This window comes from Lissotriton helveticus, chromosome 10, assembly GCF_964261635.1.
Source record: "Lissotriton helveticus chromosome 10, aLisHel1.1, whole genome shotgun sequence".
Classification (NCBI taxonomy): Eukaryota; Metazoa; Chordata; class Amphibia; order Caudata; family Salamandridae; genus Lissotriton; species Lissotriton helveticus.
The window spans coordinates 1,192,853,455-1,192,923,810 of NC_136071.1; positions in this window are offsets into that span (position 1 = coordinate 1,192,853,455).

The window sequence follows — 70,356 nt, forward strand, 5'->3', positions numbered from 1 at the left end:
AGAGCAAAGAATAGAAGCAGCTGCACCAGTACTTATCCATTGTTTCCTGTATGTTTCATGTGGTTATACTAATGGAAAGAGGTAGGTATGAGGGCTTCTCAAAATTCTAGATGATTGTCAATTCTACTTATATGAGTGGGGCATGAGTTCTAATACATAACCATCAGAGCAGAAAAGGAGGTTCTCCCTGTTAGAAATGTACCTCACTCATTGAGAAGAGCATTGAAGGTAGAGTTGTGCAGGTTCTGTTTGAATAACATTATCTAATCTATCAAAGCATTGGAATGGTTAGCTCCAGTGGTCTTGGCGTGAAAGTTCTATGGCAAGGTGAATGTGTATAGATTTGCAGAATAGACAGGCTTCCCCTTCTGAATTTAAATGAGCTTCTGGACGATGCAGGGTATTCAGTCCTCTTTATTTGTTGAAGTTATACCTTCTAATCACTCTTCATCCAGATTGCCGGCAGTGCCATAACCAGTTTGTCATGGGCCCGCAGAGAAGGAAATGTGCCCACAGGCCCCTATATGAACTGTGAAATACAGCAATAATCAGAGTTGAGTGATCCCGTCAGGCAGCTGGCCACTAGTGCCACTGCATCGGCTGCACTAATCTAATCTACGCCCCTGACTGCTATTATCTGACTTGCTTTATATACCAGAGGGAGGACCGTAGTTTCCCAGGAAACTGTCCGAGTTGTCATTCGCTTCCATATTTTTTTTATTTTTAAGCTAACCATCCGCAATCTTTTAACACGCTTCTCCATGGCAATGACATTAAGGAAGGAACAACTTTTGGGAAATTTAACAAAAGCCAGGAAGACAGCGGCAAGGGATAAATGCAGAACTACTTTTGAGAAAGTGAAATACAGAGGACGTTCAATGTCTAAGAACGACAATGAACCTAAGACAGCGCCGGGACACTCCCTGGAGTAGACGCGCGCTCTACAAATACCTCATAACATAACAAGATGAAGTTAGTGGAGGCAATTGAAAAGACACTTAGGGGCAGATTTACTGACATTTTCCCAAAGGTTTGTGCCACAAAAGGGCTGGAAACTGCTGCAAAGCATTTATTTGGATCTAACTTTCTAGCGCAAAATGTGTTTTGCGATGGAAAATTTATTGAAAGTAACACAAAGCAGTGTCAGGGTGGTGTTCCATGGTTGGTATCTGGGCATTCCCTTGAAACCATCATGGTTTATGGTGCAATACCATCTACTAAGAATAGTAGACAGGGGGATGTATGACATTACAACGCATGCTTTTACATCGCATGCTTTTACAACTCGGTTTTTACAACGCATGCCATTACAACGCATAGTGCTTTGGGGCGCTGGATAGTGAATAGTTTAATTTACTATTCCAACTACAGTCCCAGTGGATAGTAGGGAAGGTGTTGGACAGTAAATTAAACCTGTTCCCTATTCTAGAGCACCCCCCAGCGCAATGCGTTGTAATGGTTTGCGTTGTAAAAGTTGCTATGTAAAAGCACTGCGTGGTAAAAGTTGCGTTGTAAAGGATGTTTCCCAGACAGGGTTTTGCACAAAAAATAAAGCCTTTTTGAGAGTGGTGTTAATTTTAAGAAATGCTACTATTTCTCTAAACCTTTCCATCTTTGCATGTGTGTTCACTGCATAGCACACTACCAAAGTGGCAAAAGTTTAAAAGTTTGTCTAGGTATAGTATTTTGTGTTGGAGGGGTACAGTTTCAGTGCAAAACCTATGCTAGACATCACACACACACTCTTCAACTATGGTGCTTTCCTGCTCTCATACAACGCTGGGCAGAAACGTTGGTTACTGCACAACGTTGCGAGACATTTTTGTAATTCTGTCCCATAGTTCCTAGAATAAATGCAATTAAGATAATACATCAATTCATTGTGTTATGCACTCACAGGGTTGCCACCCATCCTTATATCCGCTGATGAAATCTGCAACTGGTGTTGATGAATACAGCATGTTTAATGTGGCGCAATGCTTCATCAGTGCCGGTGGCTGCACGTGAGGGCATCAACACTCGTTTTTGGGGACCCGGACTTAGAGCCATATTATCAAAAAAGGCCATACATTATCGCCGCTTTAATCGGCAGGAAACTGCCGCTAAAGCGGCGATAATGGGATTGATAATATGCCCTTGCGAATTCCCATAGAAGCCCAGGTTCTGGTGTGAACCTGTGCTTCTATGGGAATTCACAAGGGCTATTATCAAACCCATTATCGCCGCTTTAGCCGCAGTTTCCTGCCGATAAAAGCAGCTGTAATGTATGGCCTTTCTTGATAATATGGCCCTTAGTTTTCATCATTAGACCCCCAGCAAGAAAGAGAAAGGCAGGAAATGGAGAAACTGAGAAGAGAGAGATATGAAAAGAGCGGCAAGGGAAGAAAGCAAGGATGAGAAAGAATGTGTAAGACTCAGTGATCGAAGAGACAGGACGTACAGGGTGCAAGAAGGAGAAGGAATGGCGCGGAGTCAAAACTAGACAGCCCCTGCACTTTTTTTAAACAAATGAAGCACAGAGTAAGCAGAAAGTTTGACTTGTTTCAGCGGAACAGCCTCGGAATACATGAAGTTCAGAAATATGCAGAAACAAATATGAGTCACATTCTAATGGAATGGAATCAATCAATTAATCAATCAATCAATCAATCAATCAGACAATTTGTAAAGTGCACTACTTACCCGTGAGGGTCTATGTTGCAATAAAACTCTCACAAACTGAGACACAACAATCCCCGTCCTGACAATTCGATATAAAACACTCAGTGAAGCGTTCCTTGTGCGATGACTCAAGTGCTGAGGAGGGCTCATCATGCCACCGTTGTCAAAGATGGTTATGAAATGCAGTGGTGGCTCCTCTGGTAAGGCGGAGGAGCATTGCCCCACTGCACATAAAGGAAAATTAAAATGACAATACTGAATAGTTATTGCATTTTATTTTGCCTATTGCATGCAGCCTGTGTGCAGTGTGGGGCGGGTCTGGCCAGAGTAGGGGAGGAGTGGTGTGCACTCCCTAAGTGCGTATGAACTGTTTGACCAGCCCTCTTGGGCCGCCCAAACAGTTCAAGTGCACTTTGCATGTTCCCACCAGGATGCATTACACAGCCTGGTGAGGAACATGCACAGACTCCCTGTTCGAGTCAGAGCGCCAATCCACGGCGCTCTTGCAGCGTCGTGATTGGCTCAGGGGAGCCTGTGTGCCGGGTGCTTCCTGCTTGCCAGCCAGACTGCAGAGGAAGAAGGAAGAGGACAAAGTAGAGGCGGAAGCCGGCCTGCCGTTCTAAGGTAAGTGTTTTATTTATTTATTAATTAGCCCCCCAACTTCTCCCACGTGCCCCACTACCCCCGTCTGGTAGCAGCAATGTTGTTTAAGTATACGCGCTGAGTTTGTAACTCTATCAGTTACCTCGGCCCTCGGTATGACCATCCCAATATTGATAACCACACAATTAGCTACTGGTCGATATATGCGCAAACCATACAACTACTTAACTTAAACTATGAGCATCCATTGCAGACACCACTAAATATACATGTGTACTTCTAACTACGTCACAGTGCGGTCCAGTTATCAAATAGTGTACATGCAGCTGGGAATGTCTGTATGCCAATGCTAACTATACAGTCAGTGTTAATTGACACTATATATGCTAAAAGCTCTCCTCAGGGATTTTTCACAATTTCAATGAAGAGATAACATTGTAGGTAAAGTTTGGGTTTATTTATTTATGCAATTTATTAAGCGCGCAAATATCCTTGGGTGTCTCGGTGCTGTGGACGGGCAAAGAAGGGACAGAGTCGGTGCTGGTCAGTTGGTGGTTGAATAGCCAGGTTTTGAGTTGTTTACAGAAAGCAAGGAGGGAAGGGGCATTTTTGATGTGAAGGGAAAGTGTGTTACATAGTCTGGCAGTGGCGACTGTGAATCTTCTGTCACTGTTTCGGTGCCGTGGCCCTACCTGAATCCGAATTGGGTGTTGTCTAGGAGATTGTTTTCATGAATAAACTGAGACAGCTGAGTATTGAGTATTTTTTCGAAGATTTTTGCAGGGAAGGGAAGACAGGCAATGGGTCTATAGTTTTTGGTTTCTGTGGGGTCGAGGTTATGTTTCTTTAGTAGTGGTTTTATAACTGTTTTTTTCAAAATGGATGGATAGGCTCCTGTGGTGAACATGGAGTTACAGATATTGGCTAGTACTGGTGCAATGATATCAGGTATCATATTTAGTATGGTGGGGAGGCATGGATCATTGGGGGATCCTGATTTGATGCAGGTGATGTGGCCTAGGATTTGTTCTGGTGTGACTTGGGTGAATTCCAGAAGGGAAGGAAGGGTGCTGTTCTTGGTGAGGCCAGAATGAGAGGAGGTGGATGTGTTGGTGTCATCGGTAGGGTCAATATTCTGTTTGTTGGAGGAGGAGTGGGGGGCAAAGTTAGTATAGATATGACTAACTTTCTCTTGAAAGAATGTGGCTAGAGAGTCACAGAGTGTTTGAGTGGGATTTATCGGAGGGACGGGTTTGTGGTTGGATAGTCTGTTTGGTGGAGTCTTGTGCTGCTTCCATTTGATTAAGGTAGTACTTACTTTTTTCAGTGATTATGTGGTTTATGTCGTCCATATAGTTTATCAGCACCACTGCTTAGCTTACCATCTGACTGTTTTACAAACTGGATAAAATAACCACGTGTACAACGTTAATAGTTTATAGTTTACAATATTCAGGAAAATATCTGTGTCTCAATCAAAAAAGTCTTGTTTAGAAACGCTCCACACCTGCCTCTGGAGCCCCAGTATGACTCAGAATCAGAAAGTCACCTGCAGAATAAGAATCTGAATATTTTATTGTTTAGTTAATGAAAACCATAAGAATATGCCAATAGCCTCCGTACAAAACACCATTGAAATATAGCATAAAAAGATTACAGTTAAAAATACTTGCAGATGTGCCCTTAAAAGTTCAGTTAGGGGATATATAAAAAATCAAGATGAATTAACAGTTTAACAGTGCATCTGTGGGTCATAAATACACGGAGTATCCAGGATAAATAGACTATACAGTACATTGATAATAAAAAAGAGACAAACCTTAGTCTCTAAAGTGCTGTCATGCTTGTCAGTAAAGCTGTGTGCCATTTGGATCGAGACATATTAGTATTGGAGTTCTACAAGAACGAATGCCTCTTATGTTAAATAGATTCTTCAACAATTTACGACGGTGTAGACTTAGGGCTGGGCAAATGCATATTAGATTAATAAAATCCTGTATTGGTGATCAAGGGTACATGACTTTGGGCCCTGATATTTCCAGCAGGGCTGGTCCGCTTAGGACAGCAACATTCCTAGTCGTACTGCTGTTAACTTAAGTGCATATTCTCAAGAATGTGTGCTGGGGAGGAGCCAAGATGGCGACCTGAACGGACGTGTGGTCGCTCGGCTCCACCGGCCCTGAAGACCCGCGCCTACATCCTGCCTGTAATCCTGGGGTTTCTTTCGCCCGACATGCGCGGGACACGGAGCTGATCCTGACGGTGTCCCTCTGACCTCTCAGCCCGCCCGGAGTCTCGAGCTCTGGGAGGATCGTCTTTGCCCCGGACCTCCGCCCGCTCCCTGGAGCCTGCCGGACCTCGCAAGTCTCGAAGAGATACTCTGTTGCGGTGGCTGCCTGTACTGAAGGAGTGTTTTCGCCCGTCTACAGCCTGGCCCGTGCCCTGCGCTCACTGTCCTGCAGAGATCGCACGGAGCAGCTCCGGCACGCATATGTGAGGGCTCGCACGGATTCCTTTGTTTGTGGCCGCCATGTTGCCGGTCTGCTTTCTTCTCAGCTGCGCTGATTGCCGGTGAGCTCGAACTGCCCTGGCTGCCCGCCGCACCATCGGATGCCCCTTGCTTATGCAGCGCACAGGAGGGGGTGTAGAGTGTTGTAGGGCAAACATCCACTTCCCTGTCGGGGACTGTGACCCCCGTCTCTCCCCCCTCCCAACACCCCGTGGACTGCTGCTAAGATGGCGATGCCTGATCACCAACGGGGTGGAGATGGCGCTGGGACCTCTTCCTGGGGTGGCACGTGTGCATTGGTACGGGGGACCGTGTTTGAGCCCTCCACTGAGGCTGGAGAACCTCGAGTATCGCAGCCGGACTGCACCTACAGGGAGGTGTTGAATATCCTGAATGAGGTACGGTCGGAGATGCGGCGTACCTATGCTGTGCTGTTTGAGAAACTTGAGACATGTATCCCTGCTGAGAGCCGACCGCAAGGGGTTCACTCCCGACAGGACCCAGGTCTGACTTTGTTGCAGCTTGCCAGCCCCTCGCTACCTCCTGTTACTATTGTGTCAACCGATGGAACGAATGCTGGAGCCTTTGAAGATTTGTTGCCGCTCGTCGACACTGCTGTTGCAACAGTGTTTCCCCTTTGTTCTTCGACTGGCTGTCTGCCTCGTGTACCAGCCTGGCTGCGCAGTGCATCGCTAGCCTGTTCTCCTGCCCTGTCCCCTGCTCCTTCCTTGACTAGTTCCGTCTCGTCGTTCAGTGACTTTTGTCATCTATACGCTCTGGAAGTACATTTTGTTGTTGGACTACTATCTACGGGGGACAGGCGAAGCTCCCTCAACGATGGTGCGCCTCCCCCATCCTCGAAGCGGCCATGTTTTCACGTCGAGGCGGACTGCAGTGAACTGCCAAGTTGGTTGGGTTCCAAAGTGCCTCCTAGATCGGGCCAGGGCTAGACGATCCCCTGATCGCATTCATGTACTGGCGGGTGGAGGCTAAGACAGACTTGATATGTGTGTGGGACACTGGGTATTCTTTGCTGTCTCTCCCCAATGATTATATCTCGGATGAAGTTCTCTGGTAATTGATATTGGGGTGTAGGATGTTTAATGGGTCGGCGGTATCCGAGCGTGTACAATCGGTACGGGGTTGGGCGGGTTCCTGGTTGTGTCACTGTCTTGCCGGGTGGGGATTGGGGTTAGAATGTGGTACGTACTGGCTGCTTGGCTTATATTTACGATGTAGATTGTTTTCCCCCGTCTGTCTCTATTATAGTTAGTGGTTGTTTTGCTTTCCAATCAAGGCATCCTTCGGGTGTTGCGACCTTTGTCAATGGCACAGTCGGCGTCATACACTGGCTACCCTGATTTATTGCTGGATATCGGCTCCGCCACGTTTCTCTGGTTCCTGTTGGCTGGTCCTGGAAGCTTATTGTGACATGGGGGTTATTTGTATAGGGTAGCGTCCATCTTGCTCTCCTTTGTCTGCACTCTCATTACGGCGGCCATCTTGTCCCTTTGTCCTGACTGGGGAGGGCTTTTGCTGGGCGTCATAGTGTAGTGGTCGCTCGCGACCGGTTTAAAGATGGAGGTCTCCGGGGCTTCACTCTTGTTGGACTACTGTTATGTTTCGTACTGTGCCTCCTCTCTGGCGAATGTATTGGTCGTAGCTCCCCACATCTGTTCTTCTACTGTTGCTCATTCTGGTGATTTCGCACGTGGGGTGTAACTGGGTGTATCCTGCTATGGCCCATATGGACGGGGTGACCATTCAAGTACTGGCTCGGGGTCCGGGGTGCATCTGTTTCAATTCTTCATTTGGTGGTGTATTTTTTGATATTATTGCTTCACTCGATGCTGGGGGCTATACATGGCTGGGGGACCGAGAGTTTGTTAATGTTGGGGCTCCTCCTCCCCCGTTTCCTTTCTTTTCGGGAGTGATAGACTAGCTTGTTCTTTTCTTCCTCCCGATGCTTCAAGTGTGATAGCTTTCTTTTCTTATCTTTTCTTCTTCTTTTCTATTCTTTCTCTGTATTTCGGGTTTCTTTACTGGGCGACAGGCACTTTGCCGGGGGGGGGGGGTAGGCCGTAGCCTCCGGATTGTTGCAGGGTGGGGGGGTAGATTTAATTTTCCTTTTTAGTTTCTATGGGCCTTATTTTTCTAATTTCTGCGCTTTCTTGTTCTGGTTTCTGTTCTGGGTCTGCATTAGAGGTTAGTAGGGAGTGGGTGGCGCTGAGGGTAGTACGTAACTGTGGACTGCAGCTCTTATTGTTTTGTATGGTACTGCCATATTGACGGGGTGTTCTTCCTAATGTTGTTCAAATTGATGCTGCCTGCTCATGTTTGTGTAACTAATGTCTGGACTCAGATCTTCTTGATTTTATTCTTCACTGATTTATATTTCTTCACAACTTTAAAAATTTAACCTTCAATACTCCTTTTCCTTGGCGACATGACTCTATTCAATGCAACTGCTACTGATTGCTGCTATCTTGCCTGATACCGCTGTGGGACCGCGTTGCTCGCACCTGTGCTTAAAGTTTCGTGGCCGGCCTGATGGTTGTAGGCCCGTATTTGTTCTCTCTTTTGTGCACAATAAAGGTTTTAAAAAAAAAAAAAAAAAAAAAAGAATGTGTGCTAACCATTGCAAAAGTTACTTAACGCAACTTCCAACATCGCAGTCTATCGCGGGAAAATTATGCAGTGTTAACCAAACATTTTCAACACGGCGGTACTATGCGATAGGCTCCAGATAACGTGTTAACTGACCGCGTTAAAATAAACACCACACCGCAAAAATGCAAAACGCGAATGCAAAAAAGCAGCGATGAGGTCAATCGCGATACTAAAATCAGCAAAAACCAGCAACAGGCCTGCAATTCACACGCGTAATGCGGGAAAAATCGCCATAAAAGTAGAAAAAAAATGGACGAACAAATGCCAAACAACAGCGAAGCACAATGGATGTTGCCGGAGCAAGTACGGTGGAGAACCAGAACCCCACAAACCCCCCGGAGGACCTGGCTGGGACCTCCGGGTTGATAAGCGTGGCACAAATCCACCTGAGCGACTTACCTCACTCATCTATCATTCTCATATAATAGGCCAGCCGAACAGTGGAGAAGAATTAGAAATATAATTATTAGGCCATAATATTCATCTGCAGATGGGCCCCGTCAGGTCTACACCCCAGGGAGTGCACCGAGAGGACTGACCCATCTCATCAGGACAATACATTGTAAAATAGCATGGCAGGGTAAGGACACGCCCAGACTGGAAAAGTACTGGGCTCAGCAGAGGGCGAACAATAGCCTCACACAAGAAGCATCTGCACCTGCAAAAGAAACATTTTCTCTCAAGGCCACGGAGCCGAGACTCGGCTTCTCCAGAGCATGGAAACATTTCTGCACGAAAAATACCCAAGGCGAGAGATGCTGAAACCAGGGATTTTCTGCTCATAAGGTAGGGGGTAAAACTGTACCATGAGACATTGGAGCTGCAGAGCAAATGTCAGCATCAGAAGTCTCTCTGCCATAGACAATCCTCTCTCTCTTATGAGAGAAGTTGAAGCTTGCATATTACAAAAATAGCTCAGTGGGTTGCAGCACATGAATAATAAGCTGTAACTGCATATTGGTTAGACACATTAGGCTAACATATTCATAACATCATTAGAACATTCTGCAACAGGAAAATTACTATCTGTCAGACCCTCCTTTTAGCCTATTGTGGCTAACAAAAGAGCAACCTTTATTGCTTAAAGGTAAGGACTATACAATTCTAAAGGCATCACTCATCAATCAAAGGGAAACAAAAATAAAACAAGAATAACCAATAGTATATCATCATAAAAGATATCTGGTATCGGGAAGTGAAATACTAGGATGAGCATGATCACAGAAGTAGTGCAGCATACTATAGGGCAGGAAATGCAGAGGCAACAAGTAAAAGATCAACTCCTGCAATACCTACTAAGACAATAATTATTCTCTGGGTGTGAGGCACCCTCCTTTTTGACTAATCTAAGCATATGTTCTCGGGTACCATTTCTCTATAACACTATGTCATGATCGGACTACTTAAAAAATACATCACAGTTTAAGTCATGAGCAGGAATTAATGCAAATAAGATCAAACGGTCATTATCAGGGAAAACACCCTATTGAATTCTATACTGAGGGCTCACTTGCATTATCAGCGAGGACCTATATCTAACATCCATGAAGTAGATCTTTATCGGGCTGAGAAATGTGTTTTACTAAACTACTCAAAGTATACTAACCCTCACATCTACTTCCATAGGGCAAGAATACAAGCAACAGTTTTCCACCCCTGTGTGTGTATGAAGGCAATGGCCCACACACCCAATAATTTGCAGTACTATAAATACCATGTGTCTGGTGCAACATTTGAATACTACATCATCCTAATGAACTTCCCAGTGCTCCTCTTCGTGAGGAGCTAGGGTACCAATGACATTCTCAGGTGGCGTTGGAATAACACCCATGAGGGTATGCGCCAAGCAACAAGAAACTAATCCTCTTAAGAGAAATATGAAAGCAATAGTTAGGATTTAAACAAACACAATATTACATTTGTAGACCATGAAACCAAATGAGATCAGGTACATCTGGACAAGGAGCCGCAGAGGCTGCTCCTCCTGGGGAATAGGAACATTGAAAGGGACTCATTTTCCTAGCTAAAAGTCCAAAACTAAACTAAAAAAGTAATCAAAAAGTCACCAGCCGGCCAGGGGGTTCTTCACCCTCAGAAGGGATCTTCTCCCTGTGTCCGTTAAAGCCTCACAGGCAGGCTTCTATTGTTCGTTCCCTGATCCCACGACAGAGTCGCATAGCTTTTGCAACTCAGGAGCACTTAATCCGGGCCCAGGCGCAATCCTAGTGTCCCATCTGACAATGTCTCGACAGTGCACCAGGGCTCTTACCAGCAGTCCGTCCCTAACACTTAACTATTCTTCAGCACAGTTCTCTTCTAAGTCCCTAACTCAGCCCTTCTTCCAGTGCTCTGTTCTCCTTCCTTCCTTTCCTGGGCCGCAGATTATAACGAGTGCTCCCTCTCACCTCTGGATCTGTGAACAGAATGGGGGGCTCAATGGCAGGGGACTTATCCGCTGACGTTTGCTCACTGTGATTAGGAGAGGCCTCACCACTTGCAATCAGAGCCGGCCTCTATCCTCTTCGATCCGGCTCCTCACCCCTCAACAAAGCATCCGAGAAGGGTATGTACCGAGGAACTGCTTCACATTCGTCGTCAGCGACGCCGTTTCTCACCCATTCGTCATATGGCAGTGGCAGTGGGACGCGCTTGCGGCCCTGGATCCGGAGTGCAGTGCGGGTGGTGAGGAGCACTTGCCTCGGCTCCAACCACCTTGGATCCAAGCAGGACTTCCGCTGGTACTTCTTGACGACAACCCAGTCCCCGGGTTGTATAGTCTGTACTTTCCCCTCCGGCAGCGGCTTCAGGGTGTCTGCTACCTGCTGATGAACAGAACGGAGATCTTTAGTCAAAGCATATGAATAAAATTCAATTTCAAAGAAACCAAATGAGGTCTATTCTGTGCTTTCATATTGCTCTACCAATGTCAATTTGTAGGTGAACACATCTCAGGCCTATCAATAAATTTGTGCACTGACAATAGGTAATACATTACATATCTGACTTTTCGCTGTATTACCTGTGGACGGACATATGCATTTACTGAATTCTAAGAGAAGAGAAAAAATAAAACAAAACAGACATGTTGTATTCCCGCATTTGCACTTGAGAAACAGCAAAAAGGGAAGTTCAAACCGCTATTCCTATAGCGAGTACACAGTGTCTACTTTGTTAACCTTCACTGTTGTGCAAAACTTCAAACACTTCTAATATTCTTTTTCTTACTCAAAACAACTACATTTTTGCTCATGACCATGCTCACATATTATAGATGCAGCAGGAAACTAACTTCTACAAATCTTTAATTTCTAAAAAATATTTTGCTGAGGATCACACAAGCATCTTTCACCTTTCTCACTATTTAGACCATGTAACATTTTTATTTAGGGGAAAACCTGTTCACCAGCTCTAATAGGGATTGTCAGCTCAACTATACAGGCTAACTGATAAGAGACTTGTACACCTTTACTTAGTGCTGCACAATAATGATGTTGTTACCTAGGAATGTGAAGCAAAACAACAACAAAAAGGTACCGACCTATTGTTCCCTTCAAAGGTCAAATAAGGAAACACTAGTCTGGGCTGTTCCCTTCAAAGGTCAAATAAGGAAACACTAGTCTGGGGCTACCAGTCCTTTCATCCCTTTCATCCCTATCCAATTAAAATAATCCTCTAATAAAGACTATCAGTTTATTTTCACAGACTAGCTAATAAAGAACTAGCAATGTACTTGCAAGACTACAATAATGGTATTATCACCCAACACTTGTAGAACAAAACTACCCACATCTAATTCCCTTTCTAGATCACCCAACACTTGTAGAACAAAACTACCCACATCTAATTCCCCTTTTAGATCAAAGCAGAACAGGCTAATAAAAATTTGAGAAGAGGAGGGAGCAATATACATGTTATCTAGTTTTAATTTATAAGAGAGCTAGCGGGGAGCTAGCTTCCAGCGGGGAGCTAGCCTCCTCCCCCAGTTTGACAGGAAGAAAATCTGAAACATATTTCACTTCAGTCAACACCATCAACCCCCGGGTGTAGCACTGAGCATAAACAAAATTAAATTCTAGGAGATACATAGCACTTTTGAGAGGGCCTTTTAGCACATGTACAAATGTCATTGCCACAAAATGATGTGTGAGCCTATTAATATATAATACAATGTAACTAAGGAAAATTCATTATAATTATTTATCTATTACAAAACACACTATTTCTTTTTGAGGCCTTTTATTCCCATGAAGGAGTAAGGAAAAGGAAATGGGACTGGGACATAGCTAAAGTCCCCCATAACTAGGCACTATGCAACATTCATTAGGGAAATGGCGGCAAAAGGAAAATCTATAAAAGAACAAAAATTACTTAGGTGATGGTCAGGCATGTGACACAGCACCATGAGTACACCGTAGAACTCTTGTATTTTACATCTATACCATTTGACCAAATAGACATACACTGCTGAAGTGTTGTCTGTGAAACTTAGGGACCAGAACAAATTCCCCACAGAGGAGCTTGTACTAGTATCAAAAATAGAATTGTCAAAACAATACAAAACAGAAACATATATAAAATAAAAACAAGCATACCAAGGCAGCAGGTATACTTGCCGTGCTAAGCAGAGAAAGCATAGAAAAATCACAGTAACACATGCAAATGTGCTGTGACACACAACACGATGCCATGCATTTCATGCACAGTGAGCCTGCGGCCCAAAACCCAGCATGCTGGCCTGCTTAATTTGTCAGGCTTAAGATCGATCAGCATACCTACCCCGCAGAACAGAACAAGCAATGCACAATAAGCCAAAGAAAACATAAAACACACAATATAGGTACATGTGTATAACATAAAATAATACGCAATAATACATATACCAAACACAAAGGCCACAAAAGGAAAACACAATATTAGTTACTCAAAGGACTATATTTTTTCTCATGCATGTCATGCATCATGCGGTGTCAGTGCACACTTAATCTGTCTAGCACAAAGGTACATCAATACTCACCGTAACACACAGATACAAATATTTCCCATTGCACTGAAACGAAACAAATCAAACCACAAAAATAAACAACAACACACAAAATATTGGACAAAAAGGCAACCACTTAGTAAAAATACCTTCTACAAATACTTACTTTAAAACCTATGCTTGGAGATCATTCACACCAGTTCATATATATTATCTATCATCACCCTATATATACTAACTGTTCACTTTCCGTTCTGAAAAACCTGTCTGCTGTTTTAGACAAGAAACAGACTTAACCTCTTTAACCGTCAGCCAAAAAGATAAAACATTTAGCAGCATTGAAAATCACATGACAATCTTGTAATGACATTTAATGCAGCATCAAAAAGGGAAAAAGATATACATTTACTTTCACATCTTTCACTTGTCATGAACCAGGAATTTCAATATTTGCGTAAAAATGTTATTCTTGTTATTAAAGGTACTAAATATATGTCTGCACAGACATCTTTCGCTGTCTAAATGGGCCATTTTATAACCAATGCAATTTCTCATCTTTAAACAAAAAGGGCGCCATCTCACTACATTTAATCCTTTTGCTAAAGGTATATTCTCACCCCCAGAACATACTAAATACTCCAGTGCACACTAGCAGACATTTGCACAAAACACACACTCTGCACCTCCACTTAGCGGGTGGGGCACTGGGCCCACTGCAATGGTGTCCCATGGACAAACTGCATACAACTACTGTTACACACATATATTCATTCTCACCAGGCCGCTCCTGTGAGCAACACAATCAATATCCTTTACCTACTAGGCGCTATGCATTTACCTACCCTCGCATGATCAGTACTCTCCATTAGGGATCCACTAGCAAAGTCACTAATCAGTATGCCAATCAGAGACACCCCAACTCAATAATTATTTAAATAGAAAACTTTTATACTATGACATGGACCAACAGTAAAACAAAAAAATCAACAACAAAATGGACACAACAGACAACCAATAAATCTCTTTTTCTCTTTGCCTTTAAACTGCACACAAATCAGTCACTTATTGTGAATACTATTCAAACAATAGGAGTAACATGTGCTTAAACTATTGCATCTGAAACACTCACTAACATATTTAGTAAATTAATTTTTCTCAAAACAATCCATCTTTTCTCAGACTAGGCCATTTTAAAGTGTAATTCTCTATGTCCAAATACAATAATCTGTTGAAAGTTATTCATAATTTTTGTTCCTAATACTGAATCACATGTGTTCTGACCAAATGTTTGCACTCATAATTATGCAGACTCGCTCCAAATTCACAATTCACATGGCTCCGACTGTGTATCTCTGCCTGTCTGTGCCAAGAGCTGAGCCTCCTAGCCCCCCCCCCCCCCACAAACTGCTGCCTGTGCTCTGCGAACCCATTGGAATGTTCTTATCACACCAAGGTCACATCCGCTCTGCTCTGCATCTATTTTCCCTCTTCTAATTAACCCTTCCAGAACGGAATAAAAATTCACATACTGTTATTCTAAACCTTACCAGCCCAGAGCTCTACAACCCTTTTTTTTTATTATTGTGGACTGAAACACATCCACTCAACAGGTCATGTTTAAAACTAACTAAACAATTCTTGCTCTCCACCCCCTTTTGAGGCCCTCTTTTGCTGTTCAGAAATGCATTTCACTCTCACAGTCTTCCAAGAGCTAAGAATTCTGGGCTGCTAGCCAGCCTTCCAGCCTTTCTGGCCCTCACCACCTTACAGACCTCAAGGCCAAAATCTGCCTCGCGCTCTGCGCTCCTCGTTCTGGAGCTGTCAAAGCCAATAAGCCTTCCTAACTCTTTCTAACATGCAATAATTAACCCTATTTTAAAAAATACATTTCTCTTTTTTTTCACTTCTTTCTAACTTTACACTCTTTCTACATTCTATTAATATACATTCTAATTACTGGTAATCAAATCGTTTTTGTTTTCTTCATCTTCTACTGTTCATATATATTCAATAAGTTCCAAACACATTTTATGTTTTAAAAGGCCAGTGTTTTTTTTTATGTTCTTTTTTTCTTCTCATTCTTTTCTTTTCTGAGAGCCAGGCACAACCATCTCAGGTAGCTCACAAGGACCAGACAATCTAACTCATGCAACAAGACACACTCACTTCATTCAAACAAACATTTACACAAACAAAAGGCAGCCCACAGACTGCTCTCAAACCAAACCAATTATAACCAAATCAAACATATTACATGAAATACATACCCCATCCTCTTAATCACTGCTCACATTGGCACACTGAGCCATTAAAAGCAACTTTAAATGGGAACAACCTGCAAATTCCAAATGTACACATTTTGTCTTCTTTTAAAACTAAACTTTTGATCTGTCCATATTCTGGGCTATCCTCTCATCTGTCTTTGCTGAACCTCTTTCTGCCACAACCTTAGGGAATCAAACATGCTCTGACAGCTGTGCCTAGCAATCAATCTCTCCTGCAAGTAATCTATCTTAGCTGCATCAAAAATATTAAACAAAATCGGGATAAATCCATATTCACATACATCTCAAAATTCAAAGAGTCTTCTACAGGAGCGGGTTGGCTCTCGGCCAATCTGACATCAGTTGAACTGCAGCAACACCCAAAACATCGCAACTTACTGAAACGCGGCATCTTGCACACTCAATCAAACACCACCAAAGTCACTCAATCAGACACCGCCAAAGAACCCACACATACCCAGACACAAAAGAACCAAGCAACTATCTCCACACACAACCACTTACAACCGCACACGCACACGCACGTCCTATGCAGTGAGTCCCTGCCAAACACGTGTTACCATAATGGGACAAGACCCGTCGACCAAGTCCTGGGGAACCTGGACCCTACCGCAGACCGTACAGTACACTAACTGTTCTGAGGTTGGAGGACACATCCGCCACCCGCGCGGCACTACAGACCGTTGCGCACTTTACCCCGGAAGATCTGGGACTCTTCCATCAAACCACTCACACTAGGGGTTTGGGTCCTTTCCCAGTATGCAACCGTGATGAGCCACACTCCAGCCCAAGTACCACCCGGTCGGATGCTCTAAAACAGACATCCACCCGAAACCCTCATCACCAATAGTCTGTCAGAGCGCCACTTGCACTCTGAGTTCCCCGGAGCACACTAGCCCCAGGAGCACACTAGCTCCTTAAACCACTGGGGACACACTAGTCCCGGAGCACACTAGCTCCCTTAACCACTGGGGACATACTAGTCCCTGGAGCACCCTAGCAGAGCATGGAAACATTTCTGCTAGAAAAATACCCAAGGCAAGAGATGCTGAAACCAGGGATTTTCTGCTCATAAGGGAGGGGGGGAAACTGTACCATGAGACATTGGAGCTGCAGAGCAAATGTCAGCATCAGAAGTCTCTCTGCCATAGACAAGCCTCTCTCTCTTATGAGAGAAGTTGAAGCTTGCATATTACAACAAGCATTGGAAAGAGGTCTCGCAATAACGCGAGTCTGAACTATTAGCATTGTAAATGATAATGCCCTTTATTTTTGCGTTCTGGTTTTTGGAACATAAATAAAAGGCTTTGTCATTTACAAGGCCTATAGCTTAAATTTGCGTTAAAACGAGACCTATTGCATTGCAATGGTGGTGGTGCTGCTGAGTTTTTTCTGAATCTGCACTCTGAATCTGCACCCACAATCTGCACCCACAATCTGCACCCACAATCTGCACTCTGAATCTGCACCCACAATCTGCACCCACAATTTGCACCCACAATCTGCACCCACAATCTGCACCCACAATCTGTACCCACAATCTGCACCCACAATCTGCACCCACAATCTGCACCCACAATCTGCACCCTGAATCTGCACCCTGAATCTGCACCCACAATCTGCACCCACAATCTGCACCCACAATCTGCACCCACAATCTGCACCCACAATCTGCACCCTGAATCTGCACCCACAATCTGCACTCTAAATCTGCACTCACAATCTGCACCCACAATCTGCACCCACAATCTGCACCCACAATCTGCACCCACAATCTGCACCCTGAATCTGCACCCTGAATCTGCACTCTGAATATGCACCCACAATCTGCACCCACAATCTGCACCCACAATCTCCACCCACGTGGAGTGGTGTGGCTCACTGGTTAGAGGCGGCAGACCCGTAAGCAGAGGACAGCCCGGGACCAGGGTTCGATTCCCGACGCGGCAGGGTCGTGGACCAGGGTCAGCGGGCTCGATAATTCTCGCCTCGGTGCCTACTCCAGTCAGGGACCACACTCGGCAACTCTGGGCATTAGCTTGCCTCATCTTCACAACGGCCCCCCAGACCGCCGGGGATGCTTGGTCGCACCTTAGAGATACCCATTAGGGACCATCTCTCAGGGTGAGCCAGGACGGGTTCCCCAGCGGTCGAAGCGCGGAGATACTCCTCCGGGAGTTGATTCTAGCGCTATATAAACCCACAATTAAATTAAATTAATGTGTGAGTGGCGTTGCGTGGGTGAGTGGCGTTGCGTGGGTGAGTGGCGTTGCGTGGCTGAGTGGCGTTGCGTGTGTGAGTGGCGTTGCGTGGCTGAGTGGCGTTGCGTGGCTGAGTGGCGTTGCGTGGCTGAGTGGCGTTGCGTGGCTGACTGGCGTTGCGTGTGTGAGTGGCATTGCGTGGCTGAGTGGTGTTGCGTGGCTGAGTGGCGTTGCGTGGCTGAGTGGCGTTGCGTGGCTGAGTGGCGTTGCGTGGCTGAGTGGTGTTGCGTGGCTGAGTGGCATTGCGTGTGTGAGTGGCGTTGCGTGTGTGAGTGGCGTTGCGCATGTGAGTGGCGTTGCGCGTGTGAGTGGCGTTGCGCGTGTGAGTGGTGTTGCGCGTGTGAGTGCCGTTGCGCGTGTAAGTGGCGTTGCGCGTGTGAGTGGCGTTGCGCATGTGAGTGGCGTTGCGCGTGTGAGTGGCGTTGCGCGTGTGAGTGGCGTTGCGTGGCTGAGTGGCGTTGCGTGGCTGAGTGGCGTTGCGTGGCTGAGTGGCGTTGCGTGGCTGCACCCACAATCTGCACCCACAATCTGCACCCACAATGTGTGAGTGGCGTTGCGTGGGTGAGTGGCGTTGCGTGGGTGAGTGGCGTTGCGTGGCTGAGTGGCGTTGCGTGGCTGAGTGACGTTGCGTGGCTGAGTGGCGTTGCGTGGCTGAGTGGCGTTGCGTGGCTGAGTGGCGTTGCGTGGCTGAGTGGTGTTGCGTGTGTGAGTGGCGTTGCGCGTGTGAGTGGTGTTGCGCGTGTGAGTGGCGTTGCGCGTGTGAGTGGCATTGCGCGTGTGAGTGGCGTTGCGTGTGTGAGTGGTGTTGCGCGTGTGAGTGGCGTTGTGCGGCTGAGTGGCGTTGCGTGGCTGAGTGGCGTTGCGTGGCTGAGTGGCGTTGCGTGGCTGTGTGGCGTTGCGTGGCTGAGTGGCGTTGCGTGGCTGAGTGGCGTTGCATGGCTGAGTGGCGTTGCGTGTGTGAGTGGCGTTGCGTGTGTGAGTGGCGTTGCGTGTGTGAGTGGCGTTGCATGTGTGAGTGGCGTTGCGTGTGTGAGTGGCGTTGCGTGTGTGAGTGGCGTTGCGTGGGTGAGTTGTGTTGCGTGTGTGAGTGGTGTTGCTTGGGTGAGTGGCGTTGCGTGGATGAGTGGCGTTGCGTGGATGAGTGGGGTTGCGTGGATGAGTGGGGTTGCGTGGATGAGTGGCGTTGCGTGTGTGAGTGGTGTTGCTTGGGTGAGTGGCGTTGCGTGGGTGAGTGTGGTGTTGCGTGGATGATAGTGGGCTTGCGTGGGTGTGAGTGGCGTTGCGTGTCTGTAAGTGTTGCTGTGTGGGTGAAAGTGGCACAGAGCCTTTGATGTGGCCTGACGCAGGAGAAATGCTGCTGCTGCTAATTAAATACAAGAGTGGCCGGGAAACACAAGTACGGCCGGCCACATAATTAGGGGAGGAGAAGCCGCACAGCACACGCTGGGAGAAGCCCTTTGATGTGCTGTGCGGCCGCGATGCGCGCTCTGTGCTGGGGGAGGGCCATTAGCCTGAACTCGCGGCAAGATCAAACGAAGGGTGGGAGGGACATTGAGGAATAGATGGCCATGAAAGTGTATGGGCCAAATGCGCGTGCCTGTACGTGCACTCGAAGAAAACGCCACGGAAAAAAGCGGTGGTTTGACAATCAGTTCGAGCACTTGAATTCTCCCCCATTTCCCATTGCTTCGCAATGGTAAAGGACGAGACCTAAAAATAGCTCAGTGGGTTGCAGCACATGAATAATAAGCTGTAACTGCATATTGGTTAGACACATTAGGCTAACATATTCATAACATCATTAGAACATTCTGCAATAGGAAAATTACTACCTATCAGGGTCAGGGAAGGCCAAGGAAAAGAAGAATAGGAAGAAGTGCTTCAGTCCGCAGGAAAACAGCATCCTGATAACGGACTTGGTCGAACACCATCACCAACTGTTTGTCATCTCCACTGTGTCATTGGCAACCAAAAATGGACTTTGGCAGTCCATCGTGGACAAGGTGAAGGCAGTCAGAGTGCTGAAGAGGACAATGGAAGAGGTCAAGAGGCGCTGGAATGACGTCAAATGCAAAACCAAGCTGAAACTCGCCAACAACCGGAAGGCAGCAATGCAGACTGGAGGTGGGAGTCCTGTGTCACAGGAGGAGGTGGACGATATGGAGGAAATGGTGTCCACAGTCAGCAGTGGGGAGACGATGACTGGAGTCGGGGGACCAGACACCGCTCAACATGACCGGACACAACAGCAACCGGGTGAGAAACGACCAGGGACTGGGGGGGACGGGGGAGATGGGCACAATGGCACACATGCACAAGTAAGCATAGCACATCTGCGGACAAACCATGCCCCGGACCCCAAACTCCCACCAAGAGACCAACGCATCCAAGTATACAACATCGCAGCACTGTATGAGCACAGAAGTCAAAGGCAGTTTTGCTAGAACACTGTCCATCCTGTAATCTGCCTCCCAGGCGCCGAGAGATCCCCCTGGGGATGATTCGCTGAACCTTATAAATATTAAATATAATGTAATATAAAGGCACATCACAGAAAAGGGATAAGGGGCAGCAAAACAGATCAGCAGGGGCCACACCCCTGAAATGCAGCACACACACATGACATGCAGAGCACATCAACACTGACAACAATGTGGCACAAACCCCAACACGTCCACAGCAGAACATAGGACACAACTGGTGTCGACTGGGTGTAGACACTGCCCAATCACAAGTGGCATTGCAGGGAAATGTGAGATAACTATGTACAAGTACAAACACACACACTTCTGTTGTCGAACTGTCCACTGTCCCCCATCAAATAGGCAGCTCCTCACAAACAGCCACGATATACACAGTCATGCAGTCTGCATGTAAACATGTACAATGCGACAACACACATGTGAACACATTGTTAAACTACATCTCCCCTTCACATTTCAGAGGGACAATCAACACCTCCTGCAGAGCAGCCAGAACCTCTCTTCTCTGATGATGAAGAAGATCACCACAGCTTTGACTCCGACTCCCTCCAAGAGTTCATTAACAGCCTCAGCAGTCCACCTCCCGGAGCAGGACAGCCCAGCTGCAACGAGCACACCCCACCCCTTGCACAGACCACACAGCAGGCAGCACCCACCACGACGGCTGCCTCCCAGGACCACGAAGAACACATGGCCTTCCAACACCGTAAGTTGGGGTGCCAGGAGCAGCTGGTTGAACAGGTGCGGGTGGGCTTCGACCGCATGGTAGACAAACTAGATGCCATACGGGTTTCTAAGTCCCATCAGGGACCACTCACAGTCCCTAACGGACACCCACAGCCCACTCCATGATCTCCAATGAACCATGGCTGACATCGCCAGAGTCCTGACTCAGAGACAAGAATGACTGACTAGTCAGAGTGGCTCTATCGAGCTTGCCCGGGAGGTGGGAAACATGCAGAGGCTCATGGAGACCACAGAGCGGGCCAATGCGGAAAGAGCGGCTGCCACGGCTGCACACCAGCGAGTGGTAGCTGGGTTCCTCAATGACCTCAAAACCATCCTCATTGCATTACTGCCATAAGGCCTGGCACTGATGCGTGCTGCTGCCACCACTACATCCACATCTCCGGCCCCTGAGGTGTCACTGCCACACAGTGCTGGATAAAGGCCAGCACCACCCACACGTGAGCCACATGGAACAGCAGAGGATGAAGATGTGGATGAATCTGCCAATGTGGTAAGATGGACGCAGTAGCATTCATCTCTGCCATCTGGCCGGTTTCAGCTTGGTTCTGCCCTCCGCATAATCACCTTCCACTGTCCCCCGATACACTCTGCGACACTCACCTTGGACCTTGCAATGGACTGCCATATTCTCTTTGATTACCAATGACTCAGTAAACAAATTGCGGACTGAACTCTTCCTCTTCCTTTGGACTTGCCATTCCATGAAGGACTGCGGCTGGCCCTCCACTGGCCAACGTTGTAAAGTGGGGTTGGCATGGCCCTGTAGTTGCTCCAGATGAAACACTCCACTGAATGTGCATTAAACATTCCGAATCACACAGATGTGTCGTGTCTATGGTCTATCAAGTGTGGAAGTATGGATGAATGTAGGGTAAGTGTATTCCTCTTACGTCCATGTGGCTCATGTCGTTGGACTTGGGTCACAGGGTGACACATTGTCAAATGTTGTCCGGGTGGTGCCGACACAATAACAGCGACACACGCATTAGTTAATTTCTTGCACAGTCTCGAGCCCCAGGGTCATTGTTCATAACCCTTATGCTGGACTGGCATACGCCAGATCAGCCCACTACTACGCTTACTCTCCAGGGGGGACAATAATGCTACATGTCCCAGGTCTTCCCTGTAGTGATCTTCTGCTCACAGGTCTAGTTGTCAGCATTACACGGCCACTCCCTCATGGCTGGTGTACACCCACACCACACCCATCCAGCAAACGCGTCACAGCACATGTAACCCTGCCAATAAAAAGGGCCGGGCGCATGTGCACAACGCCATTTCCAACCTCTCTTGGGGTGTATCCTTGTGGTGTGCATGTAGGCATGGGGGCCCAGGGGCATGCAACATCACATTCCACAGGCCCGGAGGTGACATGATGGCATCCGCACCACAATACCCAATCATAGAGGGTCCATGACTAGCTGGGCACAGACTTGGTGGCACCGGATGCACTGCAGCCGGCACAGGCACACTGCAACTGGACTGGGACTTTCGGTGCACTGAGGTATGGGCACCTTAAGTGCAGAGCAGGTGTGCAGCCTGTGATGATGCCCCATTCATGTGGTCTGGCCGGCTCAGGTTTTGTGTGCCCTGCTGGACTGCAGTGTAGGTCTGAGCCAGCAGGCAGCACATGCCTACCGCCACGTGGCGTCGCCTCCTGGATCACAGAGTTAATGGCACCTATGAGGCTGAGCGGGTGTGCAGCCTGCGATGATGCCCAATGCACTGGTATGTCCTCTTCTATGGAGAAATCAAGACCCAGCACCAAACGTGAGACCTGGGAGCTGCAGTTTGTGGAGGGTGAGATGTCCGTGGGCCCTGGGCTCGGGTCTTGCACCAGCACGTGGTGGGCCCTCATTTCTACACGCCAGTGGCAAAAGGTGAGCAGTGAGGCCTGGGTGGGCAGGGGCGGGCATGCTCCACTGGGCGGTGGGAGGGGTTGGGGTTCAGCTGCCTGGGTGCACAGGGGCAGACAATGTCACGTGCTATTGTATGTACTGTGCCATTCATGTATCTGGACTCTGTTTCAGATGATGGATCTGTTTCAGATGTGGGACCTGGTGAACTGCACTACACACTGGCATGTGGTGGGAGACACACGGGTGGCAGCCGGTGAGCAGTGAGGCCTGGATGCGCAGTGTCAGCACGCTCTCTCCCTGTCCATCTCTTCTGTTAGCTGTGTCTCTCTCCCCCTCTCTGTCTGTCTATCTCCCTCTCCCCCTCTCTGTCCGTCTGTCTCTCTCTCCCCCTCTCTGTCCATCTAGATCTCTCTCCCCCTCTCTGTCTGTCTGTCTCTCTCTCCCCCTCTCTGTCCGTCTGTCTATCTCTCCCCCTCTCTGTCCATCTATCTCTCTCTCTCCCTCTCTGTCCGTCTATCTCTCTCTCTCCCTCTCTGTCCGTCTATCTATCTCTCTCTCTCTCTGTCTCCCTCTCACTCTGTCTCCCTCTCTCTCTCTCCCTCTCTGTCCGTCTATCTCTCTCTCTCTCCCTCTCTGTCCGTCTATCTCTCTCTCTCTCTCTCTCTCCCTCTCTGTTCGTCTATCTCTCTCTCTCTCCCTCTGTGTCCGTCTATCTCCCTCTCTCTCCTTTGCTCTCTCTCTGTCCCTTGATGTGGGCAGGACACACTTTCTCATCATGATTTTTGTCTTGCAGGCTGTGACCTACGGAGTGTTCCAAGGGGTGCCGCCATGTGTCTTCATTTCAGTTCTGTTTGTTTTTTATAAAATGTAATTTGTTGCTTCGAAAGTAAATGTGCGATGTTCATTTTTGTGTCAACACATGCATGTAACCAGATGTGATTGTGAGACATCAGGCAGAATATTTGGTACATGATTCTGTGTAGTTGATGTGGCATGTCCGTGTCCGGGGGGGACCAGGGAGGAGGGGATCCTAGGGGTGGTGGCGGTGGGTGCTGTGGTCCTGTCGGGGCTCCGAGCTGCATGATAAGTGGCTCCATGGCATCTGTTGCCCTTCATGTGTGGCTCTGGCCTGGGCTCTCTTTTGTGGTGCAGGCTGTGGTCCGACTTTACACCAGGCCAGAGCAGGTGTTAGGTTCTTGCTGCTAACGCGCCTTATCGCCTGTTTTGGGTTCTTATCGCCGATCTGTCTGGTTGTTGAGAACGTTGTGGAGTGGTGTTGACGCAGCATTTTGCTCGTGAACGCCTACTCTGCATCTCATTAGTGATAGTTGCGGGACTCATCCGTGGCAATGTTTCTTGAGGCTGCTATCGCAGGTAAACTGGTGCTATGGGCTGTTAGCACCAGCTTGTGAATGGGCGATACATTTATCGCGACATTGGCTGCGATAAAGTGCCGCTAAGTCTACGATAGCTCCTTGAGAATATGCCCCTTAGTCTTTGAGTAAGGAGTTAAGGGCAGGGCCAAGTAGGGAGCTGGTTGTGGTTTTGTATACGATTGCAGTATTATCCATGCCTGGGCTCGCCTGCGTAGCCTGGCCTTATCTTCCATTAGTGAGTGCTTTTTTGACTCCTTCTTTAGTATTTGTTGAAAAGAGGTGCATGGTAGGTTCTGCTGCCAAAGATCTGCCATGTTGGTAAGTTTCAGGTGTGCAATGCCCATTGGGCGCAAAGGGCTTCAGCCCCCCTGTTGTGTGTGGCAGCCCGGGCTGAGACAGCTTACCGGGCACACACACAGTCGCACCCGAGTACTTCACAGGTCTTTAAAAGACCATTAAGTTGTTAACAAGGCTTTGTTGTTCTTACACCCCTTCTTAGAGCCCCTGCATCTTCACACTTCTGATTGGTGGAAGAATTAACCCCCCCCCCTCCCCACCCCTGAAATTTCACTCTAGTTGCACACCCGGTAAGTTTTAAAGATGACTGCAGGTACTTCTTCTAGGCGGACTGAGGGTCACTTTGTAATGCATTCTAGAGTGCATTAATAATCTCATTTCCTCGGTTACTCCAGCTTTTGTACCAGGTTTTTATTTTTGCCTATTTTCTGTAGTTATTTGCTGTTGAAGCCTAAATTCCAGCCACAAAGGCAGCTGCAGGTTTGTTCCCTCGAGTTCTGTGCCTGCCTCACCTCGTCATGTTAAAGTCACTGGAGGGTCATGTAAATGTGTGTGTATTCCTGCTTTTGTTTTACATTGTGGTTGATGCCACCAGCGTCGCTTCAGGGTGCTTTCTTGTATTGTCAACACTGGCTTGGGTAGGTCCCATAAATCACATTGGCTTCGTATTTCGAACAACGGCCAAATATTTGTGCTGCCGGTAGATGGCGCCAGAGACTGTTTCATGTACAGTCACATAGCAGCGAGAAACAGCCTTTACGTTTCCATTCCCAAGCTTGACTAAAGTTCTTACTCAAAGGCAGGGGATGCTGGAATGAGGCTGTTTTTGTGACGCCGTAGTAGTTTCTACATAATTATGGATACGTAGCATTTACCAAATAATTCATAATCTGTTGCATGATCTGAAGATAATAACAAAAAAACATGGTTTCCAGTTCAAATGGATCAAAAGTTATAAAAAACGTCACAACATGTGTTGCGCGCAGTGGAGGGCCCTTTACAAAGGTTTCTTGCTCACCTTTCGGTTGCTTTTTTCTGTATTTGGAAATCAAAATGGTCTAAGGAGGTGAATGGAACCTTTGCCCAGACAGTTGAACCTGTGTAAAAGTGACACAATAATGAAATAAGACTATTACAATAGTTAAAGCGTTATGCCGCATCATTTTTTTTTTTGCTGCATAATTTAATCAATCCTGTCCCATAATTGCGTCCTCTCCTGTAGCATAATTCCAGTGGCCCTGAGCAACTGATTGTTAGATTGAATTTATGATGTATTTTATGTTTACAAATCCTCGACTGCTCCGTCAGTAACTTTCAAGATACTCACACACGCCTACAAATGCCTCCACAACACCAGAACTCAATATCTCAACAATAGAATATATTTTCACGTACCCAAGAGGAACCTCCGATCCGCAGACCTCGCCCTCGCTGAACTCCGGCACATCCGCAGAGCAAGAACGGGTGGAAAAACCTTCTCCTACATCGCAGCCAAGACTTGGAACGAGCTCCCGATCAACATCAGATGCGCCCCTCACCCTGCACATCTTCAGGAAGACCCTGAAGACCTGGCTCTTCCACTGGTCGGAGCTGCTCCTCCCTCCCAGCACCTTGAGACCCTCACGGGTGAGTAGCGCACTTAAGAATTCCCTGATTGCTTCATTCATTCCCTCCAACACACACCATCCAGCATCCGACATTAACCACAGCAGCTGACGGCACATCTCACTTCTCGCTGAACGACTTTTTTAATGACAAGATATTACTGATCAAGGATACTCTATCCAAACTTCCAGTTTGTGCCCCGATAGATGATATCTTTTTTAATCCCCTAACCTTGCACTCTTTTCCCTTAATCAATGATCAAATCCTTTTAGATTTGCTCATTAGAGTTAAATCAGGATCTCCTGAGGATGTTTGCCCCCCCCAAGTAATGAGAGAAATTGGTCGGGCAATCCCAGATAGTTTGATCCCTTTGCTTAATAATTCCCTTACGTCAGGGATAGTTCCCAACAGCTTCAAACAGGCCTTACTGATTCCCTTAAAAAAGAAACCTGGCATCGACTCCTCAGACCTCTCTAATTACCGGCCAATATCACTTCTGCCTTATCTGTCTAAGATTTTGGAGGCTCATTGTCGTGTTCCCAGACCCAGGAGAATACGCAGGACACCAGGGTATTGTACAGGTATGCCTTTATTGTTTCTTTCTTCACAGCATATGCATGTCACGACCTCATGCTTCGAGGTCCAGCATCAGAGTGTCCTCTCCCCACCCCTTGACCGGATGTGGTGTCCGGTGTCCCCTCGCCCCTGCGCTGCCCCAGGGTCCTAGTGCCCTTGTCCTGGACAGGACATCTCCCCCCCTGTTGCAAAACAAACATTTTGAGAAAGGAAAGAGAGAGAGAGAGAGAGAGAGAGAGAGAGAGAGAGAGAGAGAGAGAGAGAGAGAGAGAGAGATGTTGTTCGATGGCCCAGAGGCCTCTTCTTTTACACCTCTTCAATTAGTCTCTTTCGTTCCATGTGCTTCCTTCTTGATCGCTGTTTTCTGATATCCACTTGAGCTTCTTCCTTTTGTGTGCCTTTCTATAGGTCTTGCTTTGACCTTTCCGCTTCTCTTGCGTCTGCCTTGCTGACATGCGAAAGGTGCCCTGTGACGTGACACTGGCCAAACTGCCGCCTTTGCCATCCGTTCTTTTGCTTTTGTCATCTTCAATTTGCCTCCGGGGATCTCGTTGCTCCATTTCCTCGCTTGTCCTTCTTTGACCGTCACAATGCCTCCTTTCTTTCTTTTCCGTTTCTTCGCATGTCTTCCTTTTTTCTCCTGAGCCTTTGTTGTTGCGTTCGCTGTTTGAGCTCTTACAGCAGTGTCTTCTTGTTCCACGCTTTTTTCTTTCTTGTGTGTGATAGTCTCACTCTTCTTCATTCTCTCATTTCCACCACCTGTCTTCGGTAATTTTGTTCTTTGTTGATGTTGTGTCACCTTTGCTACCAGTTCTATTTCGTTGCCATCTGAATTTGGCTTTCTGCTCTGTCCCCGGTCAGCATGTGCTGCGTCGTACTCGGCCGTCATAGCAAGTCTTGTCTCTTTCAATTCTTTGTGGTGCTCTTCTGTCCACGTGACACGTTTTCCTTTGTTTGTTAGCCCCTTCGGTGGGGTGCTTGTGATGGCATCATCTTCTTCCAGTCTTTCAGTTGCCATAAGACCCATCATTTGCGTTGTGACGTTGCTCAACAGGCACGGCGCTTTTTTTTCTGTTAACTTTCCTCGCTCCGGTGGGGTGCTTGTGATGGCATCATCTTCTTCCAGTCTTTCAGTTGCCATAAGACCCATCATCTGCATTGTGACGTTGCTCAACAGGCACGGCACTGTTTCTTCTATGACCTTTCCTCGCTCCATTTCTTTTGCGTCTGCTGTCGCTCTAGCCTCCGCTCTTGCTAGGGCCAGGATGTTTTCTAGTGATGTTGGGTCTTTTAGTATCTTTGCACGGAAGCTCCTGTCACGGCATCCTTCTATTATTCGCAATCTTATTGCTTGTGTGTTGTCAAATTTGTCAAATTCACAATGTGTTACAAGTTTCCTCAGCCTGGTCGCAAAGTCATCTGGTGTTTCGCCTATTTGTTGAGACGCAGTTGCGAAATTGTATCTTTCAAGGTCAATATTTCTTTGCCAGTCAAATTTCATTGTTAAACATTTCTTTAGTTTTTTATAAGTAGTTGTTTCCTTTGTTGGTAGCGTCACTAGGAGGTCCCCAATGTCATCGCCTGCATAATTTAGTAATAGACCCAGTTTCTTTGCCTCTGTCACATCCGTCTCCTCCATGTATCTCTCCAGATGTCTGATCCAATTCTCCCACCTTATTCCTACTTGTGGCTCCGACAAGTTGAATGGTGGTGGTTTTCTGTATTGTGCACTTTGTCTTTCTGGCTTGGGGTCTGTCATTTCTGCTTTTCTATGGTATTCTTTTGTTGTTTCCCGTGCTCTTTCTGGCACTCTTCTGTTTCCCGTGCTCCTCTTGTCACTCTTCTATTCTCCGTGCTCGTCCTGGCACTCTTTTTGTTTTTACTTCTTCTATTGTCTTTTCTTTTGTTGTTTCTCGTGCTCTTTCTGGCACCCTTCTGTTTCCTGTGCTCTTCCTGGCACTCTTCTATTCTCCGTGCTCTTTCTGGCACCCCTTTTTTTTTTTTGTTATGTCTTCTATTGTCTTTTCTTTTGTTGTTTCCCGTGCTCTTTTTGGCACTCTTCTGTTTCCTGTGCTCTTCTTGGCACTCTTCTATTCTCCGCGCTCTTCCTGGCACTCCTTTTTTTTTTTTTTCTATTGTCTTTTCTTTTGTTGTTTCCCGTGCTCTTTTTTGGCACTCTTCTGTTTCCTGTGCTCTTCCTGGCACTCTTCTATTCTCCGTGCTCTTTCTGGCACCCCTTTTTTTTTTTTTCTGTTATGTCTTCTATTGTCTTTTCTTTTGTTGTTTCCCGTGCTCTTTTTGGCACTCTTCTGTTTCCTGTGCCCTTCTTGGCACTCTTCTATTCTCCGTGCTCTGCTTGGCACTCCTTTTTTTTTCTATTGTCTTTTCTTTTGTTGTTTCCCGTGCTCTTTTTGGCACTCTTCTGTTTCCTGTGCTCTGCACTTTGTCGTCTTTATTTTCTCTTATGTGTCTTTATTTCCTTTCTTTCCTTGTACTTGTTGTCTTTTCTCTTATTCACTGTTTTTTGTCTTCGCTTGTGCTTTATTAGCGCTCAATTCCTTTAGTTCGATTCTCTTGTTCGTCCTTGTCACCCTTTGTTCTGTCTTTGTTTTCTTCTTTGTCTGTGCTTTGTTCTCTTGTATCTTCTTTATTTGCACCTGTTCGTTGTGCTGTCACCTTCTTTTCTGTTCTTTGTTCTATTGCTCCTTGTTCAACCCTTATTTCCTTATTCTGCCTCTTTTTGCCTTTGCATATGCTTGTTTGTGCCTTTCCTTAATTTCCTTTCTTTCCTTTCTTTTGTCCTTTATTTTGACTCGTTTTGCCTTTGCATGTCCTTGTTTGTGCCTTTATCTTAATTTCCTTTCTTTTCTTTCCTTTGTCCTTTTACTTGTTGTCTTTTTTTCTTATTCACTGTTTTTGTCTTCGCTTGTGCTTTATTAGCGCTCAATTCCTTTAGTGCAATTCTCTTATTCGTCCTTGTCACCCTTGGTTCTTTCTTTATTTTCTTCTTTGTCTGTGCTTTGTTCTCTTGTATCTTCTTTATTTGCACCTGTTCGTTGTGCTGTTACCTTCTTTTCTGTTCTTTGTTCTATTGCTCCTTGTTCAACCCTTATTTCCTTATTCTGCCTCTTTTTGCCTTTGCATATGCTTGTTTGTGCCTTTTTCTTAATTTCCTTTCTTTTCTTTCCTTTGTCCTTTTATTGGCCCCTCTTCTTCTTTAGTTGCACCTGTATTTATGTATTTATGCCCTCTTCCCTGGTACTATGTTCTGTATGCTGCCTTTTTGTCACTTATGTGCTTTACTTTGCTTCTCTCCTTTTTGCTTTTATTTATTTATTTATTTATTTTTCTTGTATGGCCCTCGTGTTAATTGTCTTTTACTTTAACCACCCTTTGTGGTCTTCTTTTCCTCTTTTTCGGTGCCTTTATCCCTTATTTCTGTATTTTTGGCTCTTTTTCGCGCTTCGCCTGTCTTCAAAATGGCCGCCGCACTCGGTCCTGTCCAGGACAAGGGCACTAGGACCCTGGGGCAGCGCAGGGGCGAGGGGACACCGGACACCACATCCGGTCAAGGGGTGGGGAGAGGACACTCTGATGCTGGACCTCGAAGCATGAGGTCGTGACATGCATATGCTGTGAAGAAAGAAACAATAAAGGCATACCTGTACAATACCCTGGTGTCCTGCGTATTCTCCTGGGTCTGGGAACACGACATCTGGCGACGAGGCGGGATCGGAATCATCCGACGTGGAGAAATCGCGATTTTAACCAGGAGCCCACCCTGGATCGCGTCGTGACCAGAAGGAGGAGTGCAGCAACATTGATTGAGCAGCAGCGACGCGGGAGCCCACCCCGACCGCTGCACGAGGACAGGAACAAAAAAACAAACGACCCCTCCGGTAAGCGCCTAGCAAAGAGCGCGAAATCCAATTGAAATAGAAAAGCAGCGCGAGCTCTCGTGACCCACGAGAGTCTCGGCGGCCATTTTGGGGTCAGGCGCGGGAGCCAATAGAAACTGCAAAGAGCGCGGCGGCCATTTTGGAGTCAGGCAGCGCCGCAATTGGACGTGAAGTCCCGCGAGAGCACGGCGGCCATCTTGAAGACAGGACACTCATGTCACCAACAGCCTCTCAAACTTTGTGGAAGCCTCTGGCTACCTACAATCTAACCAGGCAGGCTTTCGGCCTGGTCATTCCACTGAGGCAGTCATACTGGCCGTTCAGAACACCTTAAGGTCTAATGCCGATGAGGACTTGCACCAGGCCTTGGTGCTACTGGATCTGTCTGCTGCATTCGACACGGTTGACTATACCATCTTGGTCAACCGTGTCGAACAGGCCGGTCTTCGAGACTCGTCCTTGGCCTGGCTCAAGTCTTTCATCTCAGAACGCACCCAGTCGGTTCGGCTGGGCTCCTTTACAGCCCCTAAAAACATTTCCCTCTGCGGGGTCCCCCAAGGATCCTCCTTGTCCCCCTTATTATTTAATTTATATATGCGGCCTCTTTTGTTCTCCTTAAGAGAGCATAAGGTTACTGTATATAATTATGCAGACGACCTGCAGTTGGTTTTTGTGCTAAACTCACTGAATGCGGCCGAGGACTTTCAAGCAACCATGTCTTTTATTCAAAGGTGGATGTCTTTAAATCACCTTAAACTTAACCCGGGAAAAACCGAACTCATCCTGCCTGGGAAGAGTGAGATCAGTTGGAGTCCACGTTTTTGGCCGTCGGACATGGGTTCTCCTCCAAAAAAATCCCAAACAGTAAAAAGCCTGGGAGTGACTCTTAATGAGGATCTTACCTTGAAAAGTCAAATCGGAACGGTGGTTTCCTCTGGCTTTTTTCAATTGAGGAAGATTAAGAAAATTGCACACCTCCTTACTGATTTGGCTTTAATTCAGGCAGTCAGTGCTCTGGTACTGTCTCATATCGATTTCTCAAACGGCCTCTTTTTGGGCGCGCCTATTGGCCAACTTAGAAGATTGCAATACCTGCAAAATCAAGCTGCGAGACTCATCTGCAAGGTACCTAAGTGGGAATCGATCAGACATGGACTAGAGACCTTGCACTGGCTGCCTGTGGAACAGAGAGCCACATTCAAGGTGGGTTGCATTGTGTTTAAGGCCTTGGAGGGTAAGGGCCCAATGTTCCTTAGACAACTGCTGAGTAGACACAGACCCCTACGCAGCTTGAGATCAGGTCACAAAGACCTACTTGTGGTCCCCCGTTTCAAAAAGAAACGACAAGGAGGTCAATTTTTAGCTGCTTCCTTGTGGGATTCCCTCCCTTTGACTCTGCGACACGGCAGGGACCTTCTTGCCTTTAGAAAGGCATTTAAAACTTTTCTTTTTACTCAGGCCTATTTGAAATAGTGATTTTATGTCTTTTTATGCACTGTTATGTTTTGATTCTCTCCTCAGCGCCAAGAAGCCCTTGGGCGTATGCGCGCTTAACAAGTAATAAATAACATAACATAACATAACACCACACACATCAGTCACCTACACCACACCGCAGCACTTTTCACCCACAGCAGCTGCCTGCTAGGGCCACAATGTACTTGTCACACACAATTCACCACCAGCATCTCACAACAAATGGAATCACCCCTAGCATTTTAAGGTACCTTTTACAACACTGCTGTCTTTCTAAGACTTTCCAAAACACTCTCTTTAAACTCAGTCACCCACTACTTCCTTCACACCACCTCCCGGGCCTCCTGGCTCACCCACCCTCATGACTCCTTTCACAAGAGGCATCTCATCCCATATACAGTACCCTCTAGCTACAACGCCCTCAAATTCCACACACTCATATTCACAGTCAAAGTTCCCTCCCTCGCTGTCAGTGCGACAATCCTAAGTTACTGACCAGCCGCCAAGTACCCTGAGAACACCAATTGGCCGACACGGAAACACACCTAGGGGCAGATTTACTAGCCCCTTGCACCTCTTTTACGCTGCCGTTGCGTCACTTTTGTGACGCAGCGGCGGCGCAAAAGATGCGCCATGCTGCGGGGTATTTACAACGTGACGTCTGGGAGTTGCGTCACGTTGTAAAGCCCTGTGCCAGAAGTAGGCGTTCCTGCGCAGGGGGCGTGGGGGGTCTTCCGGCGCAGAAACGCCTTCCAAAAGTGGCTGAGTGAAATCTACAAGAGTCACTTTTGAGCCCATACTGTGTCACAACCCTGCGCCTGCTTGAAGCAGGCGTAAGGATTGACGCAGCATTGTAAAGATAGGGCTCCCCACAGCATTGCTGGAGCTGCGTTGCGCTTGCGACGCAACTCCAGGAATGCGCCGCCTTTACGGCACAGATGCGTCACGCATCTGTGCCGTTTTTGCCCCATGGTGCGCCGCATTGTAAATGTGGCGCATCCAGGGTGGCGGAGCCGTGGCGTACAAGAACTGGCGCATCCCTGCTGATATGCAGGGATGCGCCAGTTATTGTAAATCTGCCCCCTACTTTTTTTACAACATAGGCACGCACCCACCATGCACTCTTCTCAACAACACATCACCACCCACAAACAACCATGAACCTATGGGGGTCCATCTCCCCCCCGTGGGAAGATCACTGAGCGCCCCCCTTTACGATAACCCCCTCCCCGACTCTCAACAACAAACAAACCTGTCAAACTGGCTTGCGATCAACCAGGCACCTGAGAAGCTGCTGGCATAGCCACAGCGCTGCAATACAGCGCCTCGCCCGAAACAAGCCAATAGTGCTATCCTCCAAACCTCAGACATGCCCCCCAGGCCTCCATTGCAGAGCTGACAGCAGTGAGAACAATAATGGCTTATTCAACCGGTCCCTCAGATCAACCCACACCACCCTCCTAAAAATGGTGGCATGCTGAAACAGTTTGAGATGGTGCCCAACCACGTCTGACGTCAAACATTACAATACACAGAGAACCACAAAGCCATCTCCCCAATCTCCCTGGTCACCACTGCCTCAACCAACCCCTTCTCATACATTATCCAAAATAACTCGTCAGACTGCAGAGCCCACACGTCTACCCCAAAGAAGACTGGATCTCAAGACTTCTCCACTAGTTACCAACCTTTGCCATGGTCAGACTCACCCAATCTCGCTCGATGACCTTAAAGCAGCCGCGGAGGTGGGATGTGTCCATTGGTGCTGCTAGGCCTCCGCGTGGCCTTGTACGCCACAGACCAGGGGTTTCACCGCCTCCTTCTGCTGGTCGCAGACCCTCTGACTCCGCCCTCCCTTGGTTGGACACCCTCCTTTCCACCCATCTCCAGACCCTTAAGAGGACACCGTTAGCGGAGGAGCCTCGCCGCACTGCTGGAGCCAGCAGATGAAAACATTAAAAATAAAATGATAATAAAATAATTCTATTATTCTTTTATTTTAAATCACAGAGCCGAGCCTTGGGGCAGGGCCATCCTTTGACAGCAGCAAAGCACGGAGGAGGAGTTGTGGGTGCTGTAAGTGCGCATGTCGGTTTGGCCGGCTGTCTTAGGCCAGCCAAACTGACATGCGCACTGAGATCTCTCCAACCACAGCTGCGTTGCCGGGTGGAGAACAGCCGGCACAGGCTCCGAGTACCTGTGGGAGAGAAATCCATCCCACTCCGAGCAATCCCGGTGCTTCTATCATGCTGGTTAATAGTATTCCCAACATGAGAGCTGCGTCTGGATTGGCGCCGGGGAGTCTGGGAGCCTGTGCACTAGCTGCAGAGGAGCACAGAGGAAGCGAGCAGCAGATAAGTGACCTTTTATTATTTTTATTATTGCCCCCCGCCCTGCACCACGACTTTTTGCTAATAGTGATCGCCACTGACCGCTGGCACAGCCCCTCTCCAAGAGCCATTGGGGGTACCTGCAGGACCACCTACGTCACAAGCTCTCTTTAACATCTAGGTCCAACCCTTCCTAAACATCACAGCTGTTAAAGACCTACTCCAGTCCTCCAATGAAGACACAGATGTATCAGTGGGAAGGAACCCCTTGGTCTACACCAGTCTGTATTCTCCAGAAACCTTCAGTACCAGCATCAGCGGTGAACAACTTTCTTCTCCCTGTTCCTTCAGAGTCAATCTCCTGGCGACACTCTTACTGAGAAGAGACAGAACCGGTAGTTCAATGTTTCCTCTTTACATTTTGTATCACCCAGTTCAAGGAGGCAGGAACAGATGCTCAATCTGGTAATCTCACTTTCCACACCCAGAAAGCATGCTTTTGGTGATTTGGTGTAAGTCTTTTCTGTAGTTTATGAGAAACCGAGGGGCATATTACCAACAACTAGCGATAATTTTTGTCTCTAACTTGTTTAGAGACAAAAATTATCGCCGCACATCGGCGATTTTTATCGCAGATAAACCTTGCTATTAGCAAGGTTTATCGCAAATGCGATAAAAAACGGCCGCAATGCATGAACATCGCTGAAAAGTCAGCGATATTCATGCATTATCGAGCAAATGCTCTTAGCCATGTTATCCACCTCCCATTGGATAACATGGTGAAGAACTGCTCAGGGCAGGTGTTAGCTTTTGGAGATATTCGCGCTTAGCGCGAATATCTCCAAAAGTTGGTAATAGGAGATAGCGATGTTAGCGACTGTTTCCAGTCGCTAACATCTTGGCACGCCCACTTTGCATGTCATTAGTGATAAATATCACTGACATGCAAAGTGGGGCCCAAGATGGTCGCTATCTCCTACTAGCTGTCGCTAACTGGTGTTAGCGACAGCTTGGTAATAGGGAGATAATTTTATCTCCGCTTTCTTGGCTTTTAAAGCCAAAAAAGCGGAGATAAACCCCCTTGATAATATGCCCCCAAGATTCAAATGTAATAGCTCTATTGACAGTAGGACTTGAATTTAAAAACTCAGGCATTCTAAATGGCTGAGGGGGCTTTTTGGAGCAAGAGCTCTGATTAGCAGGCTGTAATATGAACAGAAATGGTCGGGTCGCCAATACAGTACTAAGGTTATTAGGTCCATGTGTCCTGAAAATGATTTAAAAAAGGGGAAAAGAACCTAATGGGCACCTTGACTCCAGGCCCTTGTGGGGTGGTCCCAAAGGGATCCCACCTGGAGTCCAAATGAAATTGCAGAACTCCTGGGGGACTCCAAAGGATGGCACGGAAAATGAATTGCAAAAAATAAATGTGGAGTGGGTGTCCATGGGAATTGGCTGCCTGCAACAGGTTGGGTATGGCTATCAGATTGTATTTTACATTAAAAAAACTTGAAATTCAATGAAAAATCAGAAGGTTAAAGTGATGATATAGTTAGTTATGCTAATAATATCTTACTTTACGTTAACAAAAAACGTCAGAAATTCACTAGACAAAAAAAGGTTGAAGTGACGTTATAGTCAGCTAAAAATGTCAGTTAAAACATATCATTTAAAACTAAAAATGACATCACTGACAACATCTCAAATGACATCCTTGATGACAACACTGGGCCTGGTGGGGTGTGTATATATATATATATATTTATGTATATCACTTTCATATATACTTGTATATTCAGGATAAATGTAATTAATTTTTGCTGGGTATTACGCTGCCCACTTGGGCATAATATCCATTTTTGGCCACTCCACATGTGCTCAACAACATTTATAGCCAGCCACATACCACAATAGGTACTCAATGTAGAATATGGGTATCAACTTCCACCTGTTATACATGCAACTCTAACATGGTGTCCGGCATTTTGCCTTACCTCTATACCGCTTATTCTCGACTAGTGGCTTGCGCAGGAAGCGGTACCTTTGGTGTTTGATGACCGAGTGCACCAGGAGGAGCTGGGAATGCCGGTATTGTAAGGATGGATATTGATGTGCACTGCTGCAGTTTTTCCTCACGACACCCACTACAGGATTGTATATATTTTCATGTACTGAGACTTGGTAGCAACCACTTTGGTAAAGTTACGGACTACTTACCCCAGAATGCCACTGTGCTTGAGAATGTCCCACTTGGGCGGGGTTAAAGCTATGAGTCCACACAGCTGCTGGGACTTTGTACATGCAGCCAGTGAACAAGGGCATGGAGCCCGAAACATGTTTGGCGCTTTGGTTGTGCGGTTTTCTAATCGCGCTGTGCATATTACCTGCAATAAACGATGGCTATATTTCCAACTGAGCAGGCGTCTCTATGCATATATATATTCAAGATATCCACTGCCTCCTTGCGCCTAGGAGAGAAGGAAGACCCAGTTTGGTCTAAATGTCTAAATTCCAGTCTGATGATGAGGAAGACGAAGCCTGCCTATTGGATGACCCTTTATTTAAACCCACCCCAGATGGGTGAAATTCACTCCAGGGCCTCTTAGCCCTTCCCCACCCTTGCACGTTAGTCAACAAAGGACACAATTAGACCTTCTATGGTGTGTAAACTGCAGCAGCTTGTAAACAATCCTTTAAACATGCTAGGCAATAATCATCACAAAGCCGTTGGTTGTTAGTATGCACCAAAGCATGCAGATATCTAGAACATCAAACAATTAGCGCATCATAAATCAAGTCATTCAATAGTTGCTCATCATCTTACAGTCATAAATCACTCCTTGGCGGATCATAAATCACCATGACCATTCCTCATCATATGACTGCGCTTTTGCTCGAAGGCCTCATTAATATCAAGCACTTCAGTTTCTAGGTTTCCCTTGCTACCGATTTCTGGCATTCACCGCCCTCTGGCCGTGCCTCTGCTGCAAGTGCCGGGTCCACCCTACCCTCTCTTGGCCCTTTGTTTGCCCTCCAGTGTCCTAGCCGTGAGCCATCCCAAGGACCCTGTGCGAGTAGTTCTATCTGAACAACTCGCAGCCGACAATTTCAGTACAACCCTCAGCTCCCCCAGTCACTGTGTTGAACTGCTACTAAGAATATCCTAAAAGCTCAAGTGGGGTATATTATCAAGGACCGGTGTTAAAATTATCACCGTTTTATCGGCAGGAAACTGCCGCTAAAGAGGCGATAATGGGCTTGATAATATGCCCTTGTTAATTCCCATAGAAGCCCAGGTTAACACCAGAACACCAGCAGAGAAGAAGGGGGTCATAGGGGCACCATCAGTTCAGCTCACTAAGGCCCAGGGGCTTAGGGTGCAGGGGTGCCTTTAGATGTCGGATTCTTCTCACCAGAGCCGGTCGCGGTCCGGGGGAGCCCTGGATTCAGAATGCAGGCGGCGTCGTGGAGTTCAGGAGGGGTCAGACAACACTGGACTTGAGGTCCGGATCACTGAGGGATATGTTCTGGGGCGGTGGTCCACCTGTACAAGGGCCGGAGGAGTCGGGTGCAGAGGGGGCAGGACTCGCAGATCCGGAGGGCACCAGAGTCCGTTGTGTAGGTTTCTTTGTGAACAGAGCCGCTGTCGTCAAGAGTCTCTGGTCTTTGTCGAGGGGCAGGCAGTCTTCCTCAGGTTCTGAAAGTCACTGGCTGTAGGACAGGCATCGTCTTCTTCACAGGGTTTTGGAAGCTGGAGACAGGCCGGTAGAGCTGGGGCTAAGTCAGTAGTCGTCTTCAGGCTTCGCTGCATGGTGTCTTCTTCATCCTTCTTCCTAGGTTGGTAGGGAGCTCCCTTCTAGGTCTGAAGGGGCTGCTGAAATACTACATTTTAAGGGTATTTGAGGGGAGGAGGAGGTGGGGCCAATGGGCACATTTTATTTATTTTAATTTATTTTATTTATTTATTTATTTATTTTATTTTATTTATTTATTTGCACACTTGTACCGCGCTAGGAATCGACTCCCTAAGGAGTATCTCCGCGCCTTTGGCAACATCTCAGAACATTATCCCATCATATGATTTCAAAAGGTCCAACAGAGACTAATAATTAAACAGAAAAGTTTTTAGTTTTTTCCTAAAGGGGAGGAGTTCCCTGCATGATCTCAGTTCATAAGGAAGTTCATTACAGAACTTCGGACCGGCTACTGATAGTGCCCTTCCCCCTTGTCTTGTCTTCCAGAACCTGGGAACGGTCAGCAGTTCACGATCTCCAGATCTCAGAGATCTTGAGGGAGTGTAAGGATGAAATTTTTGTGACAAATACTGTGGACCATTACCCGAGACACACTTGTGAATGATGCACCCAGTTTTGAATAACACTCTCTTTTTCACCGTGAGCCAATGGAGTTTGTTTAGCAGTGGTTTAGAGGGAGCACGGGCTGGAGCATTGAGAACAAGGCGAGCAGCCGTGTTCTGCACCACTTGCAGTCTGGCAGTAACCCCCTCATTCGCAGCCAACAACAAACCATTGCAATAGTCCAGTCTGCTCAAAACGAGCGACTGAACTAAGGTCTTCCTGGTGGTATCTGGAAGCAATGGGAATACTCGTCGGAGAAGCCCAATTACATGGAAACAGGAACTCACCACTTGATTGGCATGATGTTTAAGATTGAGTTCCTGGTCCAGTTTAACACCCAGGTCTTTCACAACCCCCTTGGGTTCAGGGACTGGGCCTAGGTCTTGAGGCCACCAGTCAGGGGTCCACAAACGTTTGGCTTCCCCAAAGAGCATCACCTCTGTCTTGGAGACATTGCACTGGAGGAAGTTTGCTGACATCCAATGTGCCACCTCCTACATTACCTTGGGTGACTACACCCTCAATTATGCCACCCTCCTGTGGGGGGGGCATAGACCTAGACCTGGTTGGAGGGGTCTCCCCATCTTCAAGATGGTGGGGACTGGAAGATGTGCTTCACCTCGCTTCCCTCACCTTAGGGGTGGAGTTGGCAGAGGTTGGCACAACTCCTATTCTCCTAATTTTTTCCCGACTGTTTTTCCACCCAAAGTGGGGGTGTACACCAGGGGCTGCCATCTGCTGATAGCAGAAGAGGATGGGGGTCGCATTACAAAGGTGGCAGCCTTTCTGGCTGTCCTCTCGAGTACTCTGCCCATCCCGGGGGAGGAGGTGTGACACCTCCGCCCAGAGTGTGCATAATTTCTGGTCCAAGATTGCAAAGGCTCTCCACCCAGGGGTCCAGAAACATGTCTGGTGGTGGCAGGCTGCCTACAGCCAGTCTGTGACCACATTGTGGCTGGTAGGCTTTCAGGGGGCACCTCTGAGGTGCCCTCTGAGTACATGGTAAAATAAATCCCACAATGGCATCAGTGTGGGTTTATCGAAAGGAGTTGTTTGGTACCAAACACTACTTGGTGCAGAGAAGCCATCATGGTGCTGGGGAACTCAAGTTGTTGAGTTTCTAGCCCATGTACTCTCCATGGCTTCCCTGGCACTTACAATATTCAAGAATGGCCTTAAACGTTGTAGGGGCATGTGTGCTCCTGTAGATGTGCCACCCACACCTGTGGTATACTGCACCCTGCTTTAGGGCTGGAAGGCCTGCTAGAGGGATGACATATCTATACTTTAGTAAAACGCACAAGATGATGGACGGAATGTTGCACAAAGGCAAACCATTCACCCCCAGTCACAGATCTGGGTTTAATCGATCGTTATTTTGCTCACCAAGCCACCCCAGGTCAGACATGGCCATATGCAAATCAGCCTTGACCCTGTGCCTCATTGGAACATTCCAGCCCGAACTGCCAAGCCATGTCTTCCCTGGACCGGAATCAAGCTTCCTAGGACCGGTTTCTGGCTATCAGCCGTCTTCAGCCCGGCTTGCTTGAATACAGTGGCTTAGTGAGCAAGGGACCCACGACTGGGCAAAAACCTTCCCACATAGGGTGAACAGCAAAACACACAAGATGATGGACGGAATGTTGTACAATGGCAAAACATTCACCCCCAGTACTTGGAGCAGAGAAGCCATCATGGTGCTGGGGAACTCAAGTTGTTGAGTTTCTAGCCCATGTACTCTCCATGGCTTCCCTGGCACTTACAATATTCAAGAATGGCCTTAACCATTGTAGGGGCATGTCTGCTCCTGTATATGTGCCGCCCACACCTGTGGCATACTGCACCCTGCCTTAGGCCTGGAAGGCCTGCTAAAGGGATGACTTATCTATACTTTAGGCAGTGCTAATTGGCATGGCACACAGGCAGTATGCCATGTCGAATGTGTCCTTTTTGTCTGCACCAGGGCATGTGTGCTGCAGTGGCAGTCAGCATAGCCAAAGTGAGGGGTCCCAGGGGACCGTCTTCAGTCCCAATGCCCTGGGTACCCAGGTACCATTTACTAGGGACTTACAAGGGGCCTGAAGGGCCAATTGAGGAACAGTTTTTAGGGAAGAAGCACAGCCACAGGGGACCTGGTTAGCAGGGACCCTGTGCACTACAATCAAAACCACACCAATACCAGGCAAAAAGCAGGGGCTAACTCTGTCAAAAGAGTCACTTTCTCACACGGGTAACCACTTAACTAATACATGGGAAGACTGCTCATGATATATGCAGGTGTGGGTCCTTGCTGCGATTAATATCTGGGCCCCAGCTAAATTGAGTGAGTGGTGAACCTGCCACTCACTGGAACCCCCCCAGGGTGCCGCCTGAGGAGTAATGTTGTCTGGATAGATAACCGCCCACCATATTTGATGCTATGGGACTGTACACACTGAAATTATAGTTTGGCCTCTAGGAGGGTGTTGGACTTGGCCCTTTTTGTTGGGTCATCCCTAACCTTTTTGCCTTTCTCCCCGACTTATTTCTGACATGGTGTTGGTGGTTTTAGGCCTCTGGTCACTTTAGCACTGTGGTCCAGTGTAAAGTGCGTGCGCTCTCTGTGATACATTTGTAAGGTTGGCCTGCACTCCAATAGGAATGCTTTGGGGATTCCCTGATCAGTGTGTGTCAGTGGTAGTTCCTGTTATGAGAGGAGCAGTGTGGTCAACTTTAGTATGTATGAAATTGTGAGAATAAATGATGCGCAATGGTGTGCGCAGACTTATTGTGTTTATATTAGAAATGTCACTTTTGGAAGTTGGCATTTCTGTGTGGTATGTGTTTGCCTACCTGAAGTGAATTGCACGTCTGGCTTGTGAGTGACAGGGGCTGGGAGGTGTGTGACTCCAGGAGGGGCAGGGCGAGTCAGCGCTGGGCTGAATAGGACATTTGGGCTGGGAGTAGTGGGAGGGGTAATCCTCTTACTCTGAATAGGAGTGTGCCTGTCCTAGGGAATGCTGGCTCAACCCCTGTGGTGATCACCTAGCCCCCACCCGACAAAGGGGAAGAGGAACTTGGAAAACAAAGTGCTCCAAATCCCCCCTGAACTAGTTGCATATGATTTCCAAACCCCTGTGCTGCAGACAAAGAGATTGTGTGGTATAAGTAGAGGGGCTGTGACTCCATGTTTGTGGTTCTCTTCCCTGATGGTATGCTGTTTCTGAATCCTGCTGGAGTGTGCTGCTGGGGCCCAGGAGGAACTGCCATGAGGGCTTGCCTCCCTGGGCCCTGCATTGCCCTCTGAGTGCTACACCTTTGATTTTCCTGGTGCCCTGGGAGCACAATATCTGGCTAGGGGTGAGGAACGTGTGGGCTTTGCAGCGCGGCACTGCAGGAAAAGCGAGAGAGGGAATCCCCAGCGTAGGGATTCCCCCTGTGATGTGGGAAATGGCGGGTGCCCACCCTGCTTATTTTGATAGTAATTGCGGATGCCCACCCCGCTTTTATCTTTATTTTCGTCAGGAGCCCACCACGCACTCTGAAATAGCCAAAAGAAAGGAGCCGCCGGACGCCCCAATGGTGCGGTGACCCAGAAATCAGTCAAGGCTGGCTGACATGGGGCGGAGCTTCAGCAAACCGGAAAGGCGGCCAAGCAATACTGATACTGAAGCGGGGCATCACACATCTTCCTCGTACATTGGTCGATCGTTCACCAAGTATACTGGTACTGGCAATACTGTCCTCCAGGTTTTGTTGAACTGGTAGGAGGTTCCTTGGTGAAGATCTATTTGACCCGGTTGTCTAAGGGAGATACAGGAGAACACCCTAGAATATTTTAGAATAAATATGGGCACCTCGACGACACATACAACCTTATGGGAGACACTTAAAGCCTACATCGGGGGTATCGCCATCTCAAAATATGTTGGGATATTGAAGGACAAAGGAGTGAAGATGAGGATGATAGAAGTTGGTATAAAAGACTCCGAAGGTAGGATCTCCCCGATCAAAGGTAATGCTTGTCTCCGTTCACAACACCGACTGTTTGAATCCTATAGCGATTGGGCTGTAAAAGAAGTTGTTATTATTGGGAAGCACACACAGGCCCGAAACTCTGGGGAAGATGAAAGGAGTAGCAGGACTCTAGCCTCGATATTAAAGGTAGTAAAAAGTTTACAGAAGTGTGACCCATATAGCAAGTAGGGACTGGGTAAGGAAGGTAGAACAAAAGAACAATGTCCCAACAGGTACTAGTATTAGTCAAATAAATATGCATGCACGAAGCATTACAAAAACGGAAATAAGGAGAACACAAGATCAATTGATTCAAGATTGTAAATCATCTTATATTGTAAAACACAAGTTCATGGTCGGGTATATACAGTTAAGGCAGCACTGTGACAACCATATTACACTTGGTGCTCTAGGACGTGTCTGTGAAAAAAGTGGCGACGCAAGTGAAGGGGTGCAACAGCATGGACGGCGCACAGTGACCAATGGTGCAAGATATGTACAGTGGGTGGCTCAAGTATTGTGACAAAGTGATATCACAGAATACCGAATTTTTTATAATTCATGTTGAGCCACGTTGAGAGGAACGCCTATTAATATGCTGTTAGGTCGACGACGTTTCGATCCTCATAACTCGGGATCATCATCAGGACTAGGTTGTCTGAATAAGGGAGGGCTCAGGGGGAACAATTCATTCACAAAGAGCAGAAGTCATCTGGGAATGGACGCCAAGTCCGCGCGGGGGCAGATAAATCGATGTTGGGGGGCCGTCTGTGATCAGCCGGGGGCCAGGTACTTGTCCTTGGTGGATCGGCGTACTGGCGAGGGAAACAATCCAGTGGTGTGGGGGCACAGACAAAGGAACTACAACATACAGCTGTAAACATATAGAGAGGAGACCCAGATAAAGAATGGGGACATACCGCTATATGTATCAAGCTATTTAGCATTCGCAAAGGCCGAAATTCTGCGAATTTCGGCCTTTGCGAATGCTAAATAGACAAATGGAATGTATCAAACAAGTTTGATGCAAAATAAGGATTAGCAAAATTTGCTAATCCTTATTTTGCGATTGCACTTAAGGAATTGCAAATTTTGCGATTCCTTAAATGCAATGTATCAAACAAATATTATGGAAAAAATGCCATTAAGGATTAGCAAATTACCACCAACTTCTAGTTGGTGGTAATTTGCGAATTCTTTTCAAAAAGCTTTTTTGAAAAAAACCAAAGGTGCCATATGACGCCCATACATGCCCTTAGGGCATGTATGTGCGCCATATGCCCCCAAATGTCTTTTTCAGGGGTGCAGCAGGGTGTTCTTGAGACACCCCTGCACCCTTGAAAAAATTCCTAATTTGCGATTAGCAAATTGCTATTCGCAAATGCACTTTCATTCCTATGGGCCTCCTGGCCCATAGAAATGAATGGGTAATTTGCGATTAGCAATTTGCTAATCGCAAATTAGGAATGCTAAGGAATCGCTATTGAAAAGCGATTTTGTACATACATACCGTTTTGCATTTCCTAAATAGCGATTCCTTAAAATTCGCTATTTAGGAAATGCAAAATGGTTTGTTGATACATATAGCGGTAAGTTCACAAACTGGTCCTGTACTATCAGCAATAGTACACTTCCCATTCAACAGAATCGAGTGACTCCACACCGGAGGTGGCAATGGTGTGGATCGAGGATACACTGTCTGAGCAAAACCATATCTTCTGAGGAGGCAATAGCAGCACCTGAGAGCCATTAAGGCCCGGGAACCCAAGGCCTCACAGGCGGGTTCTATGAAGTGCAGAAACATATTCTGCCCCAGCTATTGGAAGTGTACCCTGAATCTCTCAAAAGTGGGATATTGCTGCTGTCACTGTGTGAGGCACTGATCTTTCTAATACTAAATACCGGGAAAGACCACACCGCTAGCACCTCGTGCAGACCTATAGGGGCACATGCATCAAAGTATGATTTTGCGAGTCCTTAATTGCGATTATTAAGGAATTGCAATTAAGGAGTCACAAAAGCCTATGCATGTAGGAATCACGATAAAAATAGCAATTCCTAAACATTCCTTAATTGCGACTTGCAAATTGCGAGTCGCAATTAAGGAATGGCCTCCCAGTCATTCCTATGGGTCTACAGGCCCGTAGGAATGAATAGGAAATTGCATGTGCAATTTGCGAGTAACAATTGGTACTCACAAACTGCGCATGCAATTTCAAGAGTGCAAGGGTGTCAAAAGGACACCCTGTTGCACCCCTGAAATTGTGGTGTGCACCCATGTTGCGCACACACATTCCCCAAGGGCATGTGTGTGTGTAACCTGAAACCTTGAAAAATGCACTTTAGTGCATTTTTCAAAGTTTATGCAAATTATCGATCAGTTTAATTGCTCGTTAATTTGCTGCCCCAAATAGTGAAATCGCTATTTCAAATTGCTTCTTGCATTGCATTTAAGGAATTGCAAATTGCGATTCTTTAAATGCAATCCCAATTTAGGTAATCGCAAGAAATTGCGATTACCTAAATTGCGCATCCCCAACACTTATCATGCATCGCAAAATGGCCTTTTGCGATCGCAAACGGGCGATTTTTGCGAATCGCACCGTTTGCGCTCGCAAAAACCTTGGATGCATGTGCCCCATAGTCCCAATAAACCTTGATAATAACATTCTGGCATGGGTCGTTGCCTCTCGGATGTCCCTTCTGATGGAATAGCTGATTTCCCCTGTTCAGTCCGGGTTTATATTAATTTCCGTACTATTTTTGCCATATTGCACCAGAGAGTCCCTAATGTGCAGGCAGTGCTCGCCGTCTTGGACACCCAAAAAAAGTTTGACTTCCTAGTATGGCCCTTATTGGTGCCAGATTGACAATAAATGGGTGTTCCTAATGGCTTTGTGAAACTGATTCAGCTACTGTATCCCTAATGGACGGCTGGCATCCATGCCAAGGGCCCTTCTTCATCTCCGGGGCCACTACCCACGGCTGCCCGATGTCTGCTACCCTGCTCTTCATCCTTGCTATGGACCCCCTGGTGCAACAACTACAGGAGAAGCGAATACAGAGCGGGATCTCCTTCCGAACCTGCCACTTCATGTGTGCTGACTACATACTCTGAGTGAGGGAAAACAGGCAATAATCTCTAAGGGGCAGATTTACAAGCCCCTTGCGCCTCTTTTACGCTGCAGTAGCGTCACTTTTGTGACGCAGCGGCGGCGCAAAAGATGCGCCATGGTGCGGGGTATTTACAATGTGACGCATCTCCCAGATGCGTCACGTTGTAACGCCCTGCGCCAGAAGGAGGCGTTCCTGTGCAGGGGGGAGCGTTCCGGCGCAGGAACGCCTCCCAAAAGTGGCTGGGTGAAATCTACAAGATTTCACTCAGTCACTTTTGGGCCCATGCTGCTTCAAAACCCTGCGCCTGCTTGAAGCAGGCGTAAGGCTTGACGCAGCATTGGGGAGATAGGGCCCCCAGAGCATTGCTGGAGCTGCATCGCGCTTGCGACGCAACTCCAGCAATGCGCCGCCTTTACGGCACAGATGCGTGACGCATCTGTGCCGTTTTTGCCCCATGGTGCGCCGCATTGTAAATGCTGCGCATTCAGGGTGACGGAGCTGCGGGGCACAGTAACTGGCACATCCCTGGGGATGCGCCAGTTATCATAAATCTGCCCATAAGACTTGATATGAAAAATCATTTGTTTTGTTTGATATTCTGGGCTCCATATTAATTCATCAAATTCCAACCTATTTTCGCTCACAGACTACGAGATAAATACAAATTCTGACTTTCCCCTGCACTGGGTTAAAGACTCAGGGGCATATTACCAAGCAATAGCGATAATTATCGCTATTGCTTGGTTAGAGAGAAAAATTTACCGCAGAGCTGCGGCGATTTTTATCGCAGACAAACCTTGGTATTACCAAGGTTTATCGCAAATGCGATAAAAAACGGCCACACTGCATGAATATCGCTGAAAACTCAGCGATATTCATGCATTACCGAGCTAATGCTCTTAGCCATGTTATCCACCTCCCATTGGATAGCATGGCTAAGAACTGCTCAGGGTCAGGTGTTAGCTTTTGGAGATATTCGCGCTTAGCGCGAATATCTCCAAAAGTTGGTAATAGGAGATAGCGATGTTAGCGACGGTTTCCAGTCGCTAACATCTTGGCACGCCCACTTTGCATGTCATTAGTGATAAATATCACTGACATGCAAAGTGGGGCCCAAGATGGTCGCTATCTCCTACTAGTTGGTGTTAGCGACAGCTAGGTAATAGGGAGATAATTTTATCTCCGCCAACTTGGCTTTTGAAGCCAAAACAGCGGAGATAAACCCCCTTGATAATATGCCCCTCAGTCCAGTATCTGGGATTATTTAGTCCATCGAGACAGGGACTCTGTTCTCCGGGTGGATTATGAGCCTGTCATTGACAGAATAACAAGGGAAGCTGAAGTCTGGATCAAAGTACCCCTATCTCTGGCTGGGACAGTGGCAATCATAAAAAGGACTACTCCACTTATTCACAAATATGCCCATCCCTCACACGAAAATATTGCTCCACCCCTTGCGTGGCCGGAGAAGCAACCAGGATTAGCTGTGACACACTTACACTCCCTTACGAAAGCTTCAGTTTTGAAGTAAAAAGGGGCATATTTATTAAAAATTGTGCAGCGCGGCAAGCCACCTTCCTGTGCTGTGTGACAGGAAAAGGGCACCATATTTAACTTTATACAGCACATTCCTGTATTTTCCCTGAGCTGTAGCACAATGTGCTGCCTAGCGCCAATGCAGGCACCCTTCGCACCATGGTGCAAGGACCACCCACGCTCCACTCATGGAAAGACTCCCTGGAGCAGAGTAACGCAACGCAGCGATTTGCGCCAATAAACATGTCAAGATATCTCTGGAGATTACCTTCCTGCTATGGTGAGCTGGGGTTTTGTGTAGTGACAGTTTTAACTAGTCTAATGTAGCGCCGAGGGTTAATATGCCTGCTACAAAGAATGAGTTCCACGCAGATCACATAAATGTATTTGATGTGCATAGCTCAGTGGGTCACTGCTTTTGCCACAGAGAATCTTTTGTTAATGTGCAGTTCATAAGTTACAATCATAATCTAGCACAGCGAGCTATGAACTGCCATCAAAGAGCTGCATGCAAACTGCATGGTACAGGTAAGAAAGTTATGTTTTTCCTTGTCTTTCATTATCCTAATATTGCTAAAAAAATGTTTTTTTAGGGAGAAATAAATACTTAGTAAATGTAACCCTAACCACCGAGTAATGTGATGAACTGAGCTGGCTCAGTGCATATCTGAGCACCCGTTTTTAGGGCTCGGGCCTACATCACACGAAGTGGGGCGGGGCTTCCGAGCTCTAATGTTATTAAAAAAAAAAGTTCAGAAAGGGCTGTGGGCTGCCACATTCCAGAAAGCGCGCGGTTTTTGCGTGTGGTATTCTGCCATGTGAATGGTAATTGGTCCAGGCAAGGCTGTGTTTAAGTAAGGCAGCACGCCATAGGGCTTTGGAATTTTTTCAATGTCCACTTCCTGCATAAAGTGTTCGGACACGCGCAGAAGAATACATAAATCCTCAATTACCAGCTGTCCGAGGTGCCGGTAATTGAAGGCAGATGGTGCTGGGAGCATGTGCACTGCTGTTTTTTTTTCCCTTGAGCTCTGTGTGCGCGCCGGCAAACCCGCGCCTGCTCTTTGACTGAGGTAGGCTAAACAAGCATTGTCAAAGCAAATAGGACTCTCCTATACAAAATCTGTTGGTTTTGTCAGGGATATGTTTAGCCATGTTGTACAGCAGCCTGGCTGCTATGCAGCACAGCTGAAAGTAAAAAAACAAACAAAGTGCTTTGATAAGCACTCGTGCCCACTCACCCGAACTCAAACTTTTAATGTCAAAATAGAAGATCACTTTAATTTACTGCCCTCATAACAGACCCCTTGCAGTAGCTCTCGTTGTCCTCTTACCAGATCCCTTGCATCCTCTCAGCTATTGCCAGATTCCTCACTCGTTCCCTGTCTCGTCACCATGACTCACTCTCTCCACCCTTTCATAAAAAAAACACTCCACCTTGCTTTCCTCTCACTGGGAGCCTCACATTTACTCTCACAGTCCGGTTACCAGATTCCTACTGCCGTTGTACCAGATCACTCATTGTACTATCATTCAGTGTCCTATCATTAGAGACTTGCTTCAGGCAGAGTAGGGAGGGCAGAGTAGGGAGGGCAGAGTAGGGAGGGCAGAGTAGGGAGGGCAGAGTAGGGAGTGCAGAGTAGGGAGTGCAGAGTAGGGAGAGGAGAAGTGAGTAGTGAGTAGAGTAGTGAGTAGTGAGTTGAGTAGAGTAGTGAGTAGTGAGTAGAGTAGTTAGTAGTGAGTAGAGTAGTGAGTAGAGTAGTGAGTAGAGTAGTGAGTAGAGAGTAGTGAGTAAAGAGTAGTGAGTTGAATAGTGAGTAGTGAGTAGAGTAGTGAGTAGTGAGTAGTGAGTAGTGAGTAGAGTAGTGAGTAGAGTAGTGAGTAGAGTAGTGAGTAGAGTAGTGAGTAGTGAGTAGAGTAGTGAGTAGTGAGTAGAGTAGTGAGTAGAGTAGTGAGTAGAGTAGTGAGTAGAGTAGTGAGTAGTGAGTAGAGTAGTGAGTAGAGTAGTGAGTAGAGTAGTGAGTAGAGTGCAGAGTAGTGAGTAGAGTGCAGAGTAGTGAGTAGTGAGTAGTGAGTAGTGAGTAGTGAGTAGTGAGTAGTGAGTAGAGTAGAGTAGTGAGTAGTGAGTGCAGAGTAGTGAGTAGTGAGTGCAGAGTAGTGAGTAGAGAGTGCAGAGTAGTGAGTAGAGAGTGCAGAGTAGTGAGTAGTGAGTAGTGAGTAGTGAGTAGAGCAGTGAGTAGTGAGTAGAGTAGTGAGTAGAGTAGTGAGTAGAGTAGTGAGTAGAGTAGAGTAGTGAGTAGTGAGTAGAGTAGTGAGTAGTGAGTAGAGTAGTGAGTAGTGAGTAGAGTAGAGTAGTGAGTAGAGTAGTGAGTAGAGTAGTGAGTAGAGTAGTGAGTAGAGTAGTGAGTAGAGTAGTGTGTAAAGTAGTGAGTAGTGAGTAGAGTAGTGAGTAGTGAGTAGAGTAGTGAGTAGAGTAGTGAGTAGAGTAGTGAGTAGTGAGTGCAGAGAAGTGAGTAGTGAGTAGTGAGTGCAGAGTAGTGAGTAGTGAGTGCAGAGTAGTGAGTAGTGAGTAGTGAGTAGAGTAGTGAGTAGAGTAGTGAGTAGAGTAGTGAGTGCAGAGTAGTGAGTAGTGAGTAGAGTAGTGAGTAGAGTAGAGAGTAGTGAGTAGAGTAGAGTAGTGAGTAGAGTAGTGAGTAGAGTAGTGAGTAGAGTAGTGAGTAGAGTAGTGAGTAGAGTAGTGAGTAGAGTAGTGAGTAGTGAGTAGAGAAGTGAGTAGAGTAGTGAGTAGAGTAGAGTAGTGAGTAGAGTAGAGTAGTGAGTAGAGTAGAGTAGTGAGTAGAGTAGTGAGTAGAGTAGTGAGTAGAGTAGTGAGTAGAGTAGTGAGTAGAGTAGTGAGTGCAGAGAAGTGAGTAGAGTAGTGAGTAGTGAGTAGAGTAGTGAGTAGAGTAGTGAGTAGAGTAGTGTGTAGAGTAGTGTAGTGAGTGCAGAGAAGTGAGTAGTGAGTAGAGTAGTGAGTAGTGAGTGCAGAGTAGTGAGTAGAGTAGTGAGTAGAGTAGTGAGTAGAGTAGTGAGTAGTGAGTGCAGAGTAGTGAGTAGTGAGTAGAGTAGTGAGTAGTGAGTAGAGTAGTGAGTAGTGAGTGCAGAGTAGTGAGTAGTGAGTAGAGTAGTGAGTGCAGAGTAGTGAGCAGTGAGTGCAGAGTAGAGAGTAGTGAGTGCAGAGTAGAGAGTAGTGAGTAGAGTAGTGAGTAGAGTAGTGAGTAGAGTAGTGAGTAGAGTAGTGAGTATAGTGAGTAGAGTAGTGAGTAGTGAGTGCAGAGTAGTGAGCAGTGAGTGCAGAGTAGAGAGTAGTGAGTAGAGTAGTGAGTAGAGTAGTGAGTAAAGTAGTGAGTAGAGTAGAGTAGTGAGGAGTGAGTGCAGAGTAGTGAGTAGTGAGTGCAGAGTAGTGAGTAGAGTAGTGAGTAGTGAGTAGAGTAGTGAGTAGAGTAGTGAGTAGTGAGTGCAGAGTAGTGAGTAGTGAGTGCAGAGTAGTGAGTAGTGAGTGCAGAGTAGTGAGTAGTGAGTGCAGAGTAGTGAGTAGTGAGTGCAGAGTAGTGAGTAGAGTAGTGAGTAGTGAGTAGAGTAGTGAGTAGAGTAGAGTAGAGTAGTGAGTAGAGCAGTGAGTAGAGTAGTGAGTAGAGTAGAGTAGTGAGTAGAGTAGTGAGTAGAGTAGTGAGTAGAGTAGTGAGTAGAGTAGTGAGTAGAGTAGTGAGTAGTGAGTAGAGTAGTGAGTAGAGTAGTGAGTGCAGAGTAGTGAGTAGTGAGTGCAGAGTAGTGAGTAGTGATTGCAGAGTAGTGAGTAGTGAGTGCAGAGTAGTGAGTAGAGTAGGGAGTAGTGAGTAGAGTAGTGAGTAGAGTAGAGTAGTGAGTAGAGTAGTGAGTAGAGTAGTGAGTAGAGTAGTGAGTAGAGTAGTGAGTAGAGTAGAGTAGTGAGTAGAGTAGTGAGTAGAGTAGTGAGTAGAGTAGTGAGTAGTGAGTAGAGTAGTGAGTAGTGAGTAGAGTAGTGAGTAGAGTAGTGAGTAGTGAGTGCAGAGTAGTGAGTAGTGAGTGCAGAGTAGTGAGTGCAGAGTAGTGAGTAGTGAGTGCATAGTAGTGAGTAGAGTAGTGAGTAGTGAGTAGAGTAGTGAGTAGAGTAGTGAGTAGAGTAGTGAGTAGAGTAGTGAGTAGAGTAGTGAGTAGTGAGTAGAGAAGTGAGTAGAGTAGAGTAGTGAGTAGAGTAGAGTAGTGAGTAGAGTAGTGAGTAGAGTAGTGAGTAGAGTAGTGAGTAGAGTAGTGAGTAGAGTAGTGAGTGCAGAGAAGTGAGTAGAGTAGTGAGTAGTGAGTAGAGTAGTGAGTAGAGTAGTGATTAGAGTAGTGAGTAGAGTAGTGAGTAGAGTAGTGAGTAGAGTAGTGTGTAGAGTAGTGTAGTGAGTGCAGAGAAATGAGTAGTGAGTAGAGTAGTGAGTAGTGAGTGCAGAGTAGTGAGTAGAGTAGTGAGTAGAGTAGTGAGTGCAGAGTAGTGAGCAGTGAGTGCAGAGTAGAGTAGTGAGTGCAGAGTAGAGAGTAGTGAGTAGAGTAGTGAGTAGAGTAGTGAGTAGAGTAGTGAGTAGAGTAGTGAGTATAGTGAGTAGAGTAGTGAGTAGTGAGTGCAGAGTAGTGAGCAGTGAGTGCAGAGTAGAGAGTAGTGAGTAGAGTAGTGAGTAGAGTAGTGAGTAAAGCAGTGAGTAGAGTAGAGTAGTGAGTAGTGAGTGCAGAGTAGTGAGTAGTGAGTGCAGAGTAGTGAGTAGAGTAGTGAGTAGTGAGTAGAGTAGTGAGTAGTGAGTGCAGAGTAGTGAGTAGTGAGTGCAGAGTAGTGAGTAGTGAGTGCAGAGTAGTGAGTAGTGAGTGCAGAGTAGTGAGTAGTGAGTGCAGAGTAGTGAGTAGAGTAGTGAGTAGTGAGTAGAGTAGTGAGTAGAGTAGAGTAGTGAGTAGAGTAGTGAGTAGAGTAGTGAGTAGAGTAGTGAGTAGAGTAGTGAGTAGTGAGTAGAGTAGTGAGTAGAGTAGTGAGTAGTGAGTGCAGAGTAGTGAGTAGTGAGTGCAGAGTAGTAAGTAGTGAGTGCAGAGTAGTGAGTAGTGAGTGCAGAGTAGTGAGTAGAGTAGTGAGTAGTGAGTAGAGTAGTGAGTAGAGTAGAGTAGTGAGTAGAGTAGTGAGTAGAGTAGTGAGTAGAGTAGTGAGTAGAGTAGAGTAGTGAGTAGAGTAGTGAGTAGAGTAGTGAGTAGAGTAGTGAGTAGAGTAGTGAGTAGTGAGTAGAGTAGTGAGTAGTGAGTAGAGTAGTGAGTAGAGTAGTGAGTAGTGAGTGCAGAGTAGTGAGTAGTGAGTGCAGAGTAGTGAGTAGTGAGTGCAGAGTAGTGAGTAGTGAGTGCAGAGTAGTGAGTAGTGAGTGCCGAGTAGTGAGTAGAGTAGTGAGTAGTGAGTAGAGTAGTGAGTAGAGTAGTGAGTAGAGTAGTGAGTAGTGAGTGCAGAGTAGTGAGTAGTGAGTGCAGAGTAGTGAGTAGTGAGTAGAGTAGTGAGTAGAGTAGTGAGTAGAGTAGTAAGTAGAGTAGAGAGTAGTGAGTAGAGTAGTGAGTAGTGAGTGCAGAGTAGTGAGTAGAGTAGTGAGTAGAGTAGTGAGTAGAGTAGTGAGTAGTGAGTGCAGAGTAGTGAGTAGTGAGTAGAGTAGTGAGTAGTGAGTAGAGTAGTGAGTAGTGAGTGCAGAGTAGTGAGTAGTGAGTAGAGTAGTGAGTGCAGAGTAGTGAGCAGTGAGTGCAGAGTAGAGAGTAGTGAGTGCAGAGTAGAGAGTAGTGAGTAGAGTAGTGAGTAGAGTAGTGAGTAGAGTAGTGAGTAGAGTAGTGAGTATAGTGAGTAGAGTAGTGAGTAGTGAGTACAGAGTAGTGAGCAGTGAGTGCAGAGTAGAGAGTAGTGAGTAGAGTAGTGAGTAGAGTAGTGAGTAAAGTAGTGAGTAGAGTAGAGTAGTGAGTAGTGAGTGCAGAGTAGTGAGTAGTGAGTGCAGAGTAGTGAGTAGAGTAGTGAGTAGAGTAGTGAGTAGAGTAGTGAGTAGTGAGTGCAGAGTAGTGAGTAGTGAGTGCAGAGTAGTGAGTAGTGAGTGCAGAGTAGTGAGTAGTGAGTGCAGAGTAGTGAGTAGTGAGTGCAGAGTAGTGAGTAGAGTAGTGAGTAGTGAGTAGAGTAGTGAGTAGAGTAGAGTAGAGTAGTGAGTAGAGCAGTGAGTAGAGTAGTGAGTAGAGTAGAGTAGTGAGTAGAGTAGTGAGTAGAGTAGTGTAGTGAGTAGAGTAGTGAGTAGAGTAGTGAGTAGAGTAGTGAGTAGAGTAGTGAGTAGTGAGTAGAGTAGTGAGTAGAGTAGTGAGTAGTGAGTGCAGAGTAGTGAGTAGTGAGTGCAGAGTAGTGAGTAGTGAGTGCAGAGTAGTGAGTAGAGTAGGGAGTAGTGAGTAGAGTAGTGAGTAGAGTAGAGTAGTGAGTAGAGTAGTGAGTAGAGTAGTGAGTAGAGTAGTGAGTAGAGTAGAGTAGTGAGTAGAGTAGTGAGTAGAGTAGTGAGTAGAGTAGTGAGTAAAGCAGTGAGTAGAGTAGAGTAGTGAGTAGTGAGTGCAGAGTAGTGAGTAGTGAGTGCAGAGTAGTGAGTAGAGTAGTGAGTAGTGAGTAGAGTAGTGAGTAGAGTAGTGAGTAGAGTAGTGAGTAGAGTAGTGAGTAGAGTAGTGAGTATAGTGAGTAGAGTAGTGAGTAGTGAGTACAGAGTAGTGAGCAGTGAGTGCAGAGTAGAGAGTAGTGAGTAGAGTAGTGAGTAGAGTAGTGAGTAAAGTAGTGAGTAGAGTAGAGTAGTGAGTAGTGAGTGCAGAGTAGTGAGTAGTGAGTGCAGAGTAGTGAGTAGAGTAGTGAGTAGTGAGTAGAGTAGTGAGTAGAGTAGTGAGTAGTGAGTGCAGAGTAGTGAGTAGTGAGTGCAGAGTAGTGAGTAGTGAGTGCAGAGTAGTGAGTAGTGAGTGCAGAGTAGTGAGTAGTGAGTGCAGAGTAGTGAGTAGAGTAGTGAGTAGTGAGTAGAGTAGTGAGTAGAGTAGAGTAGAGTAGTGAGTAGAGCAGTGAGTAGAGTAGTGAGTAGAGTAGAGTAGTGAGTAGAGTAGTGAGTAGAGTAGTGAGTAGAGTAGTGAGTAGAGTAGTGAGTAGAGTAGTGAGTAGAGTAGTGAGTAGTGAGTAGAGTAGTGAGTAGAGTAGTGAGTAGTGAGTGCAGAGTAGTGAGTAGTGAGTGCAGAGTAGTGAGTAGTGAGTGCAGAGTAGTGAGTAGAGTAGGGAGTAGTGAGTAGAGTAGTGAGTAGAGTAGAGTAGTGAGTAGAGTAGTGAGTAGAGTAGTGAGTAGAGTAGTGAGTAGAGTAGTGAGTAGAGTAGAGTAGTGAGTAGAGTAGTGAGTAAAGTAGAGTAGTGAGTAGAGTAGTGAGTAGAGTAGTGAGTAGAGTAGTGAGTAGAGTAGTGAGTAGTGAGTAGAGTAGTGAGTAGTGAGTAGAGTAGTGAGTAGAGTAGTGAGTAGTGAGTGCAGAGTAGTGAGTAGTGAGTGCAGAGTAGTGAGTAGTGAGTGCAGAGTAGTGAGTAGAGTAGTGAGTAGTGAGTAGAGTAGTGAGTAGAGTAGTGAGTAGAGTAGTGAGTAGAGTAGTGAGTAGAGAAGTGAGTAGAGTAGAGTAGTGAGTAGAGTAGAGTAGTGAGTAGAGTAGAGTAGTGAGTAGAGTAGTGAGTAGAGTAGTGAGTAGAGTAGTGATTAGAGTAGTGAGTAGAGTAGTGAGTAGAGTAGTGAGTAGAGTAGTGTGTAGAGTAGTGTAGTGAGTGCAGAGAAGTGAGTAGTGAGTAGAGTAGTGAGTAGTGAGTGCAGAGTAGTGAGTAGAGTAGTGAGTAGAGTAGTGAGTGCAGAGTAGTGAGCAGTGAGTGCAGAGTAGAGAGTAGTGAGTGCAGAGTAGAGAGTAGTGAGTAGAGTAGTGAGTAGAGTAGTGAGTAGAGTAGTGAGTATAGTGAGTAGAGTAGTGAGTAGTGAGTGCAGAGTAGTGAGCAGTGAGTGCAGAGTAGAGAGTAGTGAGTAGAGTAGTGAGTAGAGTAGTGAGTAAGGCAGTGAGTAGAGTAGAGTAGTGAGTAGTGAGTGCAGAGTAGTGAGTGCAGAGTAGTGAGTAGAGTAGTGAGTAGTGAGTAGAGTAGTGAGTAGAGTAGTGAGTAGAGTAGTGAGTAGTGAGTGCAGAGTAGTGAGTAGTGAGTGCAGAGTAGTGAGTAGTGAGTGCAGAGTAGTGAGTAGTGAGTGCAGAGTAGTGAGTAGTGAGTGCAGAGTAGTGAGTAGAATAGTGAGTAGTGAGTAGAGTAGTGAGTAGAGTAGAGTAGTGAGTAGAGTAGTGAGTAGAGTAGTGAGTAGAGTAGTGAGTAGAGTAGTGAGTAGAGTAGTGAGTAGTGAGTAGAGTAGTGAGTAGAGTAGTGAGTAGTGAGTGCAGAGTAGTGAGTAGTGAGTGCAGAGTAGTAAGTAGTGAGTGCAGAGTAGTGAGTAGTGAGTGCAGAGTAGTGAGTAGAGTAGTGAGTAGTGAGTAGAGTAGTGAGTAGAGTAGAGTAGTGAGTAGAGTAGTGAGTAGAGTAGTGAGTAGAGTAGAGTAGTGAGTAGAGTAGTGAGTAGAGTAGTGAGTAGAGTAGTGAGTAGAGTAGTGAGTAGTGAGTAGAGTAGTGAGTAGTGAGTAGAGTAGTGAGTAGAGTAGTGAGTAGTGAGTGCAGAGTAGTGAGTAGTGTGAGTGCAGAGTAGTGAGTAGTGAGTGCAGAGTAGTGAGTATTGAGTGCAGAGTAGTGAGTAGTGAGTGCCGAGTAGTGAGTAGAGTAGTGAGTAGTGAGTAGAGTAGTGAGTAGAGTAGTGAGTAGAGTAGTGAGTAGTGAGTGCAGAGTAGTGAGTAGTGAGTGCAGAGTAGTGAGTAGTGAGTAGAGTAGTGAGTAGAGTAGTGAGTAGAGTAGTAAGTAGAGTAGAGAGTAGTGAGTAGAGTAGTGAGTAGTGAGTGCAGAGTAGTGAGTAGTGAGTGCAGAGTAGTGAGTAGTGAGTGCAGAGTAGTGAGTAGTGAGTGCAGAGTAGTGAGTAGAGTAGTGAGTAGTGAGTAGAGTAGTGAGTAGAGTAGAGTAGTGAGTAGAGCAGTTAGTAGAGTAGTGAGTAGGGTAGAGTAGTGATTAGAGTAGTGAGTAGAGTAGTGAGTAGAGTAGTGAGTAGAGTAGTGAGTAGAGTAGTGAGTAGAGTAGTGAGTAGTGAGTAGAGTAGTGAGTAGAGTAGTGAGTAGTGAGTGCAGAGTAGTGAGTAGTGAGTGCAGAGTAGTGAGTAGTGAGTGCAGAGTAGTGAGTAGAGTAGTGAGTAGTGAGTAGAGTAGTGAGTAGAGTAGAGTAGTGAGTAGAGTAGTGAGTAGAGTAGTGAGTAGAGTAGTGAGTAGAGTAGAGTAGTGAGTAGAGTAGTGAGTAGAGTAGTGAGTAGAGTAGTGAGTAGAGTAGTGAGTAGTGAGTAGAGTAGTGAGTAGTGAGTAGAGTAGTGAGTAGAGTAGTGAGTAGTGAGTGCAGAGTAGTGAGTAGTGAGTGCAGAGTAGTGAGTAGTGAGTGCAGAGTAGTGAGTAGTGAGTGCAGAGTAGTGAGTAGAGTAGTGAGTAGTGAGTAGAGTAGTGAGTAGAGTAGTGAGTAGAGTAGTGAGTAGAGTAGTGAGTAGTGAGTAGAGAAGTGAGTAGAGTAGAGTAGTGAGTAGAGTAGAGTAGTGAGTAGAGTAGAGTAGTGAGTAGAGTAGTGAGTAGAGTAGTGAGTAGAGTAGTGAGTAGAGTAGTGAGTAGAGTAGTGAGTAGAGTAGTGAGTGCAGAGAAGTGAGTAGAATAGTGAGTAGTGAGTAGAGTAGTGAGTAGAGTAGTGAGTAGAGTAGTGAGTAGAGTAGTGTGTAGAGTAGTGTAGTGAGTGCAGAGAAGTGAGTAGTGAGTAGAGTAGTGAGTAGTGAGTGCAGAGTAGTGAGTAGAGTAGTGAGTATAGTAGTGAGTGCAGAGTAGTGAGCAGTGAGTGCAGAGTAGAGAGTAGTGAGTGCAGAGTAGAGAGTAGTGAGTAGAGTAGTGAGTAGAGTAGTGAGTAGAGTAGTGAGTAGAGTAGTGAGTATAGTGAGTAGAGTAGTGAGTAGTGAGTGCAGAGTAGTGAGCAGTGAGTGCAGAGTAGAGAGTAGTGAGTAGAGTAGTGAGTAGAGTAGTGAGTAAAGCAGTGAGTAGAGTAGAGTAGTGAGTAGTGAGTGCAGAGTAGTGAGTAGTGAGTGCAGAGTAGTGAGTAGAGTAGTGAGTAGTGAGTAGAGTAGTGAGTAGAGTAGTGAGTAGAGTAGTGAGTAGTGAGTGCAGAGTAGTGAGTAGTGAGTGCAGAGTAGTGAGTAGTGAGTGCAGAGTAGTGAGTAGTGAGTGCAGAGTAGTGAGTAGAGTAGTGAGTAGTGAGTAGAGTAGTGAGTAGAGTAGAGTAGTGAGTAGAGCAGTGAGTAGAGTAGTGAGTAGAGTAGTGAGTAGAGTAGTGAGTAGAGTAGTGAGTAGAGTAGTGAGTAGTGAGTAGAGTAGTGAGTAGAGTAGTGAGTAGTGAGTGCAGAGTAGTGAGTAGTGAGTGTAGAGTAGTAAGTAGTGAGTGCAGAGTAGTGAGTAGTGAGTGCAGAGTAGTGAGTAGAGTAGTGAGTAGTGAGTAGAGTAGTGAGTAGAGTAGAGTAGTGAGTAGAGTAGTGAGTAGAGTAGTGAGTAGAGTAGTGAGTAGAGTAGAGTAGTGAGTAGAGTAGTGAGTAGAGTAGTGAGTAGAGTAGTGAGTAGAGTAGTGAGTAGAGTAGTGAGTAGTGAGTAGAGTAGTGAGTAGTGAGTAGAGTAGTGAGTAGAGTAGTGAGTGCAGAGTAGTGAGTAGAGTAGTGAGTAGAGTAGAGTAGTGAGTAGAGTAGTGAGTAGAGTAGTGAGTAGAGTAGTGAGTAGAGTAGTGAGTAGAGTAGTGAGTAGTGAGTAGAGTAGTGAGTAGAGTAGTGAGTAGTGAGTGCAGAGTAGTGAGTAGTGAGTGCAGAGTAGTGAGTAGTGAGTGCAGAGTAGTGAGTAGTGAGTGCAGAGTAGTGAGTAGAGTAGTGAGTAGAGTAGTGAGTAGAGTAGAGTAGTGAGTAGAGTAGTGAGTAGAGTAGTGAGTAGAGTAGTGAGTATAGTAGAGTAGTGAGTAGAGTAGTGAGTAGAGTAGTGAGTAGAGTAGTGAGTAGAGTAGTGAGTAGTGAGTAGAGTAGTGAGTAGTGAGTAGAGTAGTGAGTAGAGTAGTGAGTAGTGAGTGCAGAGTAGTGAGTAGTGAGTGCAGAGTAGTGAGTAGTGAGTGCAGAGTAGTGAGTAGAGTAGTGAGTAGTGAGTAGAGTAGTGAGTAGAGTAGTGAGTAGAGTAGTGAGTAGAGTAGTGAGTAGAGTAGTGAGTAGTGAGTAGAGAAGTGAGTAGAGTAGAGTAGTGAGTAGAGTAGAGTAGTGAGTAGAGTAGAGTAGTGAGTAGAGTAGTGAGTAGAGTAGTGAGTAGAGTAGTGAGTAGAGTAGTGAGTGCAGAGAAGTGAGTAGAGTAGTGAGTAGTGAGTAGAGTAGTGAGTAGAGTAGTGAGTAGAGTAGTGAGTAGAGTAGTGAGTAGAGTAGTGTGTAGAGTAGTGTAGTGAGTGCAGAGAAGTGAGTAGTGAGTAGAGTAGTGAGTAGTGAGTGCAGAGTAGTGAGTAGAGTAGTGAGTAGAGTAGTGAGTGCAGAGTAGTGAGCAGTGAGTGCAGAGTAGAGAGTAGTGAGTGCAGAGTAGAGAGTAGTGAGTAGAGTAGTGAGTAGAGTAGTGAGTAGAGTAGTGAGTAGAGTAGTGAGTATAGTGAGTAGAGTAGTGAGTAGTGAGTGCAGAGTAGTGAGCAGTGAGTGCAGAGTAGAGAGTAGTGAGTAGAGTAGTGAGTAGAGTAGTGAGTAAAGCAGTGAGTAGAGTAGAGTAGTGAGTAGTGAGTGCCGAGTAGTGAGTAGTGAGTGCAGAGTAGTGAGTAGAGTAGTGAGTAGTGAGTAGAGTAGTGAGTAGAGTAGTGAGTAGAGTAGTGAGTAGTGAGTGCAGAGTAGTGAGTAGTGAGTGCAGAGTAGTGAGTAGTGAGTGCAGAGTAGTGAGTAGAGTAGTGAGTAGTGAGTAGAGTAGTGAGTAGAGTAGAGTAGTGAGTAGAGCAGTGAGTAGAGTAGTGAGTAGAGTAGTGAGTAGAGTAGTGAGTAGAGTAGTGAGTAGTGAGTAGAGTAGTGAGTAGAGTAGTGAGTGCAGAGTAGTGAGTAGTGAGTGCAGAGTAGTAAGTAGTGAGTGCAGAGTAGTGAGTAGTGAGTGCAGAGTAGTGAGTAGAGTAGTGAGTAGAGTAGTGAGTAGAGTAGTGAGTAGTGAGTAGAGTAGTGAGTAGTGAGTAGAGTAGTGAGTAGAGTAGTAAGTGCAGAGTAGTGAGTAGTGAGTGCAGAGTAGTGAGTAGTGAGTGCAGAGTAGTGAGTAGTGAGTGCAGAGTAGTGAGTAGTGAGTGCAAGTAGTGAGTAGAGTAGTGAGTAGAGTAGAGTAGTGAGTAGAGTAGTGAGTAGAGTAGTGAGTAGAGTAGTGAGTAGAGTAGTGAGTAGAGTAGTGAGTAGTGAGTAGAGTAGTGAGTAGTGAGTAGAGTAGTGAGTAGAGTAGTAGGTGCAGAGTAGTGAGTAGTGAGTGCAGAGTAGTGAGTAGTGAGTGCAGAGTAGTGAGTAGTGAGTGCAGAGTAGTGAGTAGTGAGTGCAGAGTAGTGAGTAGAGTAGTGAGTAGTGAGTAGAGTAGTGAGTAGTGAGTGCAGAGTAGTGAGTAGTGAGTGCAGAGTAGTGAGTAGTGAGTAGAGTAGTGAGTAGAGTAGTGAGTAGAGTAGTGAGTAGAGTAGTAAGTAGAGTAGTGAGTAGTGAGTGCAGAGTAGTGAGTAGTGAGTAGAGTAGTGAGTAGAGTAGAGAGTAGTGAGTAGAGTAGAGAGTAGAGTAGTGAGTAGTGAGTAGAGTAGTGAGTAGAGTAGAGTAGTGAGTAGAGTAGTGAGTAGAGTAGTGAGTAGAGTAGTGAGTAGAGTAGAGTAGTGAGTAGAGTAGTGAGTAGAGTAGTGAGTAGAGTAGTGAGTAGAGTAGTGAGTAGTGAGTAGAGTAGTGAGTAGTGAGTAGAGTAGTGAGTAGAGTAGTGAGTAGTGAGTGCAGAGTAGTGAGTAGTGAGTGCAGAGTAGTGAGTAGTGAGTGCAGAGTAGTGAGTAGTGAGTGCAGAGTAGTGAGTAGTGAGTGCCGAGTAGTGAGTAGAGTAGTGAGTAGTGAGTAGAGTAGTGAGTAGAGTAGTGAGTAGAGTAGTGAGTAGTGAGTGCAGAGTAGTGAGTAGTGAGTGCAGAGTAGTGAGTAGTGAGTAGAGTAGTGAGTAGAGTAGTGAGTAGAGTAGTAAGTAGAGTAGAGAGTAGTGAGTAGAGTAGTGAGTAGTGAGTGCAGAGTAGCGAGTAGTGAGTGCAGAGTAGTGAGTAGTGAGTGCAGAGTAGTGAGTAGTGAGTGCAGAGTAGTGAGTGCAGAGTAGTGAGTAGAGTAGTGAGTAGTGAGTAGAGTAGTGAGTAGAGTAGAGTAGTGAGTAGAGCAGTGAGTAGAGTAGTGAGTAGAGTAGAGTAGTGAGTAGAGTAGTGAGTAGAGTAGTGAGTAGAGTAGTGAGTAGAGTAGTGAGTAGAGTAGTGAGTAGAGTAGTGAGTAGTGAGTAGAGTAGTGAGTAGAGTAGTGAGTAGTGAGTGCAGAGTAGTGAGTAGTGAGTGCAGAGTAGTGAGTAGTGAGTGCAGAGTAGTGAGTAGAGTAGTGAGTAGTGAGTAGAGTAGTGAGTAGAGTAGAGTAGTGAGTAGAGTAGTGAGTAGAGTAGTGAGTAGAGTAGTGAGTAGAGTAGAGTAGTGAGTAGAGTAGTGAGTAGAGTAGTGAGTAGAGTAGTGAGTAGAGTAGTGAGTAGTGAGTAGAGTAGTGAGTAGTGAGTAGAGTAGTGAGTAGAGTAGTGAGTAGTGAGTGCAGAGTAGTGAGTAGTGAGTGCAGAGTAGTGAGTAGTGAGTGCAGAGTAGTGAGTAGTGAGTGCAGAGTAGTGAGTAGAGTAGTGAGTAGTGAGTAGAGTAGTGAGTAGAGTAGTGAGTAGAGTAGTGAGTAGAGTAGTGAGTAGAGTAGTGAGTAGTGAGTAGAGAAGTGAGTAGAGTAGAGTAGTGAGTAGAGTAGAGTAGTGAGTAGAGTAGAGTAGTGAGTAGAGTAGTGAGTAGAGTAGTGAGTAGAGTAGTGAGTAGAGTAGTGAGTAGAGTAGTGAGTGCAGAGAAGTGAGTAGAGTAGTGAGTAGTGAGTAGAGTAGTGAGTAGAGTAGTGAGTAGAGTAGTGAGTAGAGTAGTGAGTAGAGTAGTGTGTAGAGTAGTGTAGTGAGTGCAGAGAAGTGAGTAGTGAGTAGAGTAGTGAGTAGTGAGTGCAGAGTAGTGAGTAGAGTAGTGAGTAGAGTAGTGAGTGCAGAGTAGTGAGCAGTGAGTGCAGAGTAGAGAGTAGTGAGTGCAGAGTAGAGAGTAGTGAGTAGAGTAGTGAGTAGAGTAGTGAGTAGAGTAGTGAGTAGAGTAGTGAGTATAGTGAGTAGAGTAGTGAGTAGTGAGTGCAGAGTAGTGAGCAGTGAGTGCAGAGTAGAGAGTAGTGAGTAGAGTAGTGAGTAGAGTAGTGAGTAAAGCAGTGAGTAGAGTAGAGTAGTGAGTAGTGAGTGCAGAGTAGTGAGTAGTGAGTGCAGAGTAGTGAGTAGAGTAGTGAGTAGTGAGTAGAGTAGTGAGTAGAGTAGTGAGTAGAGTAGTGAGTAGTGAGTGCAGAGTAGTGAGTAGTGAGTGCAGAGTAGTGAGTAGTGAGTGCAGAGTAGTGAGTAGTGAGTAGAGTAGTGAGTAGAGTAGAGTAGTAAGTAGAGCAGTGAGTAGAGTAGTGAGTAGAGTAGTGAGTAGAGTAGTGAGTAGAGTAGTGAGTAGAGTAGTGAGTAGTGAGTAGAGTAGTGAGTAGAGTAGTGAGTAGTGAGTGCAGAGTAGTGAGTAGTGAGTGCAGAGTAGTAAGTAGTGAGTGCAGAGTAGTGAGTAGTGAGTGCAGAGTAGTGAGTAGAGTAGTGAGTAGTGAGTAGAGTAGTGAGTAGAGTAGAGTAGTGAGTAGAGTAGTGAGTAGAGTAGTGAGTAGAGTAGTGAGTAGAGTAGAGTAGTGAGTAGAGTAGTGAGTAGAGTAGTGAGTAGAGTAGTGAGTAGAGTAGTGAGTAGAGTAGTGAGTAGTGAGTAGAGTAGTGAGTAGTGAGTAGAGTAGTGAGTAGAGTAGTGAGTGCAGAGTAGTGAGTAGTGAGTAGAGTAGTGAGTAGAGTAGTGAGTAGAGTAGTAAGTAGAGTAGAGAGTAGTGAGTAGAGTAGTGAGTAGTGAGTGCAGAGTAGCGAGTAGTGAGTGCAGAGTAGTGAGTAGTGAGTGCAGAGTAGTGAGTAGTGAGTGCAGAGTAGTGAGTAGTGAGTGCAGAGTAGTGAGTAGAGTAGTGAGTAGTGAGTAGAGTAGTGAGTAGAGTAGAGTAGTGAGTAGAGCAGTGAGTAGAGTAGTGAGTAGAGTAGAGTAGTGAGTAGAGTAGTGAGTAGAGTAGTGAGTAGAGTAGTGAGTAGAGTAGTGAGTAGAGTAGTGAGTAGTGAGTGCAGAGTAGTGAGTAGTGAGTGCAGAGTAGTGAGTAGTGAGTGCAGAGTAGTGAGTAGTGAGTGCAGAGTAGTGAGTAGAGTAGTGAGTAGTGAGTAGAGTAGTGAGTAGAGTAGAGTAGTGAGTAGAGTAGTGAGTAGAGTAGTGAGTAGAGTAGTGAGTAGAGTAGAGTAGTGAGTAGAGTAGTGAGTAGAGTAGTGAGTAGAGTAGTGAGTAGAGTAGTGAGTAGTGAGTAGAGTAGTGAGTAGTGAGTAGAGTAGTGAGTAGAGTAGTGAGTAGTGAGTGCAGAGTAGTGAGTAGTGAGTGCAGAGTAGTGAGTAGTGAGTGCAGAGTAGTGAGTAGTGAGTGCAGAGTAGTGAGTAGAGTAGTGAGTAGTGAGTAGAGTAGTGAGTAGAGTAGTGAGTAGAGTAGTGAGTAGAGTAGTGAGTAGAGTAGTGAGTAGTGAGTGCAGAGTAGTGAGTAGTGAGTGCAGAGTAGTGAGTAGTGAGTGCAGAGTAGTGAGTAGTGAGTGCAGAGTAGTGAGTAGAGTAGTGAGTAGTGAGTAGAGTAGTGAGTAGAGTAGTGAGTAGAGTAGTGAGTAGAGTAGTGAGTAGAGTAGTGAGTAGTGAGTAGAGAAGTGAGTAGAGTAGAGTAGTGAGTAGAGTAGAGTAGTGAGTAGAGTAGAGTAGTGAGTAGAGTAGTGAGTAGAGTAGTGAGTAGAGTAGTGAGTAGAGTAGTGAGTAGAGTAGTGAGTAGAGTAGTGAGTGCAGAGAAGTGAGTAGAGTAGTGAGTAGTGAGTAGAGTAGTGAGTAGAGTAGTGAGTAGAGTAGTGAGTAGAGTAGTGAGTAGAGTAGTGTGTAGAGTAGTGTAGTGAGTGCAGAGAAGTGAGTAGTGAGTAGAGTAGTGAGTAGTGAGTGCAGAGTAGGGAGTAGAGTAGTGAGTAGAGTAGTGAGTGCAGAGTAGTGAGCAGTGAGTGCAGAGTAGAGAGTAGTGAGTGCAGAGTAGAGAGTAGTGAGTAGAGTAGTGAGTAGAGTAGTGAGTAGAGTAGTGAGTAGAGTAGTGAGTATAGTGAGTAGAGTAGTGAGTAGTGAGTGCAGAGTAGTGAGCAGTGAGTGCAGAGTAGAGAGTAGTGAGTAGAGTAGTGAGTAGAGTAGTGAGTAAAGCAGTGAGTAGAGTAGAGTAGTGAGTAGTGAGTGCAGAGTAGTGAGTAGTGAGTGCAGAGTAGTGAGTAGAGTAGTGAGTAGTGAGTAGAGTAGTGAGTAGAGTAGTGAGTAGAGTAGTGAGTAGTGAGTGCAGAGTAGTGAGTAGTGAGTGCAGAGTAGTGAGTAGTGAGTGCAGAGTAGTGAGTAGTGAGTGCAGAGTAGTGAGTAGAGTAGTGAGTAGAGTAGTGAGTAGAGTAGAGTAGTGAGTAGAGCAGTGAGTAGAGTAGTGAGTAGAGTAGTGAGTAGAGTAATGAGTAGAGTAGTGAGTAGAGTAGTGAGTAGTGAGTAGAGTAGTGAGTAGAGTAGTGAGTAGTGAGTGCAGAGTAGTGAGTAGTGAGTGCAGAGTAGTAAGTAGTGAGTGCAGAGTAGTGAGTAGTGAGTGCAGAGTAGTGAGTAGAGTAGTGAGTAGTGAGTAGAGTAGTGAGTAGAGTAGAGTAGTGAGTAGAGTAGTGAGTAGAGTAGTGAGTAGAGTAGTGAGTAGAGTAGAGTAGTGAGTAGAGTAGTGAGTAGAGTAGTGAGTAGAGTAGTGAGTAGAGTAGTGAGTAGTGAGTAGAGTAGTGAGTAGTGAGTAGAGTAGTGAGTAGAGTAGTGAGTGCAGAGTAGTGAGTAGTGAGTGCAGAGTAGTGAGTAGTGAGTGCAGAGTAGTGAGTAGTGAGTGCAGAGTAGTGAGTAGTGTGTGCAGAGTAGTGAGTAGAGTAGTGAGTAGTGAGTAGAGTAGTGAGTAGTGAGTGCAGAGTAGTGAGTAGTGAGTGCAGAGTAGTGAGTAGAGTAGTGAGTAGAGTAGTGAGTAGAGTAGTGAGTAGAGTAGTGAGTAGAGTAGTGAGTAGTGAGTGCAGAGTAGTGAGTAGTGAGTGCAGAGTAGTGAGTAGTGAGTGCAGAGTAGTGAGTAGTGAGTGCAGAGTAGTGAGTAGAGTAGTGAGTAGTGAGTAGAGTAGTGAGTAGAGTAGAGTAGTGAGTAGAGCAGTGAGTAGAGTAGTGAGTAGAGTAGTGAGTAGAGTAGTGAGTAGAGTAGTGAGTAGAGTAGTGAGTAGTGAGTAGAGTAGTGAGTAGAGTAGTGAGTAGTGAGTGCAGAGTAGTGAGTAGTGAGTGCAGAGTAGTAAGTAGTGAGTGCAGAGTAGTGAGTAGTGAGTGCAGAGTAGTGAGTAGAGTAGTGAGTAGTGAGTAGAGTAGTGAGTAGAGTAGAGTAGTGAGTAGAGTAGTGAGTAGAGTAGTGAGTAGAGTAGTGAGTAGAGTAGAGTAGTGAGTAGAGTAGTGAGTAGAGTAGTGAGTAGAGTAGTGAGTAGAGTAGTGAGTAGAGTAGTGAGTAGAGTAGTGAGTAGTGAGTAGAGTAGTGAGTAGAGTAGTAAGTGCAGAGTAGTGAGTAGTGAGTGCAGAGTAGTGAGTAGTGAGTGCAGAGTAGTGAGTAGTGAGTGCAGAGTAGTGAGTAGAGTAGTGAGTAGTGAGTAGAGTAGTGAGTAGTGAGTGCAGAGTAGTGAGTAGTGAGTGCAGAGTAGTGAGTAGTGAGTAGAGTAGTGAGTAGAGTAGTGAGTAGAGTAGTAAGTAGAGTAGTGAGTAGTGAGTGCAGAGTAGTGAGTAGTGAGTAGAGTAGTGAGTAGAGTAGAGAGTAGTGAGTAGAGTAGAGAGTAGAGTAGTGAGTAGTGAGTAGAGTAGTGAGTAGAGTAGAGTAGTGAGTAGAGTAGTGAGTAGAGTAGTGAGTAGAGTAGTGAGTAGAGTAGAGTAGTGAGTAGAGTAGTGAGTAGAGTAGTGAGTAGAGTAGTGAGTAGAGTAGTGAGTAGTGAGTAGAGTAGTGAGTAGTGAGTAGAGTAGTGAGTAGAGTAGTGAGTAGTGAGTGCAGAGTAGTGAGTAGTGAGTGCAGAGTAGTGAGTAGTGAGTGCAGAGTAGTGAGTAGTGAGTGCAGAGTAGTGAGTAGTGAGTGCCGAGTAGTGAGTAGAGTAGTGAGTAGTGAGTAGAGTAGTGAGTAGAGTAGTGAGTAGAGTAGTGAGTAGTGAGTGCAGAGTAGTGAGTAGTGAGTGCAGAGTAGTGAGTAGTGAGTAGAGTAGTGAGTAGAGTAGTGAGTAGAGTAGTAAGTAGAGTAGAGAGTAGTGAGTAGAGTAGTGAGTAGTGAGTGCAGAGTAGTGAGTAGTGAGTGCAGAGTAGTGAGTAGTGAGTGCAGAGTAGTGAGTAGTGAGTGCAGAGTAGTGAGTAGTGAGTGCAGAGTAGTGAGTAGTGAGTGCAGAGTAGTGAGTAGAGTAGTGAGTAGTGAGTAGAATAGTGAGTAGAGTAGAGTAGTGAGTAGAGCAGTGAGTAGAGTAGTGAGTAGAGTAGAGTAGTGAGTAGAGTAGTGAGTAGAGTAGTGAGTAGAGTAGTGAGTAGAGTAGTGAGTAGAGTAGTGAGTAGAGTAGTGAGTAGTGAGTAGAGTAGTGAGTAGAGTAGTGAGTAGTGAGTGCAGAGTAGTGAGTAGTGAGTGCAGAGTAGTGAGTAGTGAGTGCAGAGTAGTGAGTAGAGTAGTGAGTAGTGAGTAGAGTAGTGAGTAGAGTAGAGTAGTGAGTAGAGTAGTGAGTAGAGTAGTGAGTAGAGTAGAGTAGAGTAGTGAGTAGAGTAGTGAGTAGAGTAGTGAGTAGAGTAGTGAGTAGAGTAGTGAGTAGTGAGTAGAGTAGTGAGTAGTGAGTAGAGTAGTGAGTAGAGTAGTGAGTAGTGAGTGCAGAGTAGTGAGTAGTGAGTGCAGAGTAGTGAGTAGTGAGTGCAGAGTAGTGAGTAGTGAGTGCAGAGTAGTGAGTAGAGTAGTGAGTAGTGAGTAGAGTAGTGAGTAGAGTAGTGAGTAGAGTAGTGAGTAGAGTAGTGAGTAGAGTAGTGAGTAGTGAGTAGAGAAGTGAGTAGAGTAGAGTAGTGAGTAGAGTAGAGTAGTGAGTAGAGTAGAGTAGTGAGTAGAGTAGTGAGTAGAGTAGTGAGTAGAGTAGTGAGTAGAGTAGTGAGTAGAGTAGTGAGTAGAGTAGTGAGTGCAGAGAAGTGAGTAGAGTAGTGAGTAGTGAGTAGAGTAGTGAGTAGAGTAGTGAGTAGAGTAGTGAGTAGAGTAGTGTATAGAGTAGTGTAGTAAGTGCAGAGAAGTGAGTAGTGAGTAGAGTAGTGAGTAGTGAGTGCAGAGTAGTGAGTAGAGTAGTGAGTAGAGTAGTGAGTGCAGAGTAGTGAGCAGTGAGTGCAGAGTAGAGAGTAGTGAGTGCAGAGTAGAGAGTAGTGAGTAGAGTATTGAGTAGAGTAGTGAGTAGAGTAGTGAGTAGAGTAGTGAGTATAGTGAGTAGAGTAGTGAGTAGTGAGTGCAGAGTAGTGAGCAGTGAGTGCAGAGTAGAGAGTAGTGAGTAGAGTAGTGAGTAGAGTAGTGAGTAAAGCAGTGAGTAGAGTAGAGTAGTGAGTAGTGAGTGCAGAGTAGTGAGTAGTGAGTGCAGAGTAGTGAGTAGTGAGTGCAGAGTAGTGAGTAGAGTAGTGAGTAGTGAGTAGAGTAGTGAGTAGAGTAGTGAGTAGAGTAGTGAGTAGTGAGTGCAGAGTAGTGAGTAGTGAGTGCAGAGTAGTGAGTAGTGAGTGCAGAGTAGTGAGTAGTGAGTGCAGAGTAGTGAGTAGAGTAGTGAGTAGTGAGTAGAGTAGTGAGTAGAGTAGAGTAGTGAGTAGAGCAGTGAGTAGAGTAGTGAGTAGAGTAGTGAGTAGAGTAGTGAGTAGAGTAGTGAGTAGTGAGTAGAGTAGTGAGTAGAGTAGTGAGTAGTGAGTGCAGAGTAGTGAGTAGTGAGTGCAGAGTAGTAAGTAGTGAGTGCAGAGTAGTGAGTAGTGAGTGCAGAGTAGTGAGTAGAGTAGTGAGTAGTGAGTAGAGTAGTGAGTAGAGTAGAGTAGTGAGTAGAGTAGTGAGTAGAGTAGTGAGTAGAGTAGTGAATAGAGTAGAGTAGTGAGTAGAGTAGTGAGTAGAGTAGTGAGTAGAGTAGTGAGTAGAGTAGTGAGTAGAGTAGTGAGTAGTGAGTAGAGTAGTGAGTAGAGTAGTGAGTAGAGTAGTGAGTAGAGTAGTGAGTAGTGAGTGCAGAGTAGTGAGTAGTGAGTGCAGAGTAGTGAGTAGTGAGTGCAGAGTAGTGAGTAGTGAGTGCAGAGTAGTGAGTAGAGTAGTGAGTAGTGAGTAGAGTAGTGAGTAGTGAGTGCAGAGTAGTGAGTAGTGAGTGCAGAGTAGTGAGTAGTGAGTAGAGTAGTGAGTAGAGTAGTGAGTAGAGTAGTGAGTAGAGTAGTAAGTAGAGTAGTGAGTAGTGAGTGCAGAGTAGTGAGTAGTGAGTAGAGTAGTGAGTAGAGTAGAGAGTAGTGAGTAGAGTAGAGAGTAGAGTAGAGAGTAGTGAGTAGAGTAGAGAGTAGTGAGTAGAGTAGTGAGTACAGTAGTGAGTAGAGTAGTGAGTAGTGAGTGCAGAGTAGTGAGTAGAGTAGTGAGTAGAGTAGTGAGTAGAGTAGTGAGTAGTGAGTGGAGAGTAGTGAGCAGAGTAGTGAGTAGTGAGCAGAGTAGTGAGTAGTGAGTGCAGAGTAGTGAGTAGAGTAGTGAGTAGTGTAGTGAGTAGTGTAGTGAGTAGAGTAGTGAGTAGAGTAGTGAGGTGAGTAGTGAGTAGAGTAGTGAGTAGTGAGCAGAGTAGTGAGTAGTGAGTGCAGAGTAGTGAGTAGTGAGTAGAGTAGTGAGTAGAAAGTAGTGAGTAGAGTAGTGAGTAGAGTAGTGAGTAGAGTAGTGAGTAGTGAGTAGAGTAGTGAGTGGAGAGTAGTGAGTAGTGAGCAGAGTAGTGAGTAGTGAGCAGAGTAGTGAGTAGTGAGTGCAGAGTAGTGAGTAGAGTAGTGAGTAGAGTAGTGAGTAGAGTAGTGAGTAGAGTAGTGAGTAGTGTAGTGAGTAGAGTAGTGAGTAGAGTAGTGAGGTGAGTAGTGAGTAGAGTAGTGAGTAGTGAGTAGAGTGGTGAGTAGTGAGTAGAAAGTAGTGAGTAGAGTAGTGAATAGAGTAGTGAGTGCAGAGTAGTGAGTAGTGAGTGCAGAGTAGTGAGTAGTGAGTGCAGAGTAGTGAGTAGTGAGTGCAGAGTAGTGAGTAGAGTAGTGAGAAGTGAGTAGAGTAGTGAGTAGAGTAGTGAGTAGTGAGTGCAGAGTAGTGAGTGCAGAGTAGTGAGTAGTGAGTAGAGTAGTGAGTAGAGTAGTGAGTAGAGTAGTGAGTAGTGAGTGCAGAGTAGTGAGTAGTGAGTAGAGTAGTGAGTAGAGTAGTGAGTAGAGTAGTGAGTAGTGAGTAGAGTAGTGAGTAGAGTAGTGAGTAGAGTAGTGAGTAGTGAGTGCAGAGTAGTGAGTAGTGAGTGCAGAGTAGTGAGTAGTGAGTGCAGAGTAGTGAGTAGTGAGTGCAGAGTAGTGAGTAGAGTAGTGAGTAGTGAGTAGAGTAGTGAGTAGAGTAGAGTAGTGAGTAGAGCAGTGAGTAGAGTAGTGAGTAGAGTAGTGAGTAGAGTAGTGAGTAGAGTAGTGAGTAGTGAGTAGAGTAGTGAGTAGAGTAGTGAGTAGTGAGTGCAGAGTAGTGAGTAGTGAGTGCAGAGTAGTAAGTAGTGAGTGCAGAGTAGTGAGTAGTGAGTGCAGAGTAGTGAGTAGAGTAGTGAGTAGTGAGTAGAGTAGTGAGTAGAGTAGAGTAGTGAGTAGAGTAGTGAGTAGAGTAGTGAGTAGAGTAGTGAATAGAGTAGAGTAGTGAGTAGAGTAGTGAGTAGAGTAGTGAGTAGAGTAGTGAGTAGAGTAGTGAGTAGAGTAGTGAGTAGTGAGTAGAGTAGTGAGTAGAGTAGTGAGTAGAGTAGTGAGTAGAGTAGTGAGTAGTGAGTGCAGAGTAGTGAGTAGTGAGTGCAGAGTAGTGAGTAGTGA